The sequence below is a fragment of the Lactuca serriola genome, chromosome 7 (genome assembly GCF_051521515.1).
Source record: "Lactuca serriola cultivar US96UC23 chromosome 7, Lser_US96UC23_V15, whole genome shotgun sequence".
Lineage (NCBI taxonomy): Eukaryota > Viridiplantae > Streptophyta > Magnoliopsida > Asterales > Asteraceae > Lactuca > Lactuca serriola.
In genome coordinates this window covers 41,924,453-41,996,541 of record NC_136414.1, presented here as the reverse complement: position 1 = coordinate 41,996,541, position 72,089 = coordinate 41,924,453, and the positions used below count along the sequence as shown (strand labels likewise).

Below are 72,089 nucleotides of genomic sequence, written 5' to 3'. Positions count from 1 at the left end.
ACTCCGCCCCAGTACCATTACGGTACCCAAACTCTCCCATGAAGGGTCAACAATCCTCGACTGTCATAGTCAAAGGAAGCTACTCGGCCAACATTCCTCTCACAGTTCTGCCTCTTCTCCTTCAAGCCCTCAACCCGAGCCTCTCTAATCTGCTCCAGCAATGGGGTAATCACTGTTATCCTCAGACATATATCCCTGATCGGGGTTGCTACCGCCTTGTGGCTCAGGGCGTCGACCACTACGTTGGCCTTGCACGAATGATAAAGGATCTCACAATCATAATACTTTACCACGTCTAACCATCGACGCTGGTTCATGTTCAGATTTTGCTGATCCATAAGGTACCTCAAACTTTTGTGATCCGTGTAGATGGTACAACGGACCCCGTAAAGGTAATGCCTCCAAATCTTGAGGGCGAACACCACTGCACCCAGCTCTAAATCATGTGTCGGATTGTTAGCCTCATAAGGCTTCAACTGTCTAGAGGCGTAAGCTATCACATGCCCCTGCTGCATCAACACTGCTCCCATACCTATGATCGAAGCATCACAGTAGACTACAAAATCCTCTACACCCTCTGGCAGGGTAAGAATCGGCGCCTCGCACAATCTCTGTCTGAGGGTCTCAAAAGCTGCCTGCTGCTCAGGTCTCCAACGAAACACCACCGACTTCTTGGTCAGTCGAGTGAGTGGAACTGCTATCTTGGAGAAATCCTGGATGAATCTCCTGTAGTACCCTGCCAGTCCTAGGAAGCTCCAAATCTCAGATGGAGACTTCGGGACCTCCCACTGCATCACGGCCTCTATCTTGGATGGATCTACTAGTATACCCTTTTGGTTGACGAGATGTCCAAGGAACTGCACCTCCCGCAACCAGAACTCGCACTTGGAGAACTTCGCGAAATGTCTCTCCTTCCTCAACGTCTCTAGCACCTCTCTCAGGTGCTCCCCGTGCTACTCCTGAGTCTTAGAATAAACCAAGATGTCATCAATGAGCACTATCACAGACCGATCCAACATTGGTCTGCATACGCGGTTCATGAGAACCATGAACGTGGCTGGAGCGTTGGTGAGCCCAAACGGCATCACCACGAACTCATAATGACCATAGCGAGTCCTAAAAGCGGTCTTTTGCACATCCTCATCACTGACCCGCATCTGATGATAACCTGACCGTAAATCAATCTTGGAAAACCAAAATGCTCCCTGAAGCTGGTCAAACAAGTCATCTATCATCGGGAGTGGGTAACGGTTCTTCACCGTTACCTTATTCAGCTCCCGGTAATCTATGCACATACGGTGCGACCCATCCTTCTTCCTTACGAATAGGATCAGGGCTCCCTATAATGAACTACTCGGCCTGATGAAACCCTTGTCTAGCAGCTCCTGCAGCTGTGTAGACAACTCCTGCATCTATAGAGGAGCCAATCGATACGGTACCTTGGCTATCGGAGCCGCACCAGGAACCAGGTCAATTCGAAACTCGACCTATCTTTCCCGAGGTATCCCAGGTAAGTCCCCCGGGAATACGTCCGGATACTCTCACACTACTGGTACGTCATCAACTGTCGTCTTACCCTTCTCCCGGGCATCTATAACATAGGCGATGTACCCTGCACAAACCTGCTGAACAAATGACTGGTCCGCGCTGTGGCCTCTCACCCTGAATCACTAACTCTCCCCTACTGGGAGCGTGAACCCTCAGCAACTGCAACTCACAATCAATCACTGCCCCAGTGGGTCTTAGCCAATCCACACCCACTATAACCTTATTCCCTCGTAGGGCAATAGGAACCAAGTCCATTGAAAACTACTCATCAAATAATTGCAGCGAACACCCCCTATGTACTCTCACAACCCTGACGGTCCTGTCGTCCGCTATCTCAACCTCAAGTGGACAATCCAACTCCCCCGGAGCTATACTAAACCTCTTGCTAAGCGCAAGTGAGACAAATGATCGGGTAGCCCCCGAGCATGATCCTGATCCCTCGTCAGCTCCTAAACTGCCGACAGCTGGCCTAGGGCGTAAAACCACCATTCTGAAAACACATCATGATAAATGTCAGAAACACTGATATATTTCAAGGGATCGCTACTACTACAAGTTTCCTGGTCTCATCTCAACCTTCCTTGACTCAAGTACGGATCCTCTACTTTTAGTAGTACGGGCCCATACTACCTTCCACATCTATCCGTACTTTCCTCAAGAACTTCCTCAACTCCACCAAGTCACTTCTACTGCTACTGATCTCTGCTACTCTCATCCTAGGATTTCCCTAGGGAAATCTCTAACTCCACCCAAACTAGTCCTCAACTGCTGAAGGCCTCCTTGTAATTCCAATTAGTCATCACCTGAATACTATCACATGTGATGAGGCTCAGATAATCCTTCGAGTAATAGACTCGTCCCTACAATGGTTAGACTCAAACAAGAGCTGCACAATAGGGCCAAATCCAACACTCCAAGATTATTCAACCCTGATCACATGTGATGTGACGTATTCACCTAATATCTAACTCCCATCACTCAGAGTCCCACAAAGCACAAATCAAGCAACATTCAGACACAGGAAACTACTCAAGCATATCTATCCTTATAACGAGAAAATATACTAGTATACAATGCTAAGCTCATACTATCAGGCATAACCCTAACAGGCTATCCTACTATTGTCTACTCAATACTAGCATGCAATTCTTATGAAGCTGAAGCATATAAAGCAGGCACATAAGGCATCCTCCTAGACCCTTAGTCCTATTCTAGCATGTTGTTCTACCGAAACTGAAACATATAATCATAATATAAACTTGTATGGGTAATTTGGGAGTACTTACTTGAGCTCGGCTGATCGCATGCACCACACCCTTTTCTCTTTCTCAAAAACTCTTTTCTTTTTAAGTTTCTTTTTCAAAAATTCTTTTGAAAACATTTTTCTTTTTGAAAACCTTTTACCATTTCCTTAGTTTGAGTCCAGTCATACCCGAAAGTGTGCCTGAATCCTTAAAACCAAGGCTCTGATACCAACTTGAAACATCCCAAAAATACAACCCAAAAAAAAATTGTTTTAATATAACTAAAACCACAACATCAAATGTTATCTAATAAAACCACGAATCGTTATGTCTCAAAATGCCATAGTAAATGTATCAAATCAAAATTGAAGTCAATATCATATCAAAATATCTGAATAAAACTCCCAGGATAAAACTGTGATTGTGGTGTGTGCCATATCGTCATCCCGAGCTCTTCCCCTTGCTAGAGGAAGTACCTGAAAACCAAAACTGAAAACTGTAAGCACGAAGCTTTGTGAGTTCCCCCAAACTACCACATACCATACAATAACATATAAAACACATACTGGGCCTTGGCCGATGCATCAGACCGAAATCCGGAAACTGCATCGGACCAAAGTCCGGAAACTGCATCGGACCAAAGTCCGGAAACTGACCAGGGCCTTTCCCTCTGCATCGGACCGAAGTCCGAAAATTGCATCGGACCAAAGTCTAGAACTAAACATGGTCTTGCCTTTTGCATCAGACCGAAGTCCAGAAGCTGCATCAGACCGAAGTCCAGAACTAACCAGGGCCTTGCCCTCTGCATCAGACCGAAGTCCGGAAACTTCATTGGACCGAAGTCCGGAAACTGACTGAACATAGCATTGCAAAATCATATCTACTAACATAACACATAAACTCCGTACTGCATCGGACCGAAGTCCGGAACACATAACACAAAGATATCAAGCACACTAAACTACTGCATCGGACCGAAGTCCGGAACTACTGCTGACTAAACGGGCCGACATTGTGGCCATAGAACCATTCCTACTAGAAGGAAACTCACCTCGTAACGCTGGCTGCTGAGATGCAAAATCTGAAACTGGATGACTGCTACTCCGAAACTCCCCAACTACAATCCCATAAACACTAAATCAGATACTAATAACTATTCTCTGGGTAAAATGACTATTTTACCCCTGCTATGGTGTGGGTCACAAACATGGCCCAAACCCTTAATTCCTTCTAATTCATCCAATGGCCCACTAAAGGCCCACTAAATGGCCCCATTTCTACATTCAGACCAAATCTATTTATTGGGCCTCACCCTAGGCCTAACACCTATACAAGGCCCAAATTCACTGACTTCTAATGACTCCTAAGGCCCAAAGGCTCTAAGTCCAAAGCACAGCCCACACCGAGGCCCAAATGCTTGAAGCCCAACTGACAACCAACGCGGGGCGTACTGGCTGCTGGCTTGTACGCCGTGCGTCTTGTATGCCCAACGTACAACCCTGTTAAGCCAACTTCCTACTAAGTGCTCAATCCTTCGATTCAGAAGCTACAAATTCAGATCCATGTCTTATTCTCTATCCTAAGCCATAAAGTTGCTTACTTGATGGCTTGGATAACTCAAAAAGGCTCAAACTTCAAAAAGCAATATCCTAACCCTATAGAAATGACTAGATAACTTGCATGGCCTCATGCAAACCTCCAAGATCAAAACTTTATTGCTAAAGAGGTGTTTTGAGCCTAAAGGATGGCAATCCCAAGCTCAAAAACGATTCTTCATGATCAAGGTCGAACCTTTGGACCTAAAGATGTCCAGAACTTCAATAACTCTAGATCTAACATCTGAGGAAGAAAGTTCAGAGCTTTATACCTTCTTTTGGTGACAAATAGTGAGTCTAGTCCAGATCTCTGAGCTCAAGCTTCTTCTCCAACCTTTGCTTTCCTTCTTCACAACTTCTTCCTCACTAAAAACTCTCATAAGGAGCAAAATCACAAAAAAGAGAAAGTAAGGACGTATTAGGGTTTCTTTGGGGGTGAGGAGGCTGGTAAGAATCTAGAGGGAGGCTATAATGGGGTTTATATAGGTCTTAAACCTTTAAATTAGGGTTTTCTCATCTGCTTACTTACGCTACGCGTACCTAGTGGTACGCTGCGCGTAAGTGTGCGCATGCCCGATTCCAACGTGGTCCATTACGCCTCGCGTACGCCCAGGCTACGCCCCACGTATGTCTTATGGGCGGCCCAAAACTTGGCCCAAGTGCATAATTCCAAATCCAATACTCTTTTCCTTCCATACTAAGCCCAACTATAATTTAAGGAAAAAAAATTAAATAATTAATACCTCGAGAGACGGGCGTTACACTTATAGTAAATATACTTCATAGATTGGGTCCCTTGGAAATACTCAAGAGCACATAGAAAGCATGCATGCGTAAATTGGCAGATAATTTCCAAGGATTCAACAATGTGGAAGGTCATCGGTATCCAAACATTGCTTGATGGTTGCGATACAAATTATGATTTTGAGATACTGGCTAAGCATGCAGTCGATCTCATTCTCAAACAGATGATGTAGCAATGTTCTCTTTGATCACATTGTGCTACAGTAGGTTATAGTTTTATCCCCTTCCCATCGGTATTCAATTTCAACTCATTCTACAAAGCTACATACCATAAGTTATGGAAAGGGAAATCTCCAGAAAAGTCCTAAAATTTTAGTCCAATTTATGAAAAAGTCTCAAACTAGTTTTTGTTTACAGAAAAGCACAGAATACCGGCTAAAACTTCGAAAAAACCCTTTTTGGCCGGTTTCGTAGATTTAGTCGGTATTCTGTCCTTTTTCATTAGTTTGCTCAAAATATTAGGACTTTTCTGAAAATTATTCGATAACCAAAATATTAGGACTTTTTTGAAAATTACTATGGAATTAATGGATATTATTATTAACAAATCATTTATAAACATAAAAAATATTTTTTATAATAAACAAAGGAAATACATTTGTTGCTAATTTCTAGGAATCAAATGGTTAACTATGTACTTCTCAATTGTTTGTTGACCACTTCAAAGTCTCTATGTTCTTCCTATGTATCGTTGTGGGTGTCATAGTGAGAAGTACTCTATTAGGCGTGACCAATACAAGGGTTGATAATATTTATTAATACACAATCAATAAGTGTCTAGTTGCTATTAGGCGTGATACTATATGATCATGTGTTATAAGAAAATATCATTATACAAACATATAGATCTTTCATTATGTTCTTTAGCCTAACTACCACCTAACCTCCAAACATTACCCGATAACAAGCATAAAATTACACACATCTATCGAGAGTGAAAAGTAAACTTTGAATGACAATTTAAATAGATAATCACCCTTCACTTGTTTCCATATAAATTATCATTCACGGTTCATTTTTCACATTTTATAGATGTGTGTTAGCCGATTGTTGTTAACATGTAAGGTATGAATGTTGGTTGGTAGTTAGGTTAAACAACATAAGAGGAACACTAACATTAGATGAATGCTAACTAACTTCATCTCACCATCATACCCACAACAATGCATAGGAAGAACGTAGAGAGTCTGAGTGGTCAGGAAACAATAGAAGAGTACTTAGAATACCAATATTTTGGTTATTATGTAATTTATAAATGATTTGTTAATAATAATATCCATTAATTTCATGGTAATTTTCAAAAAAGTCCCAATATTTTGGTTATTATGTAATTTTTGGAAAAGTCCCAGAATTTTGAGCAAACTAACGAAAAAGGACAGAATACCGGCAAAATCTGCGAAACCGGCCGAAAAGGGTTTTTTCAGAGTTTTAACCGGTATTCTGTGCTTTTCTGTAAATAAAATTTATTTTGGGACTTTTTCATAAATTAGACTAAAATTTTAGGACTTTTCTGGAGATTTCCCTTATGGAAAATATACATTTTTGCCACTTTCTTCATTTTTATGCCAAAAAATAGTTCATGCATACAAATTAGATATAAATTTATCATCAATGTTTCTTGGATTGTTTTATCTGTACCAAATTAGTTGGAACATAAATACCATAATAACATTCAAACACACACTTATGTTATATATAACGTGGACTTGATTGGTAATCTATAACCAGGGTCGACCTTAAGGTTGTGTTTGTAAAGGTAGGGCTTAGGGCCCCAAATTGTAAGGGGCCCCATTTTCAAGTCCAGTTCTCTATTGACAGTCCATCTGAACCCGATACAACGACATTCCTCAACAAAAAAATCACGCTTGCGAGTCTACAACTAATCACGCTGCGATTTTGAGAAATGATTCAACTTCCCTTCTTTTCTCCATTATCGGACTCGATTCTAGCCTTTTTCTCCAATTGTCAATCGATTCTTCATTCTTCCACTCATCCACTGTTCCACAGCCTATCGATTGAATGATTTGAGAAACGATTCAACTAATACAATCACAAAATCACCTGCTGTTCGGATTCTCCATCGATGATCGATTCTGCATTGAACTGAAACGGTAATGTGTTGTATTTTCCCTTTTGATTTTTGATTTTCCTATTGTCAGAACTCTATTATCAGATTATATAATTGGTGAATGGATTAAAGAATCTGTAGTGAGAGTGGACCTCCAAATCAAGAATCTGTTGTTTCAGTAAGTTGGTACTTTGATATTGATGAGTAACTTGTTGTTGTGTAGAAGAAGATGGTAGAAGAAGGGTAATACTTGAATTAGATGGATCATCTTGTTGAGGATATTTTTGGAGTAATGATACGGGCAAATTAGTAAATAAAAAAGAGAAAGACTAGTACCCTTTAAATATATACAATTACAAAAAATGCAACACCACCATAACCTTTTGATTTTTTATTTTCCTATTGTTTAATTATCAGATTATATAATTGGGGAATGGGGATTTGGGGTAATGTGTTATGTGATTATCCCACTGCTTCAATTTGTTTTGTTTGGTGAATCATTACTCAAAAGGTTGATGCTTTTTGGCTCTTGGTTTGATTGATTGGCCCCAAACTCGAATATCTAGAAAAGTCTTCATCAATACTACAAAACTAAATTTTGATAGAATATACCCATAATATAGAATGATAGAACAAGTTTTTTTGATCAAACAAACGATAATTGATTTGAATTATGTGGTTTGACATCATAATTTTATTTTGTTTTTAATGAGATTCTTGTTTGACATGTAGTTATATAATGTCTTCTAATTAAAAACAAAGTTTTATTATTAAGTTATGTAATTTGTATTCTAATTATTTTTGGCTTTTTCCAAATGACATGAATGATCAAATTTGTTAATCTTTTCAATTTTCTGATTTTTTATTTCAGATTGGTAGATTCCATTGTTCATTGATTCTAGATTGGCAGATTCCATTGTTTTTGAGCTTTCCATTATCTTGAGGGCGGTATAATCCTAATTCATATCTTCTATACTTATAGTTATTATTAATCAAATAATTAATAAACATGTCAAAGAGAAAATACGAATCAGGTGCTTCAAAAAGGAAACGAAAAATACAAGAAGAAGCTTTTATAGATAAACAAAAAGGTTCGTTTTTAAAATATTTAACTACAAACAAAAATGTTGATAATGAACAAAAACAAATTAATGTTGATAATGAACCAGAACAAGCTAATGTTGATAATAATATTGAACAAACTAATATTGAAATTGATAACGCACAAACTAATAGTGAAAATAATAATGAACAAACTAATATTGAAATCGATAACATCAAGGTGTACATAAACGATTGTTAGATATTAACCCTAGAGCAGTCTACACTCCTTGTGGTTGTCATAGTTTAAATTTAGTAATTTGTGATATGGTTAATTCATGTGAAAAAGCTAGTGAATTTTTTGGAGTTATACAATGTATATATTCGATATTTGCTTCATCAACTCAAAGGTGGAAAATATTACAAGATAATATATCAAACCTAATACTTAAATCATTATCGCAAACTCGTTGGGAAAGTAGGGTAGAAAGTGTAAAAGCAATTAGATTTCAAGCACCACAATTAAGAAAATCACTTTTACAATTATCTAAAAATTGTGGAGATCCAAAAATTAAAAGTGAGGTTAAATGTTTAGCTACATATGAACTTGAAAACTATGAATTTTTATTAGGAATGATTATTTGGTATGATGTTTTGTTTGCTATTAATACTGTTAGTAAAAGCTTGCAATCAAATGATATGTGTATCGATGATGCTATAGATCAACTAAATGGACTTTTGTGTTTCTTTGAAGAATATAGAGAAAACGGATTTGAAAAGGCTTTAGATTATGCAAAAGAATTGACTTTAGAAATGATGTAAAACCAGAATTTCTTGAAAAACGTATCATTCAAAGAAATAGACGATATGATGAAAATATTGCTAATGAAACTATTAAAACTCATATTCAGTTATTTAAAACTGATTACTTTTTATATAAAGTAGACAAAGCCATTACTTCATTTAAAAGTAGATTTGAGCAATTTAACGAGTTCAAAAATATTTTTGGTTTTCTATTTAGTATAGAAAAATCAAAATCATTTGATGAAAATACTTTAAAAAAACATTGTTTAAATCTTGAAAAAACTTTAAAGCATGATGATAGCTTAGATATTAATGGTTTATATTTATTTCATGAACTAAAACTTTTAAGACATATTGTACATTTTGAACGTGATACAATTATTAATATACTTAATTATATTAAAAAGTTTAGTTCTTTTCCAAATGCATATGTTGCCTATATGATTATGTTAACTATTCCTGTAACCGTTGTCTCTGTAGATTTTTTTTTTCTAAATTAAAACTATTAAAAAGTTGTTTAAGATCTACAATGTCACAAGAAAGATTAAATGGATCAGCAATTTTATCAATTGAAAAACAGTTAGTAAAAGAAATTGATTATGAAAATTTCATTAAAGAATTTGCATCTAAAAAAGCTAGAAAAATTAACTTTACATCATAAAATATATTCAGAAAAAACATATACATAAAAAAAAATTTAACTCCGCCATTTGTAAACTTTTTAGTTTATTATTGCTGGTCTCAAGCTCGGATAAAGGAGGAGGGTTTATAACATTAAGTATAGTAAATGTCAAGGGGCTCTAAATTTTTGGTTTCGCTTAGAGCCCCCAAACTCGTTGAGTCGGCCTTGTCTATAACTGGTCGTTGCTATTTTTCACTTTGTTTGGCTAGTTGTTGCTACACGTTATAAGGCCGTCATGGTTGTGATACCAAAATGTTTATGATTGAGTGAATACTTGTCATTATTCCGGTTTTGTAGTACTTATTGCTAATATTTATAATCCAAACTAATTGATTAATTATGTATGCCTAAAAAGGGGAAACTAGGGGAAACCACTACTGCTAGAAGACTTATTAGTTGTAATGTCAATAGAATATTGCTTGTTGACTTGTAAAAACTTAATAAATGTTGTCCATATGGACATATCCTAAAAGTAGTTACGAAGATATTTATCCGTGGACGTTAACTTTCAAGAATATAATTTAATGAATATGATAAGAAATTAAAAAATCAATACAATTACGTGAACTATAAATGATTACACCAACAAATGAAACGAACATATTGTTATTTGCTAAATATGATTCCAAGAAAGCGGACATAGAGAATTCTACAACCCGAGTTACAAATTTAATGATGTTTAATTCTATATGAGAATTCAAATATTATAGAAAGGCTAAGCTGCATGTTTGCCAAAAATCATATTGTAAATGATATCACGTACATGGAGTTGAGATATAAAGCTCCAAACCCCTACATCACTAAATATGATCCCCATGAGTATTTATGGATATAAAAGCAAAAAGCAAAATTTTAAGATCCACGAAGGGAAAACATATCCTCTTACAATTATCAAGACCTATCAAATGAGGACAAAAGAAGCTATCTTAAATTGTATACACAAAGATTTATATAGTATCGCTAAAGATTATTGATTTGTTTTATGTCGAAGGTGCTAGCTAATTCGCGAGCGACTTTTAGCAAACATATGGTCCTTTAAATAAAGTACGGCAAAATTGGTTCCATAAAAATATGCTATCTCAAAATACATCATTTTTATGAATAATTTTAAAAGGAATTATAGATGCCAGTATGTGATTAATTTCTAGAGACTAAAGACAGGAATTGTGATAAAAAATGACAAAACTTCATAAATGGTCCCTTTGTTATTCTGAAATATGAAGTTTAGTCCCGAATTAAAAAACCTCACAGATGGTTCCTATGGTTTCAAAAACTTTTAACAAATGGTCCTTTAGCTGACGCTGTCATCTTTTGACCGATAGTAGAAGGGCATTTCCGTCATTTCACAAAATAAGGACCATTTATGAAGTTTTTTGTTATTTAAAAAAAAGAAAATGTAATTATTTAATATATAAAGGGTCTCATCTCTCTCTCTCTCTCTCTCCCCATATATATATATATATATATATATATATATATATATATATATATATATATATATATATATATATATATATATCAATGTTTGACATTGGGTGCCCTGTTCCAGAAATGCGACATATGTACTTTGGTGACCATTCCATCACCGACCATTGATTTCTCTATTCCAAAAACACCACACATGTCTCATCCTTTCATTCCAAAAACGCCATACATGACTCCCCTTTCCCTCATTCTGTCATCTATAACCAATGCAACCCTTTAGCACCGACGATCTCGAACCCAATGAGGCTCCATCGTCTCCAACTGTTTAATTTGATAAAACCGTCTCCAACTGCTTAATTTGACAAAGTTCTGGCTATTTGAGATGAAATGAGAGTTATTTACAATCATTAACCATATGCACGATTACCAAATCAAACAAACTAAGAATCAGTTGATTTCAATCAAAGTCAAACAACCCAAGAATCCAACAGAGTAAAAAAAAGGCGAGAATTAAAGAAGCGTGCCAATAATGAAACACAATTAAACAAAGACTAGAATCAAATTTACAGGAGGAGCTATCGATTTTAATGCTTATAAACAGACAAACCAAGAATCAAACACACTCAAACAAAACCAAAAGTCAAACAAGCCAATAGTTTCAAAAAATCCAAATCAAAATCAATCATTTCAGAATTCGATTGCTTTAAAAAAACCAAATCCAACCCAGATAAATTCCAACTAGAGGGTGGATCGAACTTGCAGGTTCCCGATGAGAAAAGAGGAACGAGATGCGATGATAGAGGATTTCAGATAAATTTCGGACTAGATGGTGGATCGAGGTCTTAGTGTGGTGGGCGACATAATGGTTGTGGTGATGGACTCCGACAAGGGTAAGAGGGTCGACAATGTTATTGTGAAAGAGAATGAAACGACATCGTTGGTGCTTCGCCGGAAGGGTCACCGGTGGTGATACTTTGTGGAACGACGGCGAGAACAAGGGAAGTAAGAGGAAGTTTGAGATGAAGGACGGTGGGCGTGTGTTTATGTGTGTGTGTGTGTGTGTGAGAGAGAGAGAGAGAGAGAGAGAGAGAGAGAGAGAGAGAGAGAGAGAGAGAGAGAGAGAGAGAGAGAGAGAGAGAGAAGGTGGGACCCTTTATATATTAAATAGTTCCATTTTCTTTTATCTTTTTTTTAATAACAAACAACTTCATAAATAGTCCATTTTTTGTGAAATGACGAAACTGCCCTGCTATTAACGGTCAAACGATGATAGCATCAGCTAAAAGGATAATCTGTTAAAAGTTTTGAAACCACAGAGACCATCCATGAGATTTTTTAAAACTAGGGATAAAATTTCAGATTTTATGAAACCACAGTACCATTTATGAAATTTGTCTAAAAAAGTCCCGTAGACTTAAGTAGAGGGACCAGTTCTGTATTTCACGCTTAAAATGAACAGGGATAAACTGACTATGCAAATTGTTGATCGTATTTGTAGTCAGGGGAATTTTTTGTACTCGGTCCTTCTCCGATTGAAAGGGGGATTCTTGGCAAGATAAAAACAATTCGTATTTTATCTTCATATTTCTTAAGATAAAATGTCGAAGAAATCTCCAAATTGGTTGTTAATGCCTGACGAACTGATGGAAAATATACTTCAAAGATTGAATAGCGTGGAAAAATCAGGAGCGCTGGAAAAGTATGCAAAACTTGGCGAAGAATTTGCAAGGATCCGACGATGTGGAAGGTCGTCGATATCAACAAATGGCGGGATGGTAGTGATACGAATTACAAACTCGAGATCGAGATGCTGACTAAGCAGGCAGTCGATCTCAGCTGTGGGGAACTGATCGACTTCAGTATAGGAGGATTTTGCACCGATGATCTCCTTGATTACGTCATGCTACAGTAGGTTTTATCCCCTTCCCATCGCCATTCAATTTCTTAAAAGAAATTATCATCTACGTTTTTTTAGCATTTGGATGCATACGTCTAACATTTGGAACTTGGGAATGATAATAGAATTCATCACACACTTGAGATGAATAGTGGTTGCAATTTGTCCCAAATTAGTTGAATATTGACAAAATAGCCCCACCTATAGCCCTAGGTCTAATTTTAATCAAAGTACATAACTTTGATCCATTAAGAGCAACTATTAGTTTTACTTTTACGTCAAAAATTGTGTTAACTTCTTTGTCGAACATATTAATTATTTATATTTATATAGTTTATTTGAGTAAAGTACAATACGAAAAATGATGCAACCATTACTTCAAAAGTTTTGGAGTACATGTTCAACTTATTTTTCACAGCATATATATCAGACCCCAGGCTATAGGACAACTTATTTTTATAGCATATAAAATACCCCACAACTTAAGCTAGATGACACTAATCCGCTTGTAATATGCATATGCATTTTCTAGTCTTATTGTTGGAATAAGGAGCTCCAATTTATTATAGCTTTATGTAGCCCAAAATATATTGCGATATTTCGAAAGTGCCAATAACGGGAATATATTCCTATATAACGGATAATGTAGAATGCAGTTCCTCATTGCAGTTCCAGTCATCTCCTACATTATCATTTAATTACATTATTAATTAAAACCAATAAACCATGTGTTTCAGACTTTCAGTTCACATTCAAATTTACCTGTTGTGGAAAATCTCCATCATCCATCTGTGCATTGATCAAGATCTTTGCTGCTTTGTGTAATGGTGTTGGATCTCTTTCAGCCTGATGATTAGGCGAAAAATGAATGTTAGTTGCTTTCAAGTAATCAAAAGAAAAAGTGATTGGTATAAGCTAACCTGTCCAGATGACATGAGACCTAGCATAGCCCATGCTGTTTGAACTATATTAGTTCTATTTCCATCTAGTGGTGTGTAGACTTCACTAGGGCAAGATTTGTAGCTTTCTCCCCAACCACCTTCTTCATTTTGTATCGAAAGTAAAAACTTGGCTCCTTTGCGAACTGCTTCACAATCATTATATGTTTTTCCAGCTGATTCTAAGCCTCCTAACGAAAAGAATGTGCCATATATGAAACATATCCCCCAATAACCATACCTGTATATATCCAAAAGTTTTTAGATCAATAAGTTCACAATCAGACCTTTACTCGTTCAGATATTATAATATCTGACTCAATCAACAACTATCAAACAACGCTTAAGTAAAGCTTACCATGAACCATCTTCCCATTGTATATCCTCTAGATAACGCACTGCATTTGCCACAGCCTTTTCTATTTCTTTTTCCCGATGCCCGGGGTGGAAGTGTTTGAACTCTATGAGAGCTTGCATCACTGAAGTTGTGCACTCAACATGCCTAATTAGATCACCAATAAATAGAAACGTAAGGGTTTATACAATTTTGCTAAATGGAAGGATTCGGTAGAGACTTTACTCTCTTTCAACAACAATGTCGGCGAACATTTCTGAAGGATTCAACGTCTACATAGAGAGAAGGCATAAAAGTGTTAGCATTTTATTTATCTCTAAAGGAATTTATTGATAACATTTGTACCTGTAAATATGGATGTGGGATTGGTTTTTCCCAAACAGCAAAACCTCCTGTTGTAGGGCTTTGTACATAAAGAAGGAAGTTAACAGCATCATACAGTCGCTGGTTATCTACATTTTCTCCAGAAATTTCTTCGGGCATTTGGGATAATAAAAGTAGGCACTGCAACATTAATTTGTTTAGTGTTAAACAATATTTCCTCCAACATGTGAAAAAATAAGAACATAAAATAGGTTGCAATATCACTTTCAATGCTTCTCCTGTGCAATCCGAGACAGGCCATCCATGATCTTGATCTGTGAATGTCCATGATCCTTTACTAAACTGTCGACACATTTTAGTGAAATCTCCTTTTGGGTTTTGCTTAACCTGAGATTCTTTGATAAAGAAATGGGCCTTTTTAAGAGAATCCCCATATTCTTCAGGCATATTACTTGCGATTATTGCTTGAGTTGCAAATGCACTACACCATAATTGACTACCAAATGTTTGCGACTTCATTCCATCTTCTGCTAGCCACAAGTAATCCGGTAATCTAGCAAGGTGGTGCTTGAATTCATTCCCGTTTGGGTTCTCCGCCCACCAACACATCATTTGAAAACCCTTCATCCAAAACCAAAGTTATAAATTTAGGGGACGTTTTTTTTCTCATTAAGGCTATGTTTGGTGTACTATCTGAAAAACTAGCTGTTAGCTGAAAAGCTAGCTGTTAAATAAAAATGTAATTGATAGCTGAAAAGTTAGCTGATTAAAAATAACATTTGATAAAACTAGCTGAAATATATAAAATTACATAAAAGGACATGTAAGAGTATGTGTTTCTATAAATAATTAAGGGGTGTATTTAGAAATTTAAAAAAAAAACTCATAAAAAGCTAGTCTTATAAGCTACTTTTTGGCTTATCAAACACGACAACATAAAAAAGCTTGAAAAATAAGCCAACTTATCGGCTAGCTGTGGCGTGCCAAACACAACCTAAGTCATATGTATAGATAAAGTGGTCGAAAGTATAATCCTACATGTATAGATAAAGTTATTTTTGTTTTGTAAATTTTGCTACTCATTTGTAGGTTTGAGATGGGAAATTTGAATCCATCTCCCCTTATGTGTTATCACTCAAAATACTTGAGAGTACCTTTACCTTTTCAATACTTGCCATGGTAATGTACCTGCTTTCTTCAGCGTTATAACGAGTTAACTCAATTGTTCTTTTGAGAGCTTTTTCTCTTAGTTTTGTAAAAGGCCAGTACTTGAAGAGTGGCTCACTTAAGTAATAAAGACCATCCCATATCAAATCTTGGACTATTGTGTGAGGGTAATAGAGATCTTCCTGTATTTCATGAAAATAACATGATACTAGTTAGTCGAAGAACTTTTTTTCATGATATACATGATTAAAAAGTTGATGAGTTGACAACCTTACAACATTTATGGCGTTGTTTATTCCAATTTATCTCATCGTATGGGGTAAGATAAATCTCTTGCCTCAGTTGAAGAACAAGATCAGTGATTGGGCCATGGAATTTTCTTCCGTACAAGTATGACATGGGCATATAGGCCGTTCGACAATAACACCACATTTTTCCTACACAATGGGCAAGAAAAATGGCGAGATTGATCAACTAAATTTTTTGTTTCAATATTAAAACATTATTGCTTGGCTTTTATCCTAATCTTTTCGACTTTTCCAATTTTTCGTTTTACTTTGTAAGCCTTACTTTGAGATGACTTGCTATGTAAGTACCTGGATGAAAGGGTAGAAACTCGGGGAAAATCCAAAATTCTGGTGGTATTGGGTTGCATCCTTCCCATTCATATACACCAAGCACCTAATACACACTAAAAGGTGTTAAGCATTTAAATGACTATTTTTCAAATATTATGCAACAAATTTCAATATATTCAATATTGTTAGTTGACAAAGTTGATTTTTAAAGGAAAAAAATGAAAGTTTGAAAGAAATAAATAAGTATTAATTTCTTTAATATATTTTATTTATACGATACAAATGAACAATATGAGATATGGAAAACACGATATACACAATACAAAATTTGTATAGATGAATGTGATGCAAAAATGTTTACCGAAAGATAAAGTTTTCCCCAAGATGGTACATAGGTTGCACCACCATGGTCAAGTATCCATTTTCTTGCTCGAGTAAGTGCAACATTTTTGTCATCTTTTTCTTCCCCTAGAAGTCGTAGGGATATGTAGCTTAACACGGACACAAACATAGTGCTATGTCCTTCAATGTGAAATCCCCATCCTCCATCTTCATTCTAACAACATTAACACATTCTCTAATTAATTTGCTTAAACCAGTAAAATTAACAATATAAAGCCAACGCTTAGTTAAAAGTTGCAAATATGCATGGTAATTTTATTACATGGCATTTAACATAATATAATAATATAATGAAAGTAAAGTGTTGGCAGAATTACACAAGGAATAGTCGTTTATGTATAGGAAATTATGAAAACTAATTTTGGTGGATCATGTTGTCATGTGTAGTGAAAAGGCTCTTGGGAGTAGTATCAATGGTTGTTGTTATCACTATGTAGTTAGTTTTAATCATTGTTATGAAGGGTTATGATTATTGGTATGATGATAGTTATTAATGAAGACTACTTTGGTCCTATACTATTATGACTAATATACAACATTGTTTAAGGTATCAATGTTATGATAATATATATATATATATATATATATATATATATATATATATATATATATATATATATATATATATATGTATGTGTGTGTGTGTGATATACCTACTTTGATGGGAGATTGTTAGACATTTTTGGACCTCTTAATAAATGTATATGTATTATGTTATCATCAAATTCAAAAATTCACATGGAATTAAAAAGTGCAACATGTGTTATTTAAAATTATTGATGAATAATATCAAAGAAGATAAACATTATTGAATCTATGACGAATATCTTGTGGGTTGAATCCATGATCTACTCAAACTCTTCTAATCATGTAAATTGTTCAAATTCAGTTACATATTCATGCACATAAATGCACGAATCAGATATACAAATTACGTATAGAATTCATTAGTTTATTTATGAGATTTTAGAGAAAGTTTTTAGATCAACTAAAAAACTAGGATTATTGACATAAAAGTCCTTAATTTTTTCAATTTTGTGCGGTTTTGTCCTTCCAGCGATTTTAGTTGTGTTTATGCAGCTTTTTTTTTCTTCAGATTTTCCATTTAGCCGGTCAAAGACATGTTAGTAGGTCACCCACAGTTGTTAGCTGGTCACCCACACCTGTTAGCCGGTCACCCCAACTGTTCATCACACTATCATCATATTCTTTATGCAAGTACGCATGGTTTCATAACCGAAACACAAACATACACACATTTAAGCAAAAAATCAGAACTCAAATAAGATTTTTGCAACTTTTCAGAACTCAAACAAGATTTTAGAACAACTCAAGATTTCAGAACAAACTCAAACAAGGAAAGGATTTAAGATTCAAAACTACAGAACCTGGTGTTCATCGATTTCAGATTGAAGTTCTGGGTTTGTTTTTGAAAAAACATACAAACACATTCAAAGAAGAACTTAGATTTTTTGGGCTTGTTCTCGAAAAACACATACACACACATTCAAAGAACTCAAATTTCAAACAAGATTTTTGGAAACAACATTTCAGAACCCAGATCGTAGATCTGGGTTTGTTCTCGTCTTCTCCACATAAACTTATACCACTAATGTTCTTTGAAGATTTAGATTCTAAAAAGATGGGTTTTTGAAGATAAACACAAATCTTGGTTTTTTAAGATGAACACATAGTGTGTGCGTGTGTGTTTTTCTTGTTGACTGATGGGTTGAGATTCAAAGACCCACCCCTTGTTAATGCCCCTTATTGTTTAATCGATTTCAGGTAGGTTCTTCAAAACAAAATATGATTTCAGGTCTGTGTGATGAATCGATTAGCAAGAAGCTGGAGAAGATGATGAACAATAGAATGGGTTTAGGGTTTTCAATTTAGCTTTTTCTTCCCTTTCTTTTTTCTGATGAATCTTAATGACGATGATGGTGGGAGGTTTAAGATGATGAACAATAAGAGGGTTCTTGTTACCTGGAAACCGCTAGATAACCTGCTAAATGGAACATGTGACATAAACACCCAAAATAATAGGCATAAACACACCTAAAAAACTAGCACCACTATTGAAGCATGTATGAAATGTTCTCTTGATTTGTTTACGTTGACTAAATCCAAATCTGAAGTTTAAGTTTCCATGTTTTGAGTTTGTTTCTTATTAAAATCAAACAGTCGGTAGTTCTAAATTGAACAGGATGTTGAGATGTTATTCAAAAGTTAATTGCAATTAATGGGCATTATTAATGCTGATTTTGTTTTCTAGGTAGTGTGGTAGAAAGTGACTTGGAATCTTTTATACATGATATCCATTTGCATCACTATACCTTTTGATTACCTAAAGGTTTCGCTCATAACGTGACATATAAGTTTTAGTATACCTAAGATAACAAAACACTCTAGTAGTACTTATCCACTGTCCACTACATAGTTTACTTGTATATTTACTTAGTATACTTTCAGAAAAATCCAAGTCAAGTATGGATCAACTCATAAATACATCAAGCTACCAATAATTCTCAAGTGTTCTACTTATACAATGCCTTCACGTACGTTCTTACTCTGATGGTGACTCACATCATTAAATATTCTACCTATATCAAAATTTCTAGAATTAAACTTCTCATAAATTTTGTATAGATAATAGGTATGACTTAATACAACTCAATTTTATGTTCTTTTTGTTTTTGCTTCAAGACTGACATACAAACTTATATCTTTCATGTGAAATATTTCCATTATGATCTTCGTTGATTTTATAATTTTATTATTGCTACCAATGATAATAGTATAATCAATTTAAAGACATGATATAACACATATTTAGTTGTGCATTTAAATAAACACATGTGTCATATTATTTAACCTTAAATCCGCATTCCAACTTCATGTAGTCAAACATGCATACCATTTCTTTAGGGCTTGTTTCAACCTATAGCACGACTTCATAAATTTTCAACCTTTGGGTTCTTACCTTAGGAAACATATCTTTGAGGTTGTTTCATATAGATTTCTTCTTCTAGACATATATTTATAAAATTTGTTTTAACATCCATTTGATGTACTTCTAAATTTATAATTAATGCAATGACCAAGACCTATATAACACATGTTAAACGTGTTATATGAGAGGTCATATCAATGTAATCAATGCCACCTTTCCATTTGTATCCTTTGATTACTAATATGACAGTATATCTTTCAGTGGATCCATCTACGTTCATTTTTATCTTGAAAAAATTATATCCTAGTGGTTTGTTTCATGTAGGTAGATCAACTATCTCTCTTGTTTGGTTTTGCAAGATGCAATCTAATTCACTTTATTTATTTATTTATTTTTTTGTATTGAGCTCCTTTGGAATACTTATATCTTCGTTATTAAGAGGGGAAATACATGTTTAAAGAACAATGCATTTCTATAATCCATTATCATGTGGTTGTGAACGTCAAGTAATTTAGACTTGTGTATAAGAAATTGATAGCTACTATCATTTGGTACATTTCAAATAAAAATACAATCAACAATCTTGAACCCTTTCTTTATTACCCTTGGTGTAGTTACTGAAATCTACACTAGATATCCTACAGTAAATTGTTATAAATATTGCAAAAAAAAGTATTATTTTTTAAATTGCAGGAAATTGAAGGCATTTTCTTTTTATAACTTGTTCTTTTTCGTATAAGAGAACTTGTTTTATAATTGTAAGATATATTGATGTAATATATAGAAAAAACACATATAACTGTTGGAAATTTAGTAAAAATATTTATATTTTTTACTAACTTTGGACATATATAAATATATACATATGTTGTACATATAACGAACTCTAAGTGGGTTTGTGTTCTCCTCCACGAGGGCTTCAAAACGATGTATTATATGTCCAAAATAGAGTATAAGTGAATGAGATATCGACACTCAAAGATGGATATTTGAGAATAAGTTTAGCAAAAAAAAAGAGGAATGTGGGAATGAGTCCCACATTGGTAGAGATACAAAACTCAACAAGGTTTATAAGCTTCATTGCATGGAAGGCTTACAAGCTTGTGTCTATGGTTACGCTACAATTCCTATCCGCGCGTAGGGGGGGGGGGTGTGCAAATCTTGGTTTCGTAGACCAAAAACACCGAACTTGTGCATGGACACGAATGCAGCTCCGAAAGGCGCATGCTACCCTCGTTTTTGCTAAACTTGACAGTTTTGGTCCCTATTTTTGTACCCTCGTTTTTGCTAAACTTGACTTTGGTCCCTATTTTTGAATTTTGTAACGGATGCATTAGTTGCGTAATTAATGACATTAATTGCCATTAAACGCTCAATCAATTAGTGATCTGTTTCCGTTTCACAATTCGACTATAAAGAAGACCATTGCCTTCTCATTCAGACACACGAATGAATTTACTACTCTTCTTCTTCCTTCTCTGCATGTCTGCTTCCGGCGATTCTTTCAGGCAAATGGTTATCTCCGGAAGTACACAATACTGTTTAGGTTGTTGTACCCTGGGAACAGACGGCGAATCTGTTTAAGGGAATCGATTCCAACTCGAGCCTCAGCCCCATCGTTTGCATCTAATCTTTCTTTACAGGAACCTCTCAAGGATGAAAATCGAAGACGTTATACTAACAGTCTTAAACAGATTTATTCCTTCTTCTAAAAAATTTTGTTTTTCTGTTCTTTTATTCTAAAATCGAGTTTCTATCAATTTTTTTCCTGTAATAATATATTTGATTGTCGTTGCGATTCTTTTAGTATGTCTGCAACTCCCGTTGGTACTGGAACTCCTGCTGTTGGTGCTACCCCTGCTGTGAACCCAAATGCACCGGTTCCAAACATCATGGCTAATCATGCTGAAAGACCTGAAAATTTTTCTCGTCTGAACTTCAAGAGGTGGCAACAGAAGATGCTGTTCTACTTGACCACCTTGAACCTGGCTCGGTTCCTAACAGAAACTGCTCCTGTAATTGCTGAGGGGCAGGCTGATGCTCAATCTGTGACTGCTGTGGATGCATGGAAGCATTCAGAATTTTTGTGCCGCAACTATGTGTTGAATGGGCTAACAGATGCACTTTACAATGTTTATTGTAAAGTTGCAACTGCTAAGGAACTATGGGAGTCGTTGGAAGGAAGTATAAGACAGAAGATGCTGGAACTAAGAAGCATGTTGTTGCTAAGTTCTTGGAATACAAAATGGTTGACTCGAAATCTGTTATGAGTCAAGTCCAAGACCTTCAGGTCATCATACATGATAACAATGCAGAAGGGATGGATCTTAATGAATCATTCCAAGTTGTATCAATGGTTGAAAATCTTCCTCCTGGTTGGATAGACTTCAAAAATTACCTTAAGCATAAGCGAAAGGAGATGTCTGTGGATGAACTGGTGGTGCGTCTTCGCATTGAAGAAGACAATAGAATGGCCTTGAAGAAAGGCAGTGAAGTTGAATCTTCTAAGGTTCATATGGTGGAAGCTGGTCAAACTTCCAAAAGAAAAGGCAAGGGACCTCACAAAGGGAAAGCAAAGGGCAAAAATCTAGGCCCAAAGGCAGGAACTTTCAAGAAGAAGTTCAAGTGCTACAATTGTGGCCAACCGGGTCACAAGGCTTCGGAGTGCCCTCAACCTAAGAGGGAAAACCGTCAAGCAAACATGGTGAATGATAACATGGAGTTGGTGGCCATGATAACTGATCTCACGGCTATGGTTTCTGAAGTGAATCTTATGAACACAAATTCAAAGGAGTGGTGGATTGACACGGGAGCTACTCGTCATGTGTGTCATGACAAAAGTGTTTTCAACACTTACAAAGAAGTTGAAGATGGTGAAAAGCTCTACATGGGAAATGCTGCTACCGCGGATATCAAAGGTGTTGGTGATGTCATTCTAAAAATGACTCCGGGGAAAGAAGTGAAGCTTAGGGATGTCTTGTATGTTCCTGAACTTCGTAAGAATCTAGTGTCGGGTGGTTTGTTTAACCAATTTGGTTTTAAGCTAGTGTTTGAGTCGGACAAGTTTGTTTTGTCCAAAAATGGTATGTTTGTGGGAAAAGGATATGCCTTGAATGGCATGTTCAAATTGAATGTAATGGTGACAAACAAAATGAATAATGAAAGTTCTAGTTCTGCTTATTTGCTTGAGTGTTCAAATGTTTGGCATGGTCGCTTAGGACATGTAAATTACAACTCAATTAAGCGATTAATTAAACTAGAATACATACCAAAACTTAATATTGACTCAAGTCACAAATGCCCCACATGTGTTGAAGCTAAACAAACTAGATTGTCTTTCCAAACAATAAAAAGAAACACCGAACCTCTTGATTTAATTCACACTGATGTGTGTGATCTAAAGTCAATTCCTACTCAAGGTGGGAACAAATACTTCATTACATTCATCGATGATAGCACGAAATATTGCTACATATATTTACTTAAGAGTAAAGATGAAGCAATAGACAAGTTTGTCTTGTACAAAAATGAAGTTGAGAATCAACTCAACAAGAGAATTAAAGTGGTTAGAAGTGATAGGGGTGGGGAATATGTTTCTCCCTATGCTGATTTTTGTGCTAAAAATGGAATTCGTCATGAATTCACATCACCCTATTCACCTCAATCCAATGGAATTTCTGAAAGAAAGAACTGTACCTTGAAAGAAATGGTCAATGCCATGATAATTAGTTCAGGTGTAAACCAGTCAATGTGGGGGGAAGCTATTTTGTCAGCTAACTATCTTTTAAATAAGATACCTCGCAAAGAAAAGAATGAAACACCGTATGAACTTTGGATGGGTAGAAAGCCATCGTATAAGTACTTACGAGTGTGGGGGTGCCTAGCTAAAGTGGTAGTGCCACCACCTAAGGTACAAAAGTTAGGGCCTAAAACAGTGGATTGTATATTCATTGGGTATGTACAAAGTACTAGTGCTTATCGGTTCCTTGTGCATGATTCTAAGAATCCTGAAATACACAAGAATACTATAATGGAATCAAGGAATGCTTCATTCTTTGAAGATGTGTTTCCTTGTTTGAACAAGGAAGTTGAAAGCCCAGCTTTACCAAATAACGAAGCTGTTCGAGAGGAAGAACAAGCTCAATCTGAGGAGGAAGAGATAGAACCCAGAAGAAGTAAGAGGGCTAGAGTTGAAAAATCATATGGTGATGATTTTTTCACCTATGTGGTGGAAAGTGAACCTAAAACCTACCAAGAGGCGGTAACTTCTTCTGAGGGACCTCAATGGAAAGAAGCCATCAAAAATGAGGTAGAATCTATCTTACAAAATCATACATGGGAACTAGTAGATCTACCTCCAGGTAGCAAGCCACTAGGTTACCGTTGGATCTTTAAGAGAAAGATGAAACCTGATGGCAGTATTGATAAATACAAGGAGAGACTAGTAATCAAAGGTTATAGACAAAAGGAAGGTCTAGACTACTTTGGTACCTATTCGCCAGTAACGCGGATAACATCCATTAGATTAGTTCTTGCCATTGCAGCTATCAGGAACTTGCAAGTTCATCAAATGGATGTGAAAACATCTTTCCTAAATGGGGAGTTGGAAGAAGAAATTTATATGGAGCAACCTGAAGGATTCATTGCCTCAGGACAAGAGAACAAGGTTTGTAAACTTGTTAAGTCTCTATATGGATTAAAACAAGCTCCTAAACAATGACATCAAAATTTTAATCAAGTTATGATGGAAAGTGGCTTTAGAATCAATGAGTGTGATAAGTGTATCTATGTGAAAAACACCACTCATGGATATGTCATATTGTGTTTGTATGTTGATGATATGCTTATCATTGGTAGTGATGACAAGATGATAAGATCCACGAAGGATATGTTGAAATCCAGGTTCGACATGAAAGATATGGGTTTAGCAGATGTGATTCTTGGAGTGAAGATCACAAGAACCCAAAGTGGTTTGATTTTGAGTCAAACACACTATGTGGATAAAATTCTTGAAAAATTTGCTAAGGGAGATACTAGCATAGCTAAAACTCCAATTGACACTAGTCAACATCTACGTAAAAATAGAGGTGATGGTGTTAATCAAGTGGAATATTCAAGAATTATTGGCAGTCTGATGTATCTAATGAGTTGTACCAGACCTGACTTAGCATATGTTGTGAGTAGACTAAGTAGAGACACTAGTAAACCCAGTTCTGAACACTGGAAGAGTATTACTAGGTTGCTGAGGTATGTGAGATACACGCGAGAATATGGACTGCATTACGGCAGACATCCAGCAGTTATCGAAGGATACACGGATGCAAATTGGATATCTGACATAAAAGATTCCAGATCTACAAGTGGATATGTGTTTACACTTGGAGGTGCTGCTGTAGCATGGAAATCATCCAAGCAAACAGTTATATCTAGATCTACGATGGAATATGAATTTATCGCCTTAGATATTTGTGCTGAAGAGGCGGAGTGGCTACGTCAATTTGTAGAGGACATTCCCGAATGGCCTAAGCCAGTAACGACCATAAGTATACATTGTGATAACCAATCAGCAATTGGTAGAGCTCAAAGTACAATGTATAATGGGAAATCAAGGCATATTAGACGTAGACATAAAACGATGCGACAACTAATCTCTACGGGAGTTACGGTTGACTGGGTGAAGTCAAAGGATAACATTGCGGATCCGCTTACAAAAGGCTTGAGTAGAGATGTAGTTTATAAGTCGTCAAGAGGAATGAGACTAAAGCCCATGAATCAATAAATTCATACGAAGGAAACCTTACCCAGAAGACTGGAGATCCCAAGATCTGGGTTCAAAAGGATAACCTAATTGTATGAGTGGGGCAGGTCACTATGGGGGGAGTTAACATTTCATCCTAGTCCATTCCTTTATGTAGTGACCAAATTAGGCTAAACATATGTTTTTTAATGATTCTTGGAATCACCTATGTGAGAGAGAAGTGGGGTCGCTTCGAAGGGAATTATAGGCGCAAAAATTTCTAAAGCTCTTGCAGAACCAGGTTAGTGTTCATGACCAAAACGAACACGTCTATGAGGATATGACCTTGTCAGGGAGAGTCCTGTGAGATTTACATTGTCGTCTACATAAATGGCAGCTTAGTTCAAAGACATCGAGATCTACTAACTGCTAGGAGATTAAGTGTAACTTCTTAAGGGAAGGTTCAAAGGGTAATACCTACCTATCCTATGCAGGATTCAACTGTTGAAAATTTCGTCTGGAAATTAGATGTGCAGAGATCAATCTCCATTCATGTGTGGGATTGTTGGAAATTTAGTAAAAATATTTATATTTTTTACTAACTTTGGACATATATAAATATATACATATGTTGTACATATAACGAACTCTAAGTGGGTTTGTGTTCTCCTCCATGAGGGCTTCGAAACGATGTATTATATGTCCAAAATAGAGTATAAGTGAATGAGATATCGACACTCAAAGATGGGTATTTGAGAATAAGTTTAGCAAAAAAAAGAGGAATGTGGGAATGAGTCCCACATTGGTAGAGATACCAAACTTAACAAGGTTTATAAGTTTCATTGCATGGAAGGCTTACAAGCTTGTGTCTATGGTTATGCTACAATTCCTACCCGCGCGCAGGGGGGGGTGTGCAAATCTTGGTTCCGTAGACCAAAAACACCGAACTCGTGCATGGGCGCGACCTGCAGACACGAATGCAGCTCTGAAAACTCGGGCGCACGCTACCCTCGTTTTTGCTAAACTTGACAGTTTTGGTCCCTATTTTTGAATTTTGTAACGGATGCATTAATTGCGTAATTAATGACATTTATTGCCATTAAACGCTCAATCAATTAGTGATCTGTTTCTGTTTCACAATTCGACTATAAAAGAAGACCATTGCCTTCTCATTCAGATACACAAATGAATTTACTACTCTTCTTCTTCCTTCTCTGCATTTCTGCTTCCGACGATTCTTTCAGGCAAGTGGTTATCTCCGGCAGTACACAATACTGTTTAGGTTGTTGTACCCTGGGAACAGACGGCGAATCTGTTTAAGGGAATCGAGTCCAACTCGAGCCTCAGCCACATCGTTTGCATCTAATCTTTCTTTACAGGAACCTCTCAAGGACGAAAATCGAAGACGTTATACTAACAATAACTACACAAAAAGAATAGTGCATGTGTCACCATTTCCTTTAAAGAACTTTGTCATACTATTGTATATTTGTTTTTAAGATACAACGCCAACGAACAATTCTTTAATCCCGACAATTCAACTAGACCTGAATATTACCTTGGTGATAGCTTTAAAACTTGTAGTAGTAATATGGTGGTAGAATAGAGGAAATTAACAATTTTTCTATCTATATCTTTTGTATTGGAAGGCTATATTTATATAACATTTTTATAACAATCAAAACTGAAAATTAATCGAGTACTAAATTCAAATAACAAAACTGAAATCATGTTTAGTTATTAATTTTTATTATGGGTTGACCACAAAATACAAAACCTAAATTATATTTAATTATTCTTTGAAATTCATCTTAAAACATATGTATTGCAAACCGAAAAAAGTGTTTATGAAAACTTATTATGTACTTTTGTGGTCGATCGCCGGTACATGCATGTCTAGAAGGCATGTGCTCACATATAAGCTTAGTTAGCGAAAGATAATTTTGGTACATATTTGAACACCTTCATAGAGATAATAGAGAGCATATTTATGGTATTTAGGTTGACAAGAACATTCAATGCCTTCATATGTAAAGTCGCCTTTCAATCTTATTCCTATATAGGATGAACAGACATCACCACTTACACGACCACTGACCCACCATACTTTGTACATTAAGTGACATATAACTGAATTTGATATCAGTCACATGTTTGACCAAATCACAGTTGCTAACGGTGAAATTTTACCATAACTTTGCCTTGATCAAACAGATTTCCCCCAAGAAGATGATTGGCAGGGGTGATGTTCATGAGGGATTATATTTGTTGGATGTTCCTCAAGCTACTACTATTTCAACTAATGTTGCTATCTCCATTCAACAATGGCATTCCAGATTTGGACATCCTTCAAATGACAAGATAAAGATGATTTCTAATAATCTTGGCATTAGTAATAAAGATGATAATGATTTACTTTGTCCTGTTTGTCCTTTAGCTAAGCAAAGACGATTACCATTTGTTTCTCTAAACAATGTTGCTAGTAGTTCATTTGATATACTTCACTGTGATGTATGGGGTCCCTACCAAGTTTCTTCATATCAAGGTTATAAATACTTTGTTACTTTCGTAGATGATTGTACACGATTTTCTTGGATTTATTTGATGAAGAACAAGTCTGATGTGCAATATGTGATACCAAGGTTTTTGACCATGATAGCCACACAATTCAATGCTAATGTCAAAATTTTCAGATCCGACAATGCCAAAGAATTGCTTTTCACTGAATTGTTCCAAGCTAAAGGCATAATACATCAGTTTTCATGTGTTGAGAGACCACAACAGAACTCTATTGTAGAACGAAAGCACCAACACATACTGAATGTTGCAAGGGCACTGTATTTCCAGTCGAATATACCAATTGAATATTGGTCAGAATGTGTCTTAACTGCTGTATATCTGATCAATAGAACCCCTTCCAAGTTGCTTTGATATCTTACACCTTATCAAAAACTTTATAATGCAGAACCACAGTATAATCTACTTCGTACTTTTGGTTGCTTAGCCTTTGCTTCTACTTTAACAGCAGATAGAAACAAGTTTGAACCACATGCAAAATCTTGTGTCTTCATAGGTTACCCACCTAGCATGAAGGCATATAAGTTGCTTGACTTGTCAACAAGAGAAATTTTCATGTCAAGAGATGTTGTATTTCATGAAACTGTTTTTCCATTCCTAAATACAACTCATTCCTTTGTTGATGATCCTTTTTCCATGGTTGTATTACCAAAAGCTTTTGATTCAGATCATGAATCTACATCTCAAATTTTACAACATGTTCCAAACCCCATTTCTATTCCCGTTTCACCTAATTCCATTCCAATTTCTGATATTCCAAATATACCCTTACCCAATGATTCACATTTATCACAAGCACAACCTAACAGAACACAACGAGTTAGGACCAGACCATCATATTTACAGGATTATTATTGTAACCTCACAAAAGTTCATACATGTTCTACAAATTCCAGTTCATCCTCTTGTAGATATCCTTTATCTGAGGTTATTTCTTATGATAATCTTAGTAAAAACTGCAAAGCTTACACCATTTCTATATCTGCTTTAGAAGAACCCAAAAACTATAATGAAGTTGTCATATCTGTTGAATGGCAACATGCTATGAATGATGAGTTACAAGCTTTGGAATTGAATAATACTTGGGTTGTTGTTCCTCTTCCAAAAGACAGAAAGCCATTGGGTTGTCGATGGGTGTATAAGATCAAAAGAAGAGACGATGGAACAGTAGAACGATTTAAAGCACGCCTTGTTGCAAAAGGGTTCAATCAACAAGAAGGAGTTGATTTTTTAGACACTTATTCTTCTGTAGCCAAGCTTGTTATAGTGAAACTTCTTCTTGCCTTGGCTGCTAAAAACAATTGGCCACTTATCCAATTAGATGTGAACAATGCTTTTCTAAATGGAGATTTAGAAGAAGAGGTGTACATGTAATTACCTCAAGGGTATTGTGGTAATTTTTCTTCTTCGGGAGACCAACAAATGGTATGTAAACTCCAAAAATCTCTTTATGGATTAAGGCAGGCTTCTAGACAATGGTATTCTAAATTTTCCAGTTTTTTAAATACTTTGGGTTTCACACAATCAGAATCATATTATTCTCTATTTTTTAAAGGTGTTGGTTCATCATATGTTGCTTTGCTAGTCTATGTTGATGACATAGTTATCACAGGAGCTTCAACATCTGAAATACAGTTGGTTAAAAAGGCTTTAAGTGCTCGTTTCAAATTAAAAGATTTGGGGAATTTGAGACATTTTTTAGGCCTTGAGATTGCTAGATCAAAAACTGGAATTTTTCTTTCACAAAGACAATATACTTTAAAGCTTCTTGAGGATATGGGACTTTTAGCAGCAAATCCAACACAACAACCTATGGATCCCAAGTACAAATTATCAAGTTTTGAAGGAGATTTTTTACAAGATAAGTTCCAATACAAAAGACTTATCGGTCGTTTGCTATATTTGACCATCACAAGGCCCGATATCACTTATGTTGTTCATCGTTTGAGTCAATATCTCAATAAACACAGAACTCATCATATGCATGCTGCAACACATCTTCTTAGATACTTAAAGTCTAATCCAGGACAATGGTTGTTTCTTTCAGCTACTTCTTCTCTTCAATTGAGAGCCTTTAGTGATGCTGATTGGGCGGGATGCAAAGCTACCAGAAGATCTGTCATAAGATATTGTGTTTTTATTGGAGATTCTCTTATTTCTTGGCGATCTAAGAAACAAAACACTGTAGCTTGATCATCCACGGAAGCAGACTATAGAGCCATTGTTGCTGTCACTTGTGAACTTATGTGGTTAAGACACTTGTTGAATGATTTTGGTGTAAAGCAAACTAAACCAAATCTCATCTTCTGTGATAATGAATCTGCCATCCAATTAGCATCCAATCCCACTTTTCATGAGAGAACTAAACATGTGGAGATTGATTGTCACTTCATTCGGGACAAAATCATTGATCAAACCATTAAACTTCTTCCAATACGATCTCATTTTCAGCTTGCAGACATATTCACCAAACCGTTGCCACGTGCTAAACTGTTGCCTTTAATGTCCAAAATGGCCTTGAAAACAATTTTTTCACGGTCATCTTGAGGGGGGATATTAGGGGTATTAATGTAATTTAACAGTATAGTTTGTTAATTGCTGTTAGTTAGAAGTAATTAGTAACTAAATGAGTATGTTAGCATTAAGGTTGTATCGTAAGTTTGTATATGATAATCATCTTTGTAATTAGTATTGATCTAATGAGAAAAGTATTGTTTCTGTCTCTCTCTCTCTCTCTCTCATTTCGTTTCTCTTTCATACAAGTTAGTAGCTGTTACAAAGGAAAACATAAACAAATAATGATTTTTCCATTTCAAGCTTATACAAGACCTACATCATGTTCCAAAATGGGTAAAACCTATTTAAATAGGTAAACCTATATTTTTTCCAACAACCCTCATATAAATGAAAACTGATCAATAAATTATTAGCCACCAATATAAAGTCCAACAATTGGTACCTAAAAATGATAGATATGTGTTACCATTTGAACATTCATTTGAGAGATATACTTATTTACTAGCGGACGAGTAGACTCATTTGAGAAATATACTTATTTACCAGAAAACCATTAGACTTGAACTATCATAAATTTTTTGTTAGCAATAACTAACTCTCTATTTAACTATTTGCTTATTAGATCTACAATAACATCCTTTGATTTTATATAGTTAGATACAAACAAGCAAGTGTATAGTAGTTATCTAATCATATTATATATATATATATATATATATATATATATATATATATATATATATATATTTCAAGACTTACCATTACAGATTAAACTTACGCTCATCCGATCGTTCACTGCCTATCACAACCTTTACATATTACATAGACTAGTTTATATAGCAGTTATGCGTCTTTTTCTTATTGATAGTGCTTTAAACTTAGATTGCATTGTAGATCTTGATATTTTATTTTATTTGATGATTTACATGATCAGAGGCGGAGCCAATACGGGGGACTAGTGGGTGTTGCCCCCTACCCCCTAACTCCATCGATATTGATGTATTACACCTCAAAGCCCATTGTCACCTATATGCTTCATCTTCTTCGTTGGAATTTAATTGTAACTAATGTATTGGATATTAATGTGTTGTTATTATTTATTTATTTATTTTTAGAAAACATCAAACACATTCTCTACAAGTAACAACGCACTACGTACTACTACTTTTCTTATTACAATATGTGTTTTATGATATAGGACTATAAATTACAATATAGACATATATCTCTATTCTAATGGCTTATTATATATATATATATATATATATATATATATATATATATATATATATATATATATATATATTACATTGTAAGTTCAAGCCCCCTCAATCAAAAATTCTAGCTCCGTCCCTGTACATGATATAGCTCTACCACTAAGTGTGAACATAATCATATTGCTTAATGTGGATCTTTTATATCAAAGATCCAATATATATATCTACCTTTCAATTATCTCATGATATCTTGTAAAGTGAAACCTTATGGTATTCATGTTATACTTAAACTTAAAAATTTCACAATACGAGTTCGAGTCAATGGCGAGGTTATGCATAAGGAAGGTAGGTCCAATAGCCCACCTAATTTTTCTAATTTATCTAAAATTTCTGTAGAAAAAATTTATGACCTATCTTACCAATAAAATCTTTAAATTTATATAGAAAATTTTCTATAGAAAAATTAGTGAACCATATGATTTTTATCTATTCAAGACTCACCACTGGTTCAAGTATAACCCTCATTTGCCTACTACATAACCTTATGGTGCAACTAACCAGGTACATTAGATTACAAATAGTGCATGTTTTTATAGAACTATTGGTTTCTGTAAAAACTACAAAGATACCTTTTTTTTAATTATTATAATTCTATATGGAACAATTTGTATAAGAAGCATAAACATATGAAATGTTTTTTTCCCTTCAAAACCACAAGAAATCCGTTTTTATAAAGTATGAAAAATCATTTTAAAAATTAAAGAAAAATAACTCTTATAAAATACAACAAGTTCAAAATTTATTTCTTCTAATTTTGTATTTATTTCTATACAATATTTTTTTTTCTAAGATTATAGGAAAGTACTAATATAATGTATATATAAAAAAACATAGAATTAAACAAAGATTGGGGCCTGTGTTTAAAACATAGTATACCTAAAACACAATTCGTAGTATTGTCGAACATGTTTCCTATGATATATTAGCAACGATTAGTTCTATTGCCAAACTCAACTGGGCATACTTATTACTGTGGTGAAAGCTTCAAATGTTGTAGTAGTACCATAGGGAGAAGAACTCAAATATGACTACAATTGCCATGTTGAAAACTTCAAAATTCGTTGTAGCAGTATTAGGGAAGAAAATAGGAAGTGATCGGTTTTTCAGTGTGCCTTTTCTGTATACATAGTGATCTATTCATATAGAAGAATTGTAACAAGAAAAAAAATCAATCATTATTCAAATAGAAAAAACAAAACGATAAACTGTGGCAACATGTAGTTTTAACTTTTATGGTCGAGCATTGATGCAACCATATCCACATGATGTGTATTCACACACAAGTTTAGTAGCTAATTTAGGTTTGCGTTTGCACTCGTCACATATAAGAGAGACCTCTGTGCTATTAATGCTTACAAGCACATGTAATTCCTTCTTATGTAAACTTACTTTCGTTTTATTCTTTCACCTAGGTGGGATGCGCTCACATCACCACTCAAAAAACCATTCACTTACCATAACCTGTAGATTAAATTTTCATTCATCTATTGTCTATTTTGAACATTAAATATAAAAAATCAAGATATTAAAGAGGAGAATATAAAATCATAAACATCTTTCCATTTTAAGTTGGTATAAGACACAAAATATTTATTACAGATCGGTAAAACCCATTTTCCATAATAGGTAAACCAATTTCCCAACGTTTTAGTGAAATTGCTACAAAATATACATGATTTTTAAGTGGAATAAAAGTTACATGATTTAAGGTTGTGCCACATGAAGTTTCTAAAGTGGAGGAAAATTTACATGAGTGAAATATGGTTGAAGCTAGAGTGTCTCAAGTCGATTAATAACGATGTATCAATATATGGAAGGCTTGAGAGTATAGTACATAATATGGGATTTGAAGTGTCACAACTATTAAGGAAGATCACAACTAATGGATTGGAAAGAGGATATATATAATTATTATTTTACCAAGATTGATGTGTGAGGATTCAAGACGGTTTAACCTAAAAAGATTTTGGCGCTATGTATTTATAAATATGAAAAGATGCATTGCCTCTTGATGATCATTGATTATATTGGCATCATACATCTTTTTATCTAGCCTAAATGATATGGCTAGCCACTATAACATTTTGTACTAATATCTAATGTCGATGAGTTGATTTGTTAGAAACATGATGTATAGAGAAAGGGTCACTTACTGGTTTAAATTGCATGCAATTTGGAAAAAAAATCTAAGTCATCATGTACATTGTATTTCATGTGGTATAGATCTAACTTATACTTAGAAAAGCAAACTTTGGTAAACCAATGGTATTCCATAAAACAAAAAGAAAGATAATAAAAAGTATAACGGTGTGTAGTACAAATGTATTAAAATGAAAAGACAATGATTTAGACATGATTCTTACTTGATGATTGTAGATAAAGCGTTTCATCTCTTTCTTGTGCTCCTTTGTTAAATGTGTATCGATGGCTCCACTAATGTATAAGATAATAATCTGCACAGTTAAATTGTGTTATCCTCATTTTTCTATGTAATAACAGTATAATATTGATTTTAAATCTACATACTAGAACATAAATCAACTATCGATCATTATGATTTATAATATATTACACTTTTGAGAAAATTCACATGCACTTTCTCTATAATGCAAAATTTATGGCTCAATTTACTTGCGTCTGATGGTACCATACACCAATCAACCCTCATGTATTGACAATCCTTAAGAAAATCATTTTGTTGAAAGAAAACATCTTCATCTTATTGATACTAGTCACTCTCTATTAGTATCTCATGAGGTTCCTAATGTATTGTAGGGAAAGGTTATCCTAACCTTTATTCATGTTATTAATCAAATTCCTACCTCACATAATTTTGGTTGGTGTCCTTTTGAAAAACCATATTTGCACTTACATGATTATTCCTTATTGTGTGTCTTTGGTTGCACTTTTGTTATCCATCCTCGTGTTAAGCATAATATGTTGTGTCCTCGATATGTGCTATTTGTTCTTTTAGGATACAATATCGATCTAAAGGGTATAGTTTCTTTGGTCTGTTTAGTTAAAAAAAATTACATCTCATATCATGTTATATTTTTGGAGCATATTCCATTCATTTTCAATTCTTCTTTGTCTCATGACATGACAAAGTCAGATAATTTGTTCTCTGTCCTCGTGTTAAGCATAACAAGTTGTCTCTTCGGTATGTGCTATGTGTCCTTTTAGGATATGATATCGATCGGAAGGGTATAGTTTCTTTGGTCTGTTTAGTTAAAAAAATTATTTCTCACATCATGTCATATTTTTGAGTATATTCCATTTGTTTCCAATCCTACTTTGTCTCATGACATGACAAAGTCAGACCTCTAGATTATTGATCCATTTAGTGTTGGCATTGATGGAAATCCATCAAATACCTTGTTTCATGAGATCTACAACATCATTTGTTACATCCCCTTCTTTCACGTATCATAATATTATTTGTTTTGGGCTCCCAACACGAAAAATTCCCAGGGGGTCACCCATCTTGGAATTGCTCTCACACGGGAATACTTAACTGCAGAGTTCTTATAGGATATTGCCTCACGGCTTTAAAAAGCATTGTGATAATGAAGGTACCCCCACCCCTTATAATGAATATTTAGTTCTCCTTCCTAGTCGATGTGAGAGTTAAAGGTTATTTGTTATATACCTATAGGACTCTAATTCTTTTCAATATAAGAACATCCTCTCTTCTTTCTTACGGATCATGTAATCGGTAATATCTCTAGACGTAAAGGATAATGTTTCATGTCAAAGGAACAATAGTCCATTGCCAATGTTCAGAATCATAATTTTGATTGTCTTAATTAGTTTTTTTTAATACTTTTACGGGGTGTTGGGAGTTAAAGATTATTTGTTATATACATGTAGGAATCTTATTATTCTCGATATCTGAACATCATCTCTTCTTTCTTGCGTATCATGTGATGGGTAATATCTCTTGACGTAAAGGGAAATGTTTCATATCAAAGGAACAATAGTCCATGAGGGGCAGGAAATAGTCTGAATGACCAAAAAGGATTTAGACGGGTTGCATTCCCAATGCCTTAAGTTGCTTGTGACCCACGAGCTTAGTTATCATAGAGTGTTCGTAGTTTGACTAGTGGGACGCGTATTGAGGATTTGGAATATCATATTAGGATGATGATTGGATTGCATAGATTCGACAGAACTTGCAAGCTGTTGCTTTATTATCGGACGATGTTAGATCAAAAAAAGAACCTTTATATAGTATAAGGTTTATAGAAGAGTATGAAATATCGAAACTATTAGGTGTACTAGTGTTTAACCTAAACCAACAACATATGGGACCTTGTGGTAATTCTAGAAGCAAATATATATATATATATATATATATATATATATATATATATATATATATGTGTGTGTGTGTGTGTGTGTGTGAACATTATTATTAGGCCAATACTATCATAAGCACATGATATATATTTGGGATCGGAGGAACCATGAGAAACCCACATACCTGGTGGACGATACTCATGAATGGAATAGTGGTATGTATGGTAGATCTTTTGTGTCATTGCCTTTTTATGCTTGTTTTGTGTAACCTTAGAGTCCTTTGGAGTCCGTGTTAAGTATTGAGATAATAGTAAGGGATTTTGTTCCTGTTCGGGAGAAGTTTGATGGGTATTCTATTGTGATCTCTAGACACACTTTTTCTTTGGTTTTGACTTCGATCAAGATCAATTCATTCAATGTTGTCATTGGTATGAATTGAGTGGATAGGTTTGTGCTAGTATGAGGGGTATGATTTGATAATGTTGTGTGATGTTCTAGTAGAATAAGTTATCAATGATGATAGGACAATGCATGCTAGTGATGTATTATGCTCTAATAGTATGAGGATGTACTATGCATGTTATGCGGTGATGAGAAAATTATGAAATATAAATATCCCTTTGTATGTAAATTAGTAACAAATTAATAATGGGGGAAAACATACTTATAAAGGAAATGGTAGTAACCTAGAGTTAGGTGTGTATCCTATCTGGATTGTATGATGGCCGAATAGTTTGAAAGAGTACCTATAGGATAAGAGCTTAAGCCAATAACGAAGTCGAGTGTTTTTCTAGACAACCATTTGGTACATGGTCTCTGCAGTGGCTGTACTGGAGTGATGTTCGTTATGCGGTTTGAGTGGGAGGCATAAAGATGGAAATAGTACTTTTATCAATCTTGAAAGACAACACACCATACTTCTACATGCATCATCAGAGTAGCAAACGAGGGGTATTGGGGGTTTCTGCAGTCGCGCCTTACTTAGTGCATTGCACCGAGCCGATCATGTTAGTAGTGAAAATGTGTTATTTCTTATGGGTTAGTGATGAACATAAAGACCTCAATAATGAAGTAAAGTGATAATAATGAATATTAATATTTAAAATATTATAGTGCTGAAAACTGATGAATAATTACATGGACGCTACACAACGAAGATTAAAACGAAGATTAGTATTAACATATTATAGTGATAACTGTATGATGTATGTGAGGCTACATAATGTGTGAAGTTGATTACATGCTCTGTGATGATTGATTGTCCTGTTTTGGGATATGCATGTTCTCATTTAACATTGTACCTATGATTGGCTCACTTTACACTTGCTGACACTTATTCTTTGCTTGTTTCTCTTGCATTGCGTTGGTTCAGGTTTCATAGGAGATTGCTTGTGAGTTTGGGATTCTTTTGGGTAGTTTACATTTAATGTTCTTTTTAGCAGTTATGTTATTGGAACATATGGTATTTACTTTGTTATTGAATTTATAAACCCTTTCATACAACGTCTGAATAATGTGTTTTTGGATTTTTGTCACGAAGGTGACATTGTGGTTTTAAATGAAGGTTTCTGTTTAAATAAAAAATTATTTAAAATCTTCCGCTAATGTATTGTGTTAGAATTTTTGAAAAAAAATAACGTCAAATTTGAGTAAAAATTCACGACATTACAAGTTGGTATCAGATCCAGGGTGCATGTCGATGTGTTCGACAGAGACATCAAACATGTAAAGGGGGTGAAGGTGGGCATATACATGCACATGATCCCACATTGGCTGGGAAGGAGAATTAAACATTCCTTATGAGGTGTGTGGATACCTTTCCTATCACAACGTGTTTTAATGTCGTGAGGGTAGCAAATCCCACAAGAACTCTACAGTTAAGCGTGCTTGGGTAATGGAAATTCCACCATGGGTGATCCCTTAATAAGTTTTCGTGTCGAGAGCCAAAAGCGGACAATATTGTGATACACGCTAGAGGGGGATATTACATAAATTACTTTTGTTCACAAGACGTCTACGACTGTTACTTAGCATGACAACTCCATTATCTACTATAACTACAATTGGCCCTCTTCTACAATAGTCCACACATCCTAGTAATCCTACCAACCTCCATTTTTTATTACTCCTTTTATTCATCATCTTTTGCTTCTTTTATTGATAAAAAACATCATTTTATGTGAAACTAAGCCCTATAGAGAGATTATTATTGAACCCATTGGGCAAGATGTTCTGGATGAGGAACTGGTTTCCCTCAAATAGATATCAAGAACACATTCTTATTTGGTCATATTCGTGAGGAGGTCTATATGACACATCATTAGGGTATTTCTATCAACCCAGTGAAGTTTGTCGGGATAACAAAACCCTATACGAACTCAAACAAATCTCTTATTGCTTGGTTTTATAAGTTCTATAAAATGAATATTTTTCTTGGTTTTGTCTATTGTAATCACAATTCGACATTGTTTTTTAAAATCCACAATGATAAATCAAATTCTATTACCCATATATGTAAATGACATGATTACCACTTGTGATGACTATGCTGGATTTAAGTCTCAAAAGTGTGATTTGGCATATTGTTTCACTATGAAAGACTTTGGAATGGTATGTTATTTTTGGTTATTAAAGTTTCTTAATCCAAAAGTGTTATCTTTTGTTTTAGTAGAACTATATTTAAGATGTATTTGAGAATGCGTGGCTCTCTGAAAACAAGACTATAGACACACCCTTCAACCAATGCTCTTTACTTATAGCGGTCATTCATCAGATTTGTGCTTATACCCTACTATTGTGGGCAGTTTGGTTTAACATTATTACTTTGTCGGACATAGAACATGTTATTAATGTAGTTAGCCAATTTGTTACGACTCCTAGTATCATTCACTAGGGAGCAGGTCTTCGCAGTTACTTTGTTTTCAAAGTCTTGTTTTCCCTTTGACATCCTATTTAGAGATGCATACTTATAATGATGTTGATTGGAATGATGATGCCAATGATCCCAATTATAATATTGTTTTCTATAATGTTGTTTCTCGTTCTTCCATAGAGGTTGAATATCACAAAATGGTCGTTACTAGTTATAGGATTGTTAAGTTTTGTTGGTTTGTTGTGGACATATGTTTTGATGTTTCGTAGCCCACTCCTATACATTGTAACAATACAAGTACAATGCATCATACATTGAGACAACACAAGTACAGTGCATACCGATCATAATTTTGTTTTCGACTAGTAGGCGAATCATATTGAGATTGACTGTCATTACATGTGTTATCATCTCCAACTTGAAATCATCTCTCTGTCTTATGTCCTTTAGCTCTGCAATATACTAATACTTATAGTAAAGTTCATATGGCTTTAAGTTTCGTTTCTCATCTAACAAACTCTTGATGTTTATTGGTGTTATATTGTGAGTTTGAAAGGAGTTTAACATATATTTATCTCAAGCCTTTATTTAACCCTTTTAGTTCTGTTTTTTTAATTAACCAGGCTCTTAATCTTAATTCCTCACCTAGATATAACCGTTACCGCAACCGTTATGCGATAATATATTGGTTTTTTTAACGTTTTTCACTACATATACAAAATCAAATAATAGATATCTTATGAATAAACAGAGTAGTTGATGAAACTTACAAGTGGAGGAGTGAAAAATAAAGGGCCACCATGTTCAGTAGCCCAATGACCATCTTTTGTTTGGATGGCACGATTAAATCTGACTGCTTTTCTTATCGTGGTTGTTACCGCTTCTTGATTCGCTTCCTCATTTTCCCCTAACCTTGCTGGTGGTATGCTTAATATATCAATTTCATTCTCCTTGATTAACTACAAAAGATTATCCACTTTATACATAGAACACTGTAATAGTTAAGATTAAAAAACTATTAATCACGTTAAAAGCCATTATATATATATATATATATATATATATATATATATATATATATATATATATAGATAGATAGATAGATAGATAGATAGATAGATAGATAGGTTCAAATGTTTCTCACATCTATTGTGTGCTAGAATGCACCAATAGAAATTTAGTATTAATTATATGTATATTAAATGCTATCAATACTTATAACTCATTTTTATGGAAACTAATTAAATTCGTCATTAATGTTAACAATAATATTATTTCAGAATGAATTTATATCTAGAAGAATGAGAGTGTATTTTAGTAGAATACACTCTCGTTCTTCATATTCCATGCAACTTTATTGTATTTTAAGTGTGTGAGTCCTGAAACAAAATATGAACTCATATATAAAAACCTAGATGCGAATTTATTCTGAAAGAATGTTATTGCTGACATTAATGACGAGTTTAATTAGTTTCCATAAAAAGAGAATTATAATTATGGATATCATTTAATATACATATAATTATGGAAATCATTTAATATATATATATATATATATATATATATATATATATATATATATATATATATATATATATAATTAAATAATTATTTAATTTACTAAATTCTTATTGGTGCATTTTAGCACACAATAAATGTAAGAAACAAAATATTACTCGAAAAAAAAAACAATGACAAGAACTTGGAAAAACATTACTGGTGCAAAGAAAGATCTGGAGAAAAAAGGAGTCTCAACTGATCAGGTGATTAAAAAGAATATGCAACCCCTTGGTGTAACTTGGTCATGTGGCCTCATGACTGATGGTGAGTATATAGTCAAAACATTGAGAGTTAGATTGCATACGTAAGAACCGGTAGACATTGGAAAATTATTATGGATTAAACAGGTGCCTTTAAAAGTAACAAGCTTCATATGGAGGGCTAGATTAGAGAGAATTCCAATTGTTGTGGAACTCATCAAAAGATGGGTGATGGTGGACCCAAACATTTGTCAATAGTGCGGGAATGTGGAAGAGAGAGTGAATCACATTTTAGTACAATGCTCTTTCGCAAAGTTAGTCATGGAGTGAATTTTTAGTTGGTGTAATATCCCTTTAGTCAGCTTGACTTCGGTGTTTGATGTTTTGGATTATGCCTCAAACTGGGGTAATTGTCCAATAAAAAGAGTAATATTCGTTGGTATATGTTACGAAATGATGTTGAGTGTGTGGAAAGAAAGAAATGATTGACGGTTCAATAAAAACAAACTAGCACCTACAAAAGTTGCAGATATCATCAAATCCACCACTTTTGTCTAGTCCAAACACAGAAGTGGTAATGAGAGTCTTAAGTGGACGGATTGGAGTATACAACCATTTTAAACCGGTGGTTTTTTTCTTAAAATTGTCTACATAGTTTATTTTTCTCTTATTTCCTTATTGTATATGCTTTGGGTCTTTTCCTAGTTTCTTGCTAAGGGACCTTTTTTTTATATTCATTTGCGTGGTTCCAAAAAAAAAAATCAAATGACACAAATAAAGAAAGATGTTATGTCAAAAATCAATATCTTTTGTATTAATGTATATATTACTAGAATTGGAAAACTATACAAGTAACTTATATTCTTTGTATTTTACCACTTCTTACTTATCAATAAACTTTAAACTTTAATTACAGTTCGACATTAGCAATTAACGGATTATCTATATGACAATACACATAAGATAAATAGAGAATCAAGTGTGTAATAATAATAATAATAATAATAATAATAATAATAATAATAATAATAATTATTATTATTATTATTATTATTATTATTATTATTATTATTATTATTATTATTATTATTGTTGTTGTTGTTGTTGTTATTGTTGTTGTTGTTGTTGTTATCTTCTCTAATAAATGAAAGTTTTTTTTGCAACATATCACTTTGTCATAAATTATGACACTTGACATTTTATGTTGTTTTTGAATTTAATAATTCACATGTCATTTTCTTGTATTTATCAATTTTATTTAAAAATGCCACCTAATTATGTATTTATGAGGATTTAAGAATATGCGTTCTTTCCAAAATTCAATTCCTACATTTAATGTCATTTAAATCATTTTTTCGTTTATTTTTCTTATTTGATATTATTAGCCTAAATTTATGCTATTATATGGCATTAAAATTTACATATATTCAATGTTTTCAAAAACTTTTTAGTGTATCTATATATGTTATAAGGATTTAAAATTATGCTACTAACATATTTTTTTTTTATATTTTTCTTAGATTTTTTGTTCTTTGTTTTTTATTTTCCAAATAAAATTTGTTTAAACATTTTTTTGAAAATAATAAAATAATAGAAGTTATTAGCAAACTAAATTATTTCATTATAAATATTTTAAATAAAACACTTACTATGTATGAATATAGTTTTTTTTTATATTAAAATTTATATTTTATAGTACGACATGATAATTGTATCATTAATTTTGAGTTAAAACACATTGTTGATGTTTTAATATTTACATTTTGATATTTAATTTTTATTTTAATCAACCCGTATACTATACGAGTCTCACACCTAAAGACGGTGGTTTGTTATGTTTATTTCATTTGGAAACTTTCGATGTAACTTGTTATTATTATAAATAAATCAACACTTTTGATTTAGTAAAGAAAATCTTTATTGTAATTCTTAAAAAATTACAAAGAATTACAACGATAGGATATAATTATACATCATACCCAAAATGTTTTAAACTATAGCTAACTTTCACTATATATGAAAGCGCAAATGAACAGTTTTATATTTCACAAAGGTTTGGGATATTAGCATATTTAGTTTACAAGCATTTTTGTATTTCACTTTTTTACCACAAAGATTTTGAGTATTAAAAAATTCATAATTATCGATATGTTTTCAACCAACCAACCCATTTAATTTTAATATATATTTAATTTAATAATTATTTAAATATTATCATATATTAATCTAAATATATTAATTTATAAATTATAATATCTTTTTGTTATTTATGTTTCTTAAAAAATACAATCCCAATTCTCATCTTTGTTGTTCACGTCAACAATATTAACCACTTTTCAAAATCACTTGAAAATTAAATATTTTTTAATGTTATGTGAAAATCTATTTGTATTTGTATTTGTGATTTGAGATTGTGTTTTTATCATAAAATGAAAACTTACTTCAATTTTAAACTAATTTAAGTGGTGTAAGTTTTAGTTTATTTATTTATCTTTTTATATTTTAAATGAGTTAACCTAAGTTTAACATATTTATTTAATAGGTTGGGTTGAAAATTGTATAAACAGATTAACCTGATGATAACTTATATATCTAAAAGATTGTGTTAGATTGGAAATGTCAATCCAAGTAAATAAATAGGTTGGGGTGGATTGAAATAGGCCTCTTGAAATTACCTAATACTCGATTACCTGACCCAACCCGTTTTGAATTCGGGTAGATCCGGTCACGTAAATCGGGTATCGGGTTTGACAATTTGGGTAATCGGGTAACCTGATAATTGAAATAGGTCGTGTATTGGGTAGGTTTAAAAAAATTCGGGTATACCCGAATACCCGATTTAGAAAAAAAAACAAAAAAAGCTAATTAATACACTAGTTATAATAACTATTAAAGTTGTATCATTATTTTACATAATTAGTGTTCCTTATAGTTTAAACCAAAAGTTATATGGCTTCGTTATTTGAACGGTATATAATAAATACAAAAGAAATTGTAAAAATGAAATGAAGTTTTGAACAAAATGTTACAACAAATATAATGAAAATGAATAAGATGTTAGATTCCCCTTCATTTTCTTTATGCACTAGGGATCTGTTTCTTTTTTTCAACTATGCACATGTTTGTTTTTTGTCATTTCTTCTTTGTGAATTGAAATATAGCTATATAATTGGTCCATGCAATTTAGATAACATGCTAAATTTTTTTATTTATAACTTTTATGTACTCACCTTTTGCATTAAATCATGTAACATGTTTGGTTAATCCAAACTTGATCAAACATTGATTATGTACTCCATAGACTGTTTTTTTTTTTATCAAATTTTGAAATGGAATGCAAAAATCACATAACATATTATAATGACTTGTATTGTTATCGTATATGTACTTGTTAATTGTATGAAATATTTTGTTACCAAATTTTTTATTAAAGCAACCGAAATGCAAAAAATAATTTAAAAAAAATCAATAAGTGACACTTAAGTAATTTTCAGGTATACCCGAAAATACTCGACCCGACCTAAAACCCGAATACCCGAAACCCGAGAACCCGAATTACAATATAGGTCAGGTATCGGGTATTATTATTTTAAGGAAATACCCGAATTACCCGACCCATTCTACCCGAAACCCAAAAATTTTACCCGGTCAACACCCCTAGATCGAAATCTTCAACCCAATTAACAAATTTGTTGAATCCGAATTTAATTCAGATCAATCCATTATCAGCTCTATTTAAAATAACTCAATTGGAAAAAATGTTTTAAGGAGTCTTGTGAGATTGTTTATTTAAAATAACTTATGTATTTTTTTTTACAAAAATGTTTATTAATTTGTGTAAAGTTAAAATGGTTTTCTTTTAAATGCGTTAGCTTTCACTAAATTCTACTTATTTACGTAAAAATGACAAAAAAACATCTATTTACATATTATTCACTTATTTATTTTTACAAATAACAATTGATCTTTTATCATTTACAATAATATTTTTTTATTAGTATAATGCATATATTTTTTAATATAAATACATGTTTGATGGTAAGTGAATAATCACAGAAGATTAAGGCTACGAGGAGTATCCCCATCGTACAATTTGGTGGGGGTGATGTGGATATTTCACAACGGTTAAATATCATATCGTCGATGTGGTGAGGCGATGAGAAATGTCGCACGTTATAGTGTTTTAATGTTGAAGGCCGGTGTCAGGAAAAAAATGTTAGTTGTGTTCATTTTTATTTTAATATTTATTACTTTTTATTACAGTTATGTACTTTTCCAAAGTATTGAGATATTTGTATATTTATTAATTTTGTGTTTATTAAACGTTTTTTCAATATATATATATATATATATATATATATATATATATATATATATATATATATATATATATATATATATATATATAGTATTTTAATTTAACTAAAAAAGTGAGGGAATATGAAATATGACACCTTCCTTGAAAAAGTAATAAGAGCAAGAGAAAGGCGAGATAATTCTGAAGTGGCACGGAAAATATCAAAATAAAATAAAATATGAAATTTCAGTACATCATCCGGTCTAAATGGAACAATCATAAGAAATGGAAATAGGTGTCTCATTTTGAAAGTCTATTTATGTATATATTTAGTGAAATCATCAAATATAGCTTTTATGGGTAAAAATATAGAAAAATAAAAGAAAAAATGATATATAATTTTGTTTAGATTAAAATAGGGGTATAATTAGAAATATATTTTCAACTTTATTAATAATATTCAAATTAGTATGGAAAAACAATTTATCAAAAGCACATTATTTAAGCCAATATGCGTTTTCAGTTTGTTCTGTCTTTAGTTATTCTTTTTAACAGCAGGACAATTAAAAATATTTATTTACCTTATCAAACTAATAAGATAATAAACAAAGTAAATAAGCAATTCCAAACAGCTCCTATATCTATTCAGAATTGTGATCTGTTTGTAACACATCATGAGAAATGAACTTGTTGTTTGTTAAGGCATCATTACATTCAACTGAAATCATCTCTTTTGTTTATCACTATAAAAACTCATTTTAGTAGTTTTCTAGCAACAAATTTATAATATCCATATTAAACTTGTACATGCAAGATTTTTAGTGACATGAATTCACCTGTATCCGCATGAGTAAATCGCCTGATGCTTGAAAACCTTCCTTTTGACGGTTAAGGAAAAGTTGACGAGCGTTTTCGACTTCTTGGTGCTCTTCAGGAGTTCCAGCATCGGGATCAAACTCCCAAATTTGGCGTCCAACAAAGTTGTTAGTGCTAAATAAGTAAGGATCGTTACCTTCTGCTATCTTTAACTTCCACATCTTCTTCCTTTGTTAAGTGCTATATATCTCAATGATATGTGTTTGAGGTGTTATATATATATGGGGTTTGTTGGGTTCTCTTTTTAAACTTTTTTCCTTGGGGTAATAACTAACAACCTACGGTCATAGTTGGAACTTTACTCCTTTAAAGGTGACTACTGAAAATATTATTTTTATATAACTTTGAGTTGGTTTTGTTTTTCTTCCATCTCTTTTCTTTCACCAATATTATAATCCATTTCATCATATTTTAAGTTTAGATATGATCAAAATGAAATCTTTTCTTTTCTCTCAACATGGTTAAACAACAAAACCTTTCTTTCATCCCCTTCTACCACCCGTGATGAACATTTATCTTGGAAAACAAAAAATAAAAAAGAAATTCAAAAATGCAAAATAAATAAAAAATTTCGTGTTTTCTTTAAATATTATTTTTTGTTCAAAAAAAGAAAAATAAAATATACATAAATTAGTTACCGTTTTTAATGTCAATGTGGGAATAATCTATTTGGTAGAAGCTTTGCTTCTTAGATTAGAGATCTTGAATTCTATTCAAGGTATTGACGGTTTTATGATACTAACTGCCAACTGCTAAGCCCACAGTTCAAAAAAAAAAAAAATTATGTTTTTTAATATACGTGCAATATTCTAATAACAGAATATTAGAATATTCAAACAATATATTTAGCTAATTATGGTGTAATAATATATTATAACCCACGTTAAACGCGGAAGAACACATAAAAAACATACAAAAATCTATAGATATCACATAATAATTAATTTTTGTTATGACTATTGGTATTATTGAAATGTGTAGAAGATACACTGAAATCGATAAATATCTATAATCTTTGAAGGACCTTTTTGTAGACAACATTTTTTTTGTTTTATTAGTTGAATGACTTTCTTCGTCACATATGAATACCTTCAAACTTTTTTTTTTTTATTTATGAAACGAGAAACAACTACATATAACTGACCATGAGTGAAGACGAGTATATGCAAGTATAATCCAACATTTGATAATGACTGTCCTTAACTTTTGTTAATGGTCATAACGAAACAAACAATTATGGGGAATTGCCTCTATTGAAAACGGAATGAATTTTTTTTATCAGACTTGGTTAACTTCATACGAGGTATATAAGTAGTCTCATTGAAAAATCTACCAGATATGATTCGGGCTTCAATGACGTGTCTTCCAAGCCTTACGATCTATAGTATATTACCATTGCATAGTCCTTTGGTTTGGTCGATATTACGAAATAACATGACCGGAACACATTTTTTTAGCATAAGTTTATGGTTGGAAATTCCGGAAACCTTAAAACCATTCAACACATTTGGAGAGTGTACCGATTCCTTAAAAGAATCTTATGTCTCGGTCTCACATAAAGAATCTGAATTCAGATACCTTTTCCCTTCATCTTTCATCAATTATAACATGTAGTCGTTGATAGCATCGACTTCTTCATTTGTAGGGACCAAAATAGCTTTATCTTGAAAATACGATGGATATTGCTATTATTTTGCGCCCAATTAGGTGCTATATACAATAAATAAAACATTCGTTGTTCTTTTATTTATTTTTTTCTATTAAACCATTGTACTTAAATAAACAGAAATTGAAAGCCAACCAAGGCACCAGAAGTGACAATGTTCACATACAACCCAAAAGGAACCAAGGTAAAAAAGGTCAATGTTATAAGACTTTTCGTTAAATTGAAATATTTTATTTGTTTACTAAAGTTATATGTTAAACATAAACATTCAATGACATTATAAGAAACAAAACATGTAACACTTAATAGTCATATAAATAAGTCAACATAAATAATATTCATATAAATAAGTCAACATAAATATGAAATTGGCTTAAACAACACGAATACCGTCGTGTTAAAACCAAATGAAAACAAACATAAACATCAAAATCAAAACAAATTACTTGTCAAACAAATCCATAAGCAAACATTAAAAACTCTCAACAAAAGTCTTCAAAGTAAAATGTCAAATAATGATTATTGGCTTAAACTTATTCCATCTTTTCCATTTTTGGGATTTTCAAGGTAGGAGCATCAACACCATCTTTAGAAGAAGAACATTCAAATGATTTGATGGTGGTAACAATCTCAATAACATAAATATTTTCACTATCAACTGAAACACTCTTATCCTGTACAAAATTAATATAACAAAATGTACAAAATTAACAAGTGCCTTAACGTAAAAACGTCAATACATATAAGTTTGAATTTAAGCATTGTTAATAGAAATGTTTTGTACCATCAGAATGAATACTGTCTTGTTCATATGCAAGTGAACGCTCGAAAAGCGCACGAACTACACCTTCATCATCACTTATCTTATGAAAAGTGTAGGCGAGATAATTGTTCTGAAGATTAAACTTTGAAATCTAAACTTTTTAAAACAAACCTCCTATTTAGAAAGCTATTGAACTTATCAGGGATATTTTGACGTTCTTGATCCTAAAGAAAAATATACTAAAACATTTGAACAGTTAATAAAACCCAATGAAAATAAAATTCAATAACAATATATAGTTAACTTGTCGTATCTACAAACTAAAATAAAGAATCACTAAATAGGTAAAAAATTGATAGTTAATGTTTCGAATATTGAAATTGCAGAAAAAAATTAACGCTACCTTTGATATTGTAACATCCTGACTCCCAGGTATGAGATTTATGGCTTAAAAGACAAATTCTCCTTTAGAACTCGTCAAATTGATGGCCTCAGACTTGACGTGTTGGAAGCTCTCAACTCCACGAGTTGTTGAGGAAAACTCAACGAGTTGGTGGCTGTTTATGAAACCTTAATTTTTAGGGTCTTACACCCTACTTAAGGACATTATACTCCTTGGGGTGGCATCCTTATCCGTCCCTTTGTCCAGAGAAACCCTAATTCGTGCATCATCTCTCATTTTGAGTGTGTGTGAGCTTGGAGAGTGACTTTTGGAAGGAACTTGAAGTTTGAAGAGGTATGATTCAGAGGAAGGCTTTAGATCCGAAATTTTTACTGTTGTTGCAGCCACATTGAGGTATAAAGTCGATACCTTGATCATTCCTTTGTTAGATCTCTTCACTTGAGAGTTTATGGTCATTATTGGCTCATATTGGAGTCATTCTTGGATTTGAGCATGTCATGAAGCTATGATTTCAGATCTAGACATCTCATGGCCTCCATGGACTTAAAGTTACCAACTTTATCAAGTCGTGGCCCCCCTTCATACTCTAAGTCCCTTAATTAGCTTCCATGACGTGTTTTAGCTTCCTTATGTGATGTATAGACGTAAGGTTAACAACTTTATGTGGTATTTTAGTCCTATGGGACTAGATCTATAGTTTGGAACGTTAGATTCGCTTGAAAGGGGCTGGACATGTTAAGACTGGGAAAACTCGACGAGTTGTCCCGACAAATCGACGTGTTGGATCGAGTTTTCCCATTTTCTAGATACTGTAGGAACTCGACGAGTTGGCTCGGGTTTTTCTTGTTTTCCTGAGTACCGTGGTAACTCGACGAGTTGGTATGTGCACTCGACGAGTTAGGTCAACATGGACTGTTGACCTTGATTGTTGACTTTGACTTTTACCATGGTTGACCACATTTGACTTCTGAGGGCATTTTGGGTATTTAGGATTTAATGAAGTTAGTCACATGGTGGTTGTAGGTAGTTGAGTTCGGAGCCGTGAGTTGGGATTTGATCTTTGTTGGATTAATGTCTAAGTCCATAACTATAATTGGTAAGACTTGACCCGACCCGGCATGGTCCATTTGGGTTGCATGGCATCATGCACTTGGATAGACTATAATGAGAGAAATAACACTTAAGGTTGATTAATATATTATAAGTTCTCATATATTAATAGGATTATTTAATTAGTATTGATTAAGAATTAATCTAGAATTAATTAAGTGATCAAAAGAAGACTAATTAAATATATGGGTTGATTGTGTAAATCATCCATACTTGTATAGTGGGCTAATGCTCCATGGATAATCAAGTTGGGCTAAAACCCATAGGATTGTCCATGGATGCTCCATGGTGTATTTGAACCCATGGATCCAAGGAAATGGAAGGCCATGAAAAATAGGGTTTACCCTAATTGTAACAACTATATAAGATCATATTCTTTGGGAAAAATCTGCCACTATGAATAATAAGAAAGGGCTAGACGATTTTAGGAGTGTTCAAGTTTCTCTCAAGTTATTCCAAGTGTATTTGGTGTTGTGTGAACCATTTGAGTTGTCACACTTGAGGCACTAGGTACTCAAGCTTCATGATGACATTCTACATCAAAGAGGTATGTATTCCATCTTGTTATATTCATTATTTTGTATGCTAGAATAGGATAATAAATTGGATGTTCATAATTGCATGTATAATAGAGAAAACATAGATCCAAGGTATTTAGGGTTGCATGTACACTTAGGAGTGTTAGAATGCTCATAACCCAACAGTGGTATCAGAGCCTAGGCTTGTTTTCTTGTTAGACTTGCAAAAGTAGCTGAAAAAATCGAGTTTTGATGCTGTCTGCACAACAGACTCGCCGAGTCCAAGGCAAAATGCATCCAACTCACCGAGTTGGTTCGTGCACTCAAAGAGTTGGACCCCCTGACATCATATATTCGATTGTTTTGGCTGGAATTGGACTAAGAACATTACCCTAAGATGTTTTTGGACTTGTAAACTTGTTTTTGATGTGGTAATGTTCATGCTAATCCAATTTCTAAGATAATTGTCATAATTTCAAGATTTGTATTAGTTTGTATGTTCATGCTAATTTCTTGAAGATTGATGATTTGAATTATATTGTTCTTAGATTAATAGAAAAGTTGTGTAAAATAGTTGATTTCAATCCATTTTAATCTAAGAGTTGATTCCAGAGAGTTTTTTTGTAACTTGTCCTCAAGTTATATGAAAAGTCACATTTAAGAATCATAAAACTCATAAAAGTTGGCAAAGGTTACAAAATGAAGAGTCTAGTTCTAATTAAATGGTTTTATGACTCCATAACTTGTCCTCAAGTTATGGAGGTTCAAGAGTTTCTTCATTAAATAAATAAATAAAAATGTGTAACCTTAATTAATTCCATAAGTTATAAAATAAAGAAAAGTTAATTCTTTTATTAGTTTAAAGTCTTCCATAACTTGTCCTCAAGTTATGTAACTTGAAGAGTTTTTGGATTAAAACTACTTTAAACACATAGGTTATGGAATTAATTAGTTGTGAATAGTTTCAAAACTTGCCCTCAAGTTTTGGAATTTGAAAAAGTTTTCACTTATGAATACTTTAATTCCAAGTTAGCCCTTAGAATTTTAAAAGTTAAAATTCAACCCTTATACTTTATAATATTATAAGTTTATATATATATATATATATATATATATATATATATATATATATATATGTATGTATGTATGTATAAGAGTAAAGTCAGTCTTATCGTTAGTAGACCTCATTCACGAAGCCGGTCTATAAGGGGGTATAAGGTTACTGCCTATAAAATGGCAGTTTAATGGGTGTCCACAAGGACTATAATTCTCTCTTCATTAAAATTATTAATGATAAATATAAAGTAACTAAATGTTTTTTATAATTCCCAATCTTAGTTACTTTAGGAAAATGTGAATAAGGTGCTAATACATGAAATTACACTTTGCACTTTGTTTAAGTCGGTTAGTGGAGCGTGTGTGGTTAACCGACACACTAACTCGTATTTAACAAGGTAGGCAAAGGGTAACTTAATATTTATCATATTATCGATGGAGCGTGTGTGGTTAACCGGCACATCGATTGAGGGGTAAATATTAAGGGTACTAAGTATATTTGCATGGTTATTCACACCTTGTTTTGTGATCCTCGACATCCCAGTCACAAAACCTGAAGGGCACACTCGAGATTGAAACATGCCATTAAACAGTTCAATGAATCTCAAAAGAATCTAGGAGTTTCAAAACCAATTAAAACCTAATAATACATTTCGTTTATCTTGGTGGAAATTGGTGAATCGTCATTCACCTACCTTCAAATATTTTATAGCTTGGGTTACGGCATCCCTCTTCTAAGTTATAAAATAGTTTGTTGGGTCCTAGCCTTAATATTTCATATTGGGTGTCATATTAAGGAATTTAAATCAACTATCTTGAATATCTCCCAAAAGATGTCTGGTTTAGACATTTATGATCTTCCCAAATCTCTTGAAACAAGCTTTCCTAAATGAAGATGATGTCCCATGTAAATCATACTTCTTTCACCTCCTCTAATTTTTCTCCCTAACCCACAAGTTCTTGAAAAGTTTAAGGTCACTCAAGCCCTATTGGCAAGTAAAGGTCTATGTGTGGTCACATCTTGGAGATGTAGTCACATATTGACAAGCCGGGAGAGTTGGGTGTCAAAGTCTTGAGAAAGTTAGTGACTCAATCACTTTCTAACTTACATAGTGAGTTCCTTTGGGACACCTATGAAATAGACTATGACAAGACCCTTAAGATCAACTTCCTAAAACTTTATGGACATTGACAATGATGACATTGGATATTCAGTAAAGAATTCTCTTCCCAATGGAAAGGGATCGACCATAGTCAACTCGGTTGACCAAATGGTAAAGAGAAAGGCTAAGTCTGAGATAGTCCCATTATCAAGGGTCCATTACCAAAGGAAGGGGCATTGGTTGCGAAGCTGCCAAATTTACCTGAAAGATCATAAGGCTGGTAAAGTCAATAAGTTTGACTCTACTTCAGGTAAAGTCCACTATCTAACTCTGTTAAGTTTCTATTCTGAGATTCTTGATACATGATGTGACTTGGTCACATGTTGATGTTTTAAGAATCAAAGAAAAGTGAAGAAACTTAAAGAAAGAATATGTTGAATTTGATCACGTAGATGGATTTCTATCGCATAGTTTGAAGATTGGATTCTTGAGCTACTTCTTAGGAGTTATGATATATTTCTTAGGAATAGATAACAACAAAGTTTTCATGCTCTTTTGCATTGTAAGGATAGTTTTTCAGCAAAGTTTTTAAAATAAAAGGAAAAAAATGATGATTTTATTTATTTTAAAATATCCTTACAATGGCATTTGAAGAAAAAAAATTGTTGCTTATATGATTCCATTAATAGCAAGAGTGGAAATATGAAATTGATTCTTTCATTTATGGTAATGTCTAAATTTACCAAATAAGGAAAGATCCTCATCACCCAAGTTTCAATTGGATAGAAACTTGGAATCATGCAAGTTGTATAGCATGATGAATGAGAACTTTCAAGCATTTGAAAATTAAGACTAACTACTTGATCACATGGATGTGTGAGTCAAGTGAAGGACTAAGGGATCAAGTACACTTTCTTGTGCACTTATCAAAGTCCACCACAAAAGATGGATAAGACTATTCGTCATGATTTACTAAGGTTTAGTAAATATGATTATACTTACAAGCTTAAGTATAATTCTGAAACATTGTAAATTTTAAATGTATGACAGAGCGAATAAGAAGAATCAAATTAGGCAAAAGGATAAAAGTTTCTCAAATCTGAAAAGATGGGAGAGTACTTTAGTAATCATGTATATATGATCATCTTAATGATTAAGAGACCTTATCGCAATTCATTCTCTAAGTGCATTCTGATAGCTAAGAAGAGGAGCTATGAATTGTTGAAGTGGTTAAATCAAGAAGATGATTCATACTTCGTTCCAGAAAAAAAAACAATTCTTAGAGTTATACTCTACGATTGTAACTTGAGTGACATGTCTTAAAGAGGGTTTAAAACACTTGTCAAATGTAAGAGTAAAAGTTTTCTACTCTTGTACATTTGAAATTGGTAAGTTGTTATGTTTTGGATAAAGCAAAGACCAACTAAGGCCAATTGTGTGAAGTGTTTGTCTTGATTAGAATCCACACTATCTCTTGAATATCTGAAAAAAGGTCTTATATGTCAAGAAGACAGTGGGAGTCTTAAAGGTCTTGAAAGTCTCAAGAAATAATCAAGAATAAAACCTGAAGTTCTTCACTAGCACACGATTTGAGGTTCATAACCTATCCTGTTGACATATTTTGTGCCCATTCCAGTTAAGTTGGCTATACATTTGAGTTCTACAAGTTCTCAATTGTTTGCATAACTACTTGGAAGAAATGACAGGCCCTTGAGCTGCCAGGTGGCAAAAAGTAGATATTGCACAAGTTCAATCCATATGAGTTAGGATTTGTCACTAACCTAGCCTTTTGATTATGGTTTTGACAAATTCCCATGGATAGGAACACTTACACCATAAAATCTAAATGTCATAAGGTTTATCTTCGATTCATGAAAATGATGGTAAGGAGACTCTTTCACTAAGTAGATTTTGAGTAGATAGCAATTGTGGGAATGACAAAAGGTCTAAACATTATGATTACGGCATCCCTTTTCATAATTGTTTAGACACACCTGTGAGCTATCTAAGGCAAGGTGTATTTTTTGATAAAGTTTTATCAAAGCAATCTAGTATCAAAAATCTGAACTTTGGTAAGAAAGTCAATAAAGTATTGATTTCTAGAAGTCCAGCTGATTTCTGAGTACATGTCAAAGCTAGTGGGAATATAAGTGTTATTCTAATAATCATCATGTTAGTGGGAGCATGATAATTATGATAAAGGTTGCAAGTTAGCAATGTTAATTATAGAAAACAAAAGTTTCAATTCGTGAGGCTGCAGTGGTTGAAAAAAGTTGTTTTGCTATAAGTAAGGGAGAGGAAGTTATACTTCATTTCAATTCTAAAAGCTTAGATTGATATTTTAATCAAATTTAGTCAAGAATATATATGAATTTCATGTTGGAATGGCTCAACATAAGGAAATTCTATATATGGGTTCATTATTTGCGTTCTAAATCTCGATTATGATTACGACATCCCTTTTCATAATCTGAATTATGAGAACTTGGCAAATAGAAATGAAAATATTATAGCAAAAGACTGGTTTAGTCTTTATGTGAGACATCATGAATGGAGTCCCATATGCTTCGGATATAGGATCGATTACATGTGCTATATTCATCCTTTCTAAAATTTTCCAAATGCCTGGGGCATTAAGAAGGGAAAAGGTTTAGAACTGGATATGACTAAAAGGATTAAACAATTGTCGAGGACAATCTAAGGTTTACCAAAGATTGGTTGCTCAGGGAAAGTTGGAAGTATAGTGTTAATTGTTGGAAGGACCATATTGACATATTCTGAAAAGAGGCAACTCTTGTTCAGAAGTGATAGTAAAAAAGGGAATGTGGAAATGATCCCATTGGTGGAAGTTGTTCAATAAATCTGTGTAAGATTAGGAAACTTAATGCATGAAGGATGTTTCCAAGGATTTGATCTTCTTTGGAATGCTCTGTAATGTTTGTTGTCAAATCTTTATGACTTTGTGCATAATCATTACAAGAGAATCATTGCATATAAGTTGAGAATCTAACAGATTTAGGTAAAATGGCATGAATTTGGAATTCCTGCATTTTCCATAAGAATTCGGGAGTGTGAAATTAGAATCATTGAAAGTTTGGTCAATTGGTTTATTTCACAAAGTAAGGGTCATAACAAACATAGTATGCATACTTGGTGTATGGAATGACTAGTGTTTAGAAAACATAGTGTACATGCTTGGAGCATGGGACAACTATTGTTTTAAATTCAAGAATAAAGTTGATAGCTGAAACAGTATACAATGAATAATGTGCAATCATATGGTGATAAATAAAAGGTGTTTTATTTATATTCATAAGTTCTGAGACCATATTAGATTCACTTATTCTTGTGTTTCACTTTGCATGTTTTGACTTCCATAATAACTAGGTTATTATTCCGGAATGACTAAGTTATTCAAACCACCCACAGCCGGTCATATGTTGGAAGTAGATATGAATCAAGACTGTCATGGGTTGGTTTGTAGAGGTCCAAGTTGGTGGACAAAGTTGTGCTACAACACTCATGAGTGCTCATAAGTTCGTGGTATTGGATTCAACCCACACTCATTTGAATCACTTCATGGATTTTATCACGAGTGATCTTGAGACGATAATATCTTATATTCTTCAAACCTAGAGATATGAGTTGTTACTATGAGTTGATAGTACATTGATTGCACGAAAACGCATTGGTAACTCGATGTTATAAAACGTGCCTTTGTGTATGATTCAACAAGTAGCAGAACAAGCCATATGAGTTGAAGTTTATCCATTCCTTTTACCTTCGGGATAAAAGCGATATCTGTGGGCCCCTCGATGATTTAATGATGACACGTGTGAGTGCTTGGCCAAGCCAGGACTGATTTGATTTGTTCAATCAGTCAGTCATCATGAATCGGAAATCGGGAAACAACAAATAGACAGAGAGAATTATTGATAATCCATGTGTCAGTCCATTCAATATCCATAATGGAGGAATATACGATCACTTATCTAATGGACAAGTCATTGACAAAGGTCAGAGTTCATCGGCAAGGTTAGAGTTCGACGGAAGCTTTTAAGAGCTACGATTCCCAGTCGGTTCTTGAAGTCATACTTGCAATAATAGTTTTAGACTTATCCAAGTGGGAGACTGTTGGATTAATGTCTAAGTCCATAACTATAATTGGTAAGACTTGACCCGACCAAGCATGGTCCATTTGGGTTGCATGGCATCATGCACTTGGATAGACTATAATGAGAGAAATAACACTTAAGGCTGATTAATATTTTATAAGTTCTAATATATTAATAGGATTATTTAATTAGTATTGATTAAGAATTAATCTAGAATTAATTAAGTGATCAAAAGAAGACTAATTAAATATATGGGTTGATTGTGTAAATCATCCGTACTTGTATAGTAGGCTAATGCTCCATGGATAATCAAGTTGGGCTAAAACCCATAGGATTGTCCATGGATGCTCCATGGTGTATTTGAACCCATGGATCCAAGGAAATGGAAGGCCATGAAAAATAGGGTTTACCCTAATTGTAACAACTATATAAGATCATATTCTTTGGGAAAAATCGGCCACTATGAATAATAAGAAAGGGCTAGACGATTTTAGGAGTGTTCAAGTTTCTCTCAAGTTATTCCAAGTGTATTTGGTGTTGTGTGAACCATTTGAGGTGTCACACTTGAGGCACTAGGCACTCAAGCTTCATGAAGACATTCTACATCAAATAGGTATGTATTCTATCTTGTTATATTCATTATTTTGTATGCTAGATTAGGATAATACCTTGGATGTTCATAATTGCATGTATAATAGAGAAAACATAGATCCAAGGTATTTAGGGTTGCATGTACACTTAGGAGTGTTAGAATGCTCATAACTCAACAATCTTACCAGTTCAAGACTAGTTGTGAGGTGAGTTCTTCTTAGTATACTAACAGGGTCTAAGGCACCAAGGCCGACCCTTTTGATTGTGTTCTGGTTTATCGTATGATGCTAGGTGTAGTGATCTGTTAGATTTGTATCCTAGTATATATGATGATGCTATGATTGATGGTCTGTTAGGCCTGTATGATTATTTATATATGCTAGCTAGCATTTGATATGATATGTGATGTTGTTTGATGGTGGGTGGGTTGAGGCGGTCCTGCTTTGTGCTGAAGGCTAATAGACTCAGGGTATCCCAGATAAAATGAAGGCCTAGGGAGGCATACCAGTCAGGCCAAAGTCCCAGAGAACGTTCCAGATAGGCTGAAGGCCCAATGAGGCGTACCAGTCATGCTGAAGGTTTTGTGGGCATACCAGTTAGACTGTAGGCCGGTGGGGCATTCCAGTCATGTTGAAGGCCCCATATGCATGTTGTCATTTGTATATGTTATCTGTTTTGGTGTTGGTATTTTGGGTGAAACTCACTAAGCTTCGGGCTTACAGTTGTGGATTTTGTTTCAAGTAATTCGGATGATCGCGGAAAGGCGAAGGATTGATTGTGCACCTCCTCACGTTTGATATTATGTTTTCTAGGACTTTGATGATGTTAAACTATCTTGAAAACAATTTGTAATAAATTGTGGTTTTTAGATATTTGGAAAGTTTAAATTTTTTACGAATTTTATGGATGTTACAAGTTGGTATCTGAGGTTTGATTTGAGTGAATTGGAGGAACACTCATGTGAATCCAGTCTGAAACTAAGGAAAGATTTTCAAAATGATTTTCAAATGGTTTTCAAAATACAAAAGAGGATGCGATGTGTACGAGTATCCGGTGCCAGTAAGTACACCCCAAAATACCATACTATTATTCAATATTGTGATATGTTAGAACATCATGCTAGTGATAGGCTAGGGATCTTTAGGAATTGCATGATAGAATTGCTTGATTATATGATGCCTGATAACCTAGGGTCTTTCTTTTATGAAACTGACATCATTAATGTAGTTGCTTAGTGTATGCATCATAGTTGTATATAACTAAGATCTTATAGCCTGAGAATGTTTGGTTTGGCCTTATTTCCTGTTCTTGTTTGATGAAGGGCTTAGGGTAGGATCAGACATTCGAATATCTATAGGGTCCAACGTCATGTATGACTAGCATACACGAGCGCTGCAAGGTTGGTGGAAGTTTCATGGATGAGTCGTGTGGGGTCAGCCGGCCAGTCGGGAGATATCTAGCCTTTCCTAATGAGAGTGAGGATTGAGAGTATAACCATCCTTGCGAGTATTTTAAGGCGCCGTAATGATCCTTGAGACAAATATGGGTATGTGTGGAAGGTAATATGGGCCTGTACTACTAAAAGCACAGGACCTATACACGTAGCAAGGAAGTCACAACCCCTAGGGCTTCATTGGGAGTTGGTTCCCCGTTATTTATATGGAATGTATGATATCTTCCTGGTGTATTTTCAGTACGGTGACTACGAGGCGATTTGAGACCGGATACGGGTTGGGATCAGGAGCTGACAGTCAGGGCGTGCCAACTTTGCCAGGGACCATTGGTCATATGAGATCAGATGTGTTGGATGCCAGGATTAGGGAGAGCCTACATGATGAGGTTGATGTACTATTCCGGGCTCAGTTATCGGAGATGTTTGGGTCTACTAAGACCGCTATGGTTGAGTAATTTGATGAGCGCTATGCAACCATTGCTGAGACAGTTGCTGTTGCAGCCTCGACAACCGTGGCAGATACAGGTTGGGCCTTTCAGTATCATGAATTCGGTAATACGAAGCCCCCAAATTTCGATGGATTTTAGGACCTGAACATAGCCATGAGGTGGCTATATGACGTTGAGGAATGTTTTTTCATGTGTTCATGCCCTGATAAACAGAAGGTCAGGTGAGCTCTGAGCCTGTTGAGGTCCAGAGCGAAGGATTGGTGGAGACTGATGACAGGATCGTATTCTGATGAGCAGAGAGATGCGGTATCTTGGGATTAGTTCTGGGAGATGTTTCACACTCGCTACATTCCATAGGTTGAGCGAGAGAGGTTGGCTCAGGAGTTTTTGGATTTAAGGTAGGGATCGAAGTCGGTGATGGAGATCACTCAGATGTTTATTGAGAGGGCGATGTTTTGCCCTGAGTTTGCTTCTGAGCAGGCTCAGATGACTCGTTATCTGAGCATGCTCAAGACGGATACCACACAGTTTGTTTCTACCCAGCGGTGTGATACTCTGTTGGAGTTACAGGAGGCCGCCAGGCGGTGTGAGCTTGAGATAAAGCTTCAGTTGAGGGAGCAGAGAAAGACCCCGACACAATCGTAGCCGGCGTCAAAATGGTTCAAGACCACTGATTCTAGGTTTGGAGGTCAGCGTGGACACATTTGTGGAAAGTGCGGGAAGGTTCATGCAGGAGCTTGTCGATCCTAGGGTGTGTGCCACAAGTGTGGCAGGAAGGGGCACTATGCAAGGGATTGCCGCCAGTTAGCCCCAGTTCATAGTATGAGGATTTTCTACCATTGTGATCTGGTTGGCCATGTGAAGGTCAACTGTCTGTTACTCACCGCTAAGCCAGCACAGGCCCCCACACCGACTACTTTGAGGATCACCGACAAGGGTCAGGGTAGGGCAGAGCCCCCGAAGGCTCGGGGTCGCGCTTTCTAGTTCACTGCCAAGGAGGCCAGGACAAAACCAGATGTTGTGACTGGTATGTCTTTATCTCTTATCTTATTGTTTATGGTTGTATTGTGCTCTTATGATTCTACCTCTGTTAGGTACGTTCCTAGTAAACTCTTTGTCTGCCCTAGTGTTGTTTGACTCGGGAGCGAGTCGATATTTTGTTTCTCGATCCTTTAGTAGGGAGTTTTTCATGCCCATGGGAGAGTTGGAGTGTCTGTTGCGAGTTTCTATCGCCAACGAACACGGGGTTTCCGCCTCTTCTGTCTATAAGGGTTGTGTTTTAGAGATAATAAAAATATATTTTTCTCTAAAATAACCAAATACCCTTGTAGTTCATCTGGTTGAAGCGTAGAAATGGATCTATATGGGGTTCCGTGTTCGAACCTTGTACAACTCCGAATTAGATGCTTTTGTATATATATTTTACTCTAATTTTATGGCCCCTCTAAAAATGCAACGTGGAGCAACTAAAATGGGAAGAAATCAGCCAGTAGAAATTGTTGAAATTCCATGTGTGTAAACATATCCTTTTTTTTTTTTTTTTTTCCAAAAGTGCACTCTACAAATATATCCTATTAAAACTTTTGATTCAACAGTAAAATTTCCTATCTTGTTATACAAATTCAAATAGAAAGATCATAAAAATGATGAAGGGAATATTGTTAGTTCATGTTGACAGCTTCCGAAAGGAGATTAAATTCTGATTCAACAACAAAACGTCATTTTTTTGTGAACCTTTGCATGTGGTTGATTTAATCAATTAGATTATACTAGGTTTATGTTTGGTTCTATAAGGTGATTTTTACGAGATTTTTTTATTTTGTTTTATCGTATTAGCTTTATCTTTTATACGATTAGTATTTAATCACAATAGTCGGAGAACTCATTTGCAAAGTGGACCACAATTTAAAAAAATAAAGTTTCAATCCAAGCAATTATGTATGAGGGAGTAAATAATAATTAAGAAATTATAATAATAAAAATTATATTAATAAAAATGAAAACTATAAAAACAAAGTTTGTAAGGGATCAAAGACAATTTTAAAATATTGTATTAAGTTTTTAAATTTACCAAAAAATATCGAGGTGCGGCAGTGAAGGGACTCAAATTTTATTTTGCCCCAGGCCTCAAATCGTCTTGGACCGGCACCTGGGCTTTATGCCAAGTTCTCGAAATATGAGTTTTGGTTGCGAGAGGTTCAATTCCTTGGACATCTCGTTAACCAGGATGAGATTTTGGTCGATCCGGCCAAAATCGAGGCGGTGATGCAGTGGGAGGTTCCGACATCTCCCTCGAATATCAGGAGTTTTCTGGGTCTGGTAGGGTACTACCATAGATTTATTCAAGATTTCTCCAAGATTGCGGTCCCCCTCACTCGTCTGACAAGGAAGGGGGTGGATTTCCGGTGGGGCCTTGAGCAGCAGACAATATTTGAGAACCTTCGACAAAGACTTTGTGAGGCCCCGGTGTTGACCCTCCCTGAGGGAGTAGAGGATTTTGTGGCTTTCTGTGATGCATCCATCACCGGCTTGGGAGCAGTCCTTTTGTAGAAGGGACGACTAATAGCCTATGCTTTGCGGCAACTGAAGCCGCATGAGACAGGATATCCAACACATGATCTTGAGTTGGGAGTGGTGGTTTTCGCCCTCAAGATCTGGAGACATTATCTATATGGGGTTCGCTGCACCATCTACACAGATCACAAGAGCTTGAGGCGTATTATGGATAAGCCGAACCTGAACATGAGACAATACAGGTGGCTGGACATAGACAAGGATTATGACTGCGAGATCCTTTACCATCCGGGTAAAGCGAATGTTGTGGCGGACGCACTGAGCCGCAAGTCAGTTGGATCTTCTATTCTGGCATCGTGTATGAGGATATCTGCGGCTTCTCCACTTGTGGGATTGATTAGAGAGGCTCAACTCGAGGGAGTGCGGGAGGAAAATTGTAAGATTGAGATGATCAGGGGCGAGGTCACCAAATTTGTTCAGGACAGTTGTGGTTTGTTGACCCGTTGCAGTCAGGTGTGGGTCTCGATGACTGGTAGGGTTAGACAGATTGTGCTGGAGGAGGCTGATAAGTCTCATTTCTCTATTCACCCGGGAGCCACCAAGATATATCGAGATTTGAGACTGAGTTACTGGTGGTTGTGCATGAAGAGAGAGATCGCTTGCTAAGTCGAGAGGTGCTTGACTTGCAGGATGGTCAAGGCCGAGCATCAGAGGCCGCATGGCAAGCTGTAGCCTTTGGAGGTTCCCATGTGGAAATGGGAGTAAATTTTGATGGATTTTATCACCAAGTTTCTGAGAACGACAAAGGGTTTCGATGCTATTTGGGTTATCGTGGATGATTGACCAAGAGTTCCCATTTTCTGGAAATTCGGGAGAGGTCGTCGGCTGAGAAGTTGATCGATGTGTATATTCGCGAGATTGCTCGCCATGGGGTTCGGTCTCTATTGTTTCAGATCGTGATGTTCGGTTCACCTCCTATTTATGGCAGAAGTTCCCTGAGGAACTGGGTACGAGGCTGTATTTAAGCACGACTTATCATTTGCAGAACGACGACTAGAGCGAGCGAACCATTCAGACTCTCGAGGACATGTTGCGAGCATGTGTCATTGATTTTGGTGGGAGATCGGACTCCTACCTACCCCTTGTAGAGTTCTCCAATAACAAAAGCTTTCATTCCAGCATTGGTGCTCCACCATTTGAGTTATTGTATGGGTGGAGATGTCGTACCCCAGACGGTTGGGGCGAGGTTGGCCACAAAGTCATAGGCTCGGACAGAGGTGGTTTTGCAGACTACCGAGATGATTAAGCAGATTAGGCAGCAGTTACAGACTACTTAGATTCGGCAGAAGAGTTATGCCGACCGGTGCCGATCTGAGTTGGAGTTTCAGGTTGGTGAGATGGTGTTATTGAAGGTCTCACCTTGGAAAGGTGTGATCTGCTTCACGAAGAATGGAAAGTTGGGTCCCCGATTTATTGGACCATTCCAGGTTATTGCTAGGGTTGGCAAGGTTGCTTACAGATTGGATCTTCTGGAGGAGCTCAGTAAGATTCATAGCACTTTCCACGTTTTGCAGTTGCGGAAGTGCGTTTTGGATGAGGGTATGGTGGTATCATTGGATGATATTTAGGTCGACGAGCGCCTGAACTATGTTGAGAATCCGATGGCCATTATGGAAAGAAGGGTAAAGGTTCTGCGTAACAAGGAGGTACCTTTGGTAAAGGTACAATGGCAGCATCGGAAGGGTTCCGAGTGGACCTGGGAGCCAGAGGCTGAGATGCGGGAGCATTATTTGGATTTATTCATCGCAGCTGGCTTCGAGGACGAATCCTAGATCAAGTGGGGGAGACTTGTAACATCCTGACTCCCAGGTATGATATTTATGGCTTAAAAGACAAATTCTCTTTTGGAACTCGTCGAGTTGATGGCCTCAGACTCGACGTGTTGGAAGCTCTCAACTCGACAAGTTGTTGAGGAAAAGTCGACGAGTTGGCGGCTGTTTATAAAACCCTAATTTTTAAGGTGTTGCACCCTATTTAACGACCTTCTACTCCTTGAGGTGGCCTCATTATACGCCCCTCGGTCCAGAGAAACCCTAATTCGTGCATCATCTCTCATTTTGAGTGTGTGTGAGCTTGGAGAGTAACTTTTGGTGCTCTTTTGGAAGGAACTTGAAGTTTGAAGAGGTATGATTCAGAGGAAGGCTTTAGATCCGGAATTTTCACTGTTGTTGCAGCCACATTGAGGTATAAAGTCGATACCTTGATCATTCCTTTGTTAGATCTCTTCACTTGAGAGTTTATGGTCATTATTGGTTCATATTGGAGTCATTCTTGGATTTGAGCATGTCATGAAGCTATGAATTCAGATCTAGACATCTCATGGCCTCCATGGACTTAAAGTTGCCAACTTTATCAAGTCTTGCCCCCCCTTCAAAATCTAAGTCGCTTAATTAGCTTTCATGAAGTGTATTAGCTTCCTTATGTGATGCATGGACGTAAGGTTAACAACTTTATGTGGTATTTTAGTTCTATGGGACCAGATCTATAGTTTGGAACGTTAGATTTGCTTGGAATGGGCTGAACATGTTAAGACTGGGAAAACTCGACGAGTTGTCCTGACAAATCGACGAGTTGGATCGAGTTTTCCCGTTTTCTGGATACTGTAGGAACTCAATGAGTTGATCTGATAACTCGGCGAGTTTCATCATGTTTTTCTCTCTTTTCTGAGTATTGTGGTAACTCGACGAGTTGGTATGTGCACTCAACGAGTTGGGTCAACATGGACTGTTGACCTTGACTGTTGACTGTTGACTTTGACCATGGTTGACCACATTTGACTTCTGAGGGCATTTTGGGTATTCGAGATTTAATGAAGTTAGACACATGGTGGTTATAGGCAGTTGAGTTCGGAGCCATGAGTTGGGATTTGATCTTACCAGTTCAACACTACTTGTGAGGTGAGTTCTCTTCACTATATTAACAGGGTCTAAGGACCCAAGGCCGACCCTTTTGATTGTGTTCTTGTTTATCGTATGATGCTAGGTGTGACATCCTCAATTTCCTGGCCAGAAAAGACCGATTTGTTTATGCTTTGTTTTTAAAATCAGAGTAATCGTTTAAACAAAACTGTTGCGGAATTTGTCCCCAAAACAAAATATGATAATAATTTATGAAAGCATTTCTTAAAGAAAAGTATTTTCATTATATAACAAAATCTCAGGATGTCATGTTCCGATACAACCACATAAGCATAAACAGAACTTACATTTATTTACACTAATGATTTACATCTCCCTTAATCTCTCAGTGAAATATGTCTTCGTATTGATACCTGTGATACAAAGAAAACTGAGCGTGTTAGGCTTTGGAGCCTGGTGAGCATATAGGGTTTTCAACCCACAATAATACATTTATTATTCAATCATCAAACAATTAACCCTAACACCCATCCCCATTATCTCCTTTATTTCTTAAGGTTTTACCCTAAGAACCAAATATCCTTCATTCATTCATTCCTAAGGATTTACCTAAGGAGTTGGCATGAAGTCACATCGTCACCAAGTTTTATCAAATAGGCACGAAGTCGCATCGTCACCAAAGCTTACTCAATAGACACGAAGTCACATCGTCACCAAGGCTTACTCAATAGGCACGAAGTCGCATCGTCACCAAGGCTTACTCAATAGGCACGAAGTCACATCGTCACCAAGGCTTACTTAATAGACACGAAGTCACATCGTCACCAAGGTTTACTAAAGAGGCACGAAGTCGCATCGTCACCAAGGCTTACTCAATACCATCGTTCATCACACACCAACTATTCCATCTACCCATGTTCTACCCAACATTTTCGTAGATATAAATATTTACACAGTTTAAATCATTTAATACCCGTATAAAACATCAATTCCACACCCATCTCAAATAGACAAATAATATATAACACATAGCACGTATTTCATAGCTAATACTTTATATTTATGTGTTAGAAGAAAGTAACTATACACTCACCTGATCAGAAGATGATCGGACAACACTATGGCTTGTAGAAGTTGTATTCTTCAGTGAAACCGGGAGATCTTCACAAAAACCGGGCTTCTCGCGGGCGGAGCTTCGGCTTGGAAATTTCACTTCTCGGGATCTTCGGGGCTTTGGGACTTGCTTCCGGGCTCGGGAATGATACCGGGGCTTCGGGGTATCTCTTGCGCGAAAATCGATGCAAAATGGGAGAGAGGAGAGAAAATGAGCAAAGGAATCGGCTGCCCCCGCATTCTATTTATAGGGTGCTAAAAAGAGGATTACGATGGGCGTAATTTCGGAGTATGCTGGGTGTACGCTTTGGACCAGGCCGAAGTTGTCATCGCTTATGAACTCATGCACTCGTGTATTGGGTCAGGTCGACGTGGCCCATTTCAGTTCATGCATATGGGTACGCTGGGCGTACTCCATTACACTTAGCGTACACCGACATACCAAACTTCAAAATTGCGTAACTTGAGCATACAAGTTCCGTTTTCGACCTTCTTTATATCCAGACTAAGCTCTACAACTTTCATTTAGACTTCGTCGACTAATTTTAAATTTATTTTTATTATTATATTTTTAATAGGCCGGGACATGAAATATCTGTTAAAAATTCATAACTTCTTCATCCGGCGTTTGTTTTCGTCTGTCTTTTTACCGTTGAACTACTATCAACGAGATCTTCGACTATCTTTTAGATTGTTTTGGCTAGAAATCACTCGATCTCGAATTCAAGTTTCGGGCTGCATACTGCTAAGTCAAAATTTAGAAAAATCATAACTTCCTCATACGAAGTCAGATTTGGACGTTCTTTTGATGCACACTCTCAGTTTAACGAACTCTACGACTTTCGTTTAGATCGCTAAGGCCAAATATCGCTCTAACATAAATTCAGTATTTAGGTCGCGCTGTGTCGTGCCGGTTCTGTCGCGAAACTTCGACATGTCAGAAATTTCTTCGTTATAACTCGGATTTCAACGTTCTTCATATGTACGGAATCCTTGTAACATATACTACAAATTAGTTAAGATTAATCCTTCTAAGTAATCTTCCATCAAAAAGTCATTTTTGACGCTTATCGTCTCTAAATTGACTAGCCTTGATCTACGGGCGTTACACTAGGTGTAGTGATCTGTTAGATCTGTATCCTAGTATATAGGATAATGCTATGATTGATGGTTTGTTAGGCCTGTATGATTATTTATATATGCTAGCTAGCGTTTGATATGATATGTGATGTTGTTTGATGGTGAGTAGGTTGAGGCGATCCTGCTTTGTGCTAAAGGCTAACAAACTCAGGGCATCCCGGATAGACTAAAGGCCTAGCGAGGCATACCAGTCAGGCCGAAGGCCCGGAGAACGCTCCAGATAGGCTGAAGGCCCGGTGAGGCGTGCCGGTCATGCTGAAGGTTTTGTGGGCGTACCAGATAGACTGTAGGCCGATGGGGCGTTCCAGTCATGCTGAAGGCCATGTATACATGCCGTCATTTGTATATGTTATCTGGTTTGGTGTTGGTATTTTGGCGGAAACTCAAGTACTTCGGATGATCGCGCAAAGGCAAAGGCTTGATCGTGCACCTCCTCACATTTGATATTATGTTTTATGGGACTTCTCTGATGTTAAACCATTTTGAAAACAGTTTGTAATAAATGCTGGTTTTTGGATATTTGAAAAGTTTAAATTTTTTATGAATTTTATGGATGTTACATATATCTTTTCCATCAACCATTGATTACCACAGTGAATAGCATATTTATCATGACAGTCAAACAATACAAAAGAAGTAGACCCAATTTCATCTTGAACACAGATTACCACCCTCACCCTAAAATTATAAAATGATACTTTAATGGACAATGAAATAAATATGGAAACATTTGAATAAAGATTAATGTCACAAGAACTTTACAAATGTAAAATTGTGAACTTATTTTTCGTAAACATCAAAACTTCCTCACAACCATCACAAGTAAATGGTTCAACGTTACTATCATCATCATTCTTACTTACTTTTTTTGAATAATCACGACATTAAAAAGAATACCAGCCTTCGTCTAAATCAAGACCGATGATAGTAGTAATGATGGACAAACCTATTTCAGCTTCATAAATTTTAAAAAGCGTGTAAAAAAATAATTTCTTATATACATTCGTTGTGTTACGCGGAATAAATTTAAAAAATGGATAGAAAAATATTAATACTGTTAAGTATACTGTTAAATGTGACTCAAGCATTTGGATCATGTTCATGGAGCATTTGGAGCACTTGGAGCTCAATGGAGTACTTGGGGTTCATGGAGCAAATAAAGGAACAAATCAAGTGCCAAAGGAACAGATCGTATATAAGGGGGGTTTGGAGCAGCTGGGAGAGGTTTGGAGCACTTGGGAGTGATATGGAGCAACAAAGGGACCTTGTTGCGTATAATAAAAAGGATGGCCCAAGAGTGATTCTCTTGTGCCATGGCACTCCCTCTTGCGCCATGGGGTACCTCTCTTGCACCATGAGGCACTCCTGTTGTTCCATGCATGGCCTTGTGGTGCCTTGCTTGTGCCTGTTGTGCCATGGTGATGTTGTTGCTCAAATCTTGATGTTCTTGCACCACACTTGAATCCTCTTGCGCCATCTATATTCCTTGTTGTGCCCTCTAGAGATGTTGTTGCGCCATGATAACGCAAGTTGGACCATTTTGGTCCTTGATGAGCTAAGTATACTATGAAGTCCTATATGGCGCCCAAGATCATTCAAGGATACTCTGAAGTTGGTATTGCTCAAGGATTACACCATGTTGTACCACCAGATGGTTGTTGGGCCATTAGTGTTCATGATGCGCCACTTGTACATCATGATGCTCCACTATCACACAAGGTGCTCCGTCATGCGTGTTGTTGATGCTCATGGGTGTATGACATGGAAGAATGTTCCAGAAGATGCTGTATGGCGGATTATGATTGGTTGACACCTTTCGTGGGCCTATGGGCCAATGATCTTGGCCCATTAGGGTTTTAGGTCTGATCCCTCAAGTATAAATAGGGATGCATGCAGAGTCATGTGTCTTGTATCTTGTATCCTTAGTGAGTAGGACAAATTTCGGTGAATTGTACTTTTAACCTCTGTTTGAGAACTCTGGTATAAAGAATACTCCCCTCCTGCCCGTAGACGTTGTCACCTTGACCGAACCACATAAATACTATGCCTTTTTGTGCTTATAGTTTTTCTTGTTATCCGCATTACTTCCAAACAAGGGTCATCAGAACTTGGCAAGTGGTATCAGATTTGTTCTGAGTCTTGAAAAGTATCGCACGTTTTCCCTAAGAAGTGGTATCAGAGCTGCGATTGGTGTTTTGTTGATTGAAGATGACATCTCACATGTTTGATTTGGAGAAGTTCAATGGTTCAAATGATTTCACTTTGTGGAAGGTGAAGATGAGGGCTCTTCTGGTTTAACAAGGATGTGCGGCGACACTGGAAGGAGAAGCGAAACTGCCAAAGGACATGGCAACTGAAAGGAAGGTTGATATCTTGGTAAGAGCGCATAGCACAATTTTGTTGAGCCTGACAGACGAAGTACTTAGAGAGGTTGTGGATCAAACGAGTGCATTTGGGCTTTGGTAGAAGTTGTGTGACAAATATCAGAACAATTATCTGACGGACAGGCTATATTAGAAGAAATGTTTGTACACTCTTAGGATGTTAGAGAGCACCCAAGTGAAGGATCATATAGATAACTTCAATAGGATCATCTTGGATTTACAAGGTGTGAATATAAAGATTGAATATCAAGCACTTATTCTCTTATGTTCACTGCTGAATTCATATGAGAATTTCGTTGATACCATGTTGTATCGTAGGACAACGATCACTGTGAATGATGTGAAGGATTCTTTGCTATCAAAGGAACTTAGAAGAAAAGTTTTAGTTGGAGAAGAAGTTTCTAGTTCCGGTTTGTTCGCATGTAGAGGAAGAACGTGATGGGGTTTGAGCATATCTACATTCCTATGTGATCATGCAACCCTAATTTCTTTGGATTTAAGTGTTTCACTAGTTATACATGCAAATAAAAATTCCAAAGCAATAAACCTAAAACTAGCATACAATTCAAAATTCATATGAAAACTAGGAGTATAAGATTACCTTGCTTGTTATACAACAATAATAAGAATTCCTTGATTGATCTTGACCTTTGAAAGCGTAGTGCCCCAAGTGTTGCACCTCTAATGGAGTCACAAACACCAGTTGCAAAGGATGAGAGGAGTGAGGAGGTAATTCTTCATAATTTCGTCTAGGGTTTCTATGCTCTTAGAATTAGACGAAAACCTCATGTGAAGGGGTCTTTAAATAGCTAAGGCTGCTAGGGTTTTCAGGTGGAAACCCTAATTTCCTGCTTAGGCCTCAAGTAGTCCATGGACCTCCTACTCTAGAAGCCTTGGACGAAATTCTATGGGGCCTCCTATAGATTTCGTCCACTCCATCCAAAAGGAGTCCATCAGCCCAACTTTACAACTATCAGTGATTTGCAAAACCAGTCCCCGTTCTTTTAATCAGTTCCTTTAATCCCAAAATTAGTTCCAAATCAATTTCTGATTAAATACTAATTAAATAATTTGAATTCTAATTAATATATTATTCTTATAATATATTAATAAATCATTCATTAACCACTATCTCGAAAAGTCATCCTGTCAAGTTGATATGGTGAAGGCAACCCAAAAGGACCATGCTACCATCAAATCAAGTACGTACCAATTATAGTTATGGGCTTAGACACCTAATCCAACAGTTTCCCACTTGGATAAGTCTAATAACTATAATGGCAAGTACGACTTCATAATCTGATTAGCAATCGTAGCTCTCAAAAGCCACTTTCGAACTCTGACCTAGTCATTGACCGCCCTTTAGATAAGGGATCATATAATCCTCCATTCTGCAAGATATCATGTGGACAAAGACATGGAACAAAATCATTCTCATTATCCAACAGTTTGTTTCCCGATTTCTAAGTTGTTTGAAAATGAACTTAATTAAACACATCAATTCAGTCCTGACCGGGCCTAACACATAAGTTAACACAAAATCATCGAGCGGCCTAAGATATCGCTTTTACCCCTTGGGATAAAAGGAACAAATAAACTTTGACTTATAAGTTTGTACTATTTACTCATCAAATCGTACACAACAATACATTTTATAACATCACGTTACTGATGCGTTTACGCATTATCAACGCACAATCAACTCGTAAACAACAACTCATATACCTTGGTTTAAAGATATACGATATTATCATCTCATAATTACTCATGATAAATTCCATGAAAAAAATTCAAATGAGCGTGAGTTTAATCCAATACTCAAATCCTATTTCAGGAGTACTCTTGAAAGTTGCAGCAAACCTTGGCTATGTCTAAGCACTTAGACAATCTACAAGCCAATTCATGACAGTATTAATTCACTACTTACTTCTAAAACATGATCGACTGTGGATAATTTGAACAATCTAATTATTCAGGAAGTAAAACATGCAAAAGTGAAACAAAAAATAAACAATTGACAAAAGATAGTAAACTTTACTCATAAATAAATCTTCCATTATTTAATCATCAAATGTCAATTACATTTATATTGTTACAAGTTTCCAAATATCTATCTAATCACTAAAACTAATATCGTCCTTCTGACCAATGCTCCTTGCATGCTGAATGTGATTAATCCTACTCAGACCCTTTGTAAGAGGATATACATGATTCTCTTCTGACGATACCCTCATGGCGACAAAGAGTCCTTCTTCTACTCGATGTCTGATGAAGTGGTATTTTCTGTCGATATGTTTGGATCTACCATGATCCCTTGGTTCCTTTGTTAAGGAAATTGCTCCTTCATTATAGTAGAAAATCTCTATGGGCTCCTTTATGGATGGTACAACTCTAAGGTCTCCAATGAAGTTTTTAAACCATATAGCCTCCTTTAATGCTGCACTCACTACAATGTATTCTGATTCACACATTGAATCAGCCACTGTTTCCTGCTTGGAACTTTTCCAAGTCGCTGCTCCTCCATTAAGGGTAAACACCCAGCTCGACTGAGAACGGAAGTTGTCCCTGTTTATCTGAAAGCTGGCGTCAGTATAGCCTGTCACTCTCAAGTCATCACCGCCACCAAGCACAAGGACCCAGTCCTTAGTCCTTTGCAGATAATTAAGAATTTTCTTAATTGCTATCCAGTGGGCTTTACTCGGATTCCCTTGATATCGACTAACCATGCTCAATGCAAAAGCCACATCAGGGCGAGTACA

The 72,089-nt window shown here is 35.1% G+C and overlaps 1 protein-coding gene across 1 annotated transcript; it reads right to left on the bottom strand.

Annotated features, from left to right (window-relative positions):
- Nucleotides 1-13,461: 13,461 nt before the first annotated feature.
- LOC145061246 (dammarenediol II synthase-like) lies at nucleotides 13,462-46,234 on the bottom strand. The gene is made up of 14 exons (XM_079008678.1): nucleotides 45,995-46,234; nucleotides 39,872-40,060; nucleotides 34,294-34,383; nucleotides 16,832-17,026; nucleotides 16,489-16,573; nucleotides 16,163-16,329; nucleotides 15,886-16,074; nucleotides 14,990-15,346; nucleotides 14,747-14,905; nucleotides 14,627-14,673; nucleotides 14,405-14,548; nucleotides 14,029-14,287; nucleotides 13,871-13,954; nucleotides 13,462-13,790 (listed from the first exon to the last, which is right to left on the bottom strand). Exons 1-14 carry the CDS (start codon nucleotides 46,193-46,195, stop codon nucleotides 13,680-13,682), a joined length of 2,277 nt encoding a protein of 758 aa, XP_078864804.1. The 5' UTR covers nucleotides 46,196-46,234; the 3' UTR covers nucleotides 13,462-13,679.
- Nucleotides 46,235-72,089: the final 25,855 nt, after the last annotated feature.

What these genes read in the sequence shown, in the direction of transcription:
- LOC145061246 (XM_079008678.1), bottom strand. Translation starts at nt 46,195, where the DNA reads ATGTGGAAGTTAAAGATAGCAGAAGGTAACGATCCTTACTTATTTAGC. An exon ending in GTTTCTACCCTTTCATCCAG is followed by an intron (nt 16,330 to 16,488) that starts GTACTTACATAG and finishes CCCATTGTGTAG; the next exon opens with GAAAAATGTGGTGTTATTGT. An exon ending in TCCCACATCCATATTTACAG is followed by an intron (nt 14,674 to 14,746) that starts GTACAAATGTTA and finishes CTCTCTATGTAG; the next exon opens with ACGTTGAATCCTTCAGAAAT.